Source organism: Callithrix jacchus, chromosome 22, assembly GCF_049354715.1.
Source record: "Callithrix jacchus isolate 240 chromosome 22, calJac240_pri, whole genome shotgun sequence".
Taxonomy (NCBI): Eukaryota; Metazoa; Chordata; class Mammalia; order Primates; family Cebidae; genus Callithrix; species Callithrix jacchus.
The window spans coordinates 1722507-1789702 of NC_133523.1; the positions used below are offsets into that span (position 1 = coordinate 1722507).

Consider the following 67196-nt stretch of genomic DNA (forward strand, 5'->3'; position numbering starts at 1 on the left):
GTCTCTGAAGGTCCAGCCACTGGCTATGTGTCCTGCCTTGGATACGCTGAGACTCAGGGGACCCCAAGATGATCCCCAAACCTGCAGCATCCCATCTGCCAGTGTCCGCTGCCAGCCGCCCCTGGTCACCTCCCGCCATGACAGCCTCTGGTCACTGCTCCCCACACCTCCGCTTCCCTGGAGGCACCGCTCTCACCACCTCCTGGTTTCCATGACGCCCTCCTGCCCCACTCGCCCATATCGACAGGTAAGGGGCTCAATCATTTGTTGACTGACTGACTGGGACCCCTGGGCTAGATGTTACACCGAAAAGCACAGCGTGGGGGTCAGGCGTGGCCATCCTGCCCCACCCCCGGCTGGGAAGCAAACTGTGATGGGGGCGGCGGAGGCAGAGAGCAAATCCTCGGAAGATCCTGGAATCCTCCCCACTAGTGGGTTCAGGAACGTGGGTCTGGCTCTCGGGCTCTGCACCGGGGGCTGGGGTTTGGTCCCCTGTGAGGCTGGCAAAACCCCCCCCAGATGGCAGCAATTGCCCCCCACCTGCCAGCTCTCTAGCTGCGCCCTCCCCGCCAAGCCCCTGCCCCTGCTGTTCAGCCGCCAGGTGCAGCCCTCCTCACCCTTCCGGTGGTCTCCACTCATACTTCCCAGCCCAGCCAGGCTGGGCCCGGTGCTTTTCTCTGGGCCGCCCCTCTGCCTGGGGCGTCCCCCCCCATCCCAGCTCCGACCACCCTCTCACCTCCGCAGATGCCAGCAGGACCTGAGTCTTCCTGAGTCACGTCTGAGTCACCCGTGTCCCCAGGGCCTGGCTCAGGGCCGGCTCCGGTGCTCCTGGGAGCCTGGGCGGGGCCGGTGTCCATTCACCACGAGATAAAGGGAGGTTCAGGGTGAAGAGGGGCTTAGGCCGGGGGGGGGGTGGGGGGAGGTGGGGAGACCCCGGGGGCAGCCAGAATCCACCCAAAGCGCATTTGGAGGCGGACACAGACACGGACACAGCCTGGCCTCCTGCCCCCCTCACTAACCGGAACGCCCCATGACTCGGGAGCACCCCACTCCCGTCCTCCCGCAGCCGCCCTGGACAGGGGTCCCCAGTGCAGAGGACACCGGGCTGTCTGCAGCGCCTCCCGGGCCCCGACGGCGGGAACCTCTAGGAGCGCCTTCTCCACCGCCACCGCCAAAACCCCAGTTCTCAGCACGGGTGGGGCCCAGAGAGGGTGCGCGGGCCCCTGGGGACGCACAGCAGTGGGAGCGCCCGCCGCTCACCGGCGCAGTCCAGGCACGTGGGGGCAGGTCGCCGGCGTCCAGGGCGGCGGACGTGATGGAACCGTTAGCCGGGGACCAACGGTCCTGAAACGGGGGGCGGGGCCTCGGGGCCCGGCCAAGGCGAAGGTGGAGCCGATTGGGAGACGAGGGCGGGGCCTGGGGTGGGTGGGGCCAAGGCGTAGAGGGGGCGGGGCCTCGAGAGTGTGGCCAGGGCAGAAGGCGGGGCCGAGCGGAGCCTCGCAGAACAGGCCCGGGTTAGAAAACGTTCGGGGACCGTGCTTGGGTCTGGGGAGGGGGTCGGGGCTTTGGGGCGGGGCCTAGTAGGAAGGCGGGGCCGAGCGGGGTCTCGCCGTGCAGAGTAGGGGCGTGGCCAGAACCCGGCAACGTGACCAGAGAGGAAGGCGGGGCCTGACGGGGCCACGCAGAGCCGGGTCGAGGTAGGGGTGGGGCCAAGCCCCAGGGGCGTGGCCAGAGAGGCGGGGTTGAGCATGGCCCCGAAGAGCAGGGTCAAGGGCAGGGTCCGGCTGGGATCGGGGGCGTGACAAAGGAGGAAGGCGGGGCCGCGCAGAGCAAGCTCAGGGTAGGGGGGCGCTTGGGACGGCTCCAGGACAGAAGGTGGAGCCTGGGAGGGCCTCAGGGAGCAATGCCAGCGCAGGGCCGGGGCCTGGAGAAGAGGGTGCCAGCGCAGGGCCGGGGCCTGGAGAAGAGGGTGCCAGCGCAGGGCCGGGGCCTGGAGAAGAGGGTGCCAGCGCAGGGCCGGGGCCTGGAGAAGAGGGTGCCAGCGCAGGGCCGGGGCCTGGAGAAGAGGGTGCCAGCGCAGGGCCGGGGCCTGGAGAAGAGGGTGCCAGCGCAGGGCCGGGGCCTGGAGAAGAGGGTGCCAGCGCAGGGCCGGGGCTGGGCTTGGTCAGCGAGAAGGAACCTGCACTGTAGGGTGGGGTTGGAGGGTTCTTGTAAAGGTGGACCTGTCAGGCCAGAATGGACCTTCCAGACTAATCGGGGCTGAGGCTGGTGGGGCCCGCGTGGCAGAGTGCCTGTGGAAGGACAGCAGGTGACGGCAGGTACGCAGGGCGTGCCTGATCCAAGTCCTGGGATCGTTCGTTCATCCCATAAACGTTAAACGAGCGCCTCCTAGGCTCAGCACCAGGCTGGGGAGAGGCGGTGGAGGCCATTGAGACCACCCCAAGGCCAGGAGGAAGGCCGCAGGGTTCTGTCCAGCGGGTGGCAGGGGCTCAGGGATCCTTACTGAAGAGGGGGCAGGGGTGAGTTCAATGACAAGGCGAGGGCGGGTCCAGGCTGGAAGATGTGCAGAGGGGCTGATAATGAAATGCCTGCCCCCCGAGTGAGGCTTTGGGGTGAGGGCCCTAAGGGAGCAACAAACATGAGTGGGGGGGGATAGGCAGGTGACCTCCCCCATCAGTGGCAACCTCATGACGGTTCTGTGATCACAGACCCACCTTTCTTTGGAAGCCTACGTGGCCCTGGAGGCTGCCAGGGAACCTCTTTTTTCAGGGACAGGGTCTTGCTCTGTCACCCGGGCTGGAGTGCAATCAGGGCTCATCACAGCCTCCACCTGCTGGGCTCTGGCAGTCCTGCCTCAGCCTCCAGAGTAGCTGGGGCTATGACTATGCTCCTTTTGCTTCAGCACTTCCCCTGCACCTGCTTGCCCAGTGGTTACGAGGAAGAGCCAGGGCTCGGGGTTTGAACACACTGCTCTCAGAAACTTTAGAAGAGACCTGGTTGGGTGCAGCTGTGAGGACAGATTCCCCCTCCCCAGCCGTCACACAGAGCACAATCTGGGGACAGGAGCTTGCACAGAGCCCTTGTGCAAAGGCCCCAAACCCTCCAGTGCCAACAGGTGGCTTCACAAGCTGAAGTCCCCAGGGGCTGCAGCCAGGACTGGCCAGCCCTGGGACACCCTACGGCTATGTCCTGAGGTGTGTTCTGGAAGGGGAAGCCAGACATCACACAGGAATGCACAGAAACAGAGCGAATACACACCTGTGCCATCTACTTAGGAAACAGGTCCCGCCCCCAGAGTGAGAGCGCTGTCTCACGCCTTATAATCCCCACATTTTGGGGCAGCCGAAGTGGGTGGATCACTTGAGGTCAGGAGTTCGAGACCAGCCTGGCCAACACGGTGAAACCCTGTCTCTACTAAAAATACAAAATAAGCTGAACATGATGGTGCAACTGTGATCCCAGCCACTTGGGAGGCTGAGGATGCCGTGAGCCGAGACTGCACCCCTGCACTCCAGCCTGGGTGACAGAGCTCCCTCAAAAATAGAAAAAGAAAAAACAGAAAACAACTCCTTTACAGAAAAGGCAGGGAGAGTCACCTAGTTACAAGAACAGCCCTCGAGGGTGGAGGGCCCTGGAGGGATGTGGACCCCAGAACTGGGAAGGTAAAGCATTCTGCCTCTGCAGCCTTGGTCGAGTCCTCTGGGGAGGGCCCCCATGACCTCACCCCAGGCCCTGCCCGAGACAGGTGGCAGGAAACCCTTCCAGACCTGCCTGCCTGCTGCCGGGTCCCTCAATTTTTCTCTATTTGAAGTAAATAAAAAGTGGGGACCTAACACTCCTGGGCCCCCTATTCTCAAATGGGATCCCAATGCAACCAGGGCTGCCTGGAGCTGTGCCTGCAGCGCAAGGTGTGTGGCATGTCCTGGCAAGACCCCGGTGGTTTTCCGTCTGAACGCCTTTCCCTTGGCGGGCATCACCCACTGGCTTCCAGTCTCCTTAACTCTCTGGCCATCTGTGTGCAGCCCCCAGCCCTGGGCAAGGCAGAGAGAGAAGCCAGCTCCAGGCACAGGGCTGGGGACACTGCCCACTGTCCCTAAGAGGCACTGGAAGCTGCGGAATGGCAGCTCTAGGCTCTGGGGCTGGAACTGGGACTCCAGAGCAGATGTGTGTGGCCTGGCCCACGGTCGGGCGGGGGGTTGGGCAGCCAGTGCGGGGGCTTTCGTGAGGGCAGTTTCACTGCTCTGCTCTGCGTTGGCGGGAAGAATCAGTCCCAGCTGCAGGGACAGTGGCCTTCCCAGCGCACATGCACCAGGCACCAAGACCAGCACGAAATCTAAAATCCATACAAACTTTTATTCTGTCCCTGCTGGAGGTGAGGGAAAGGAGGTCCAGAGAGCCTGTGAAGGAAGATGGGGCCCCGGTGGGAAGACAGTGGCCGGAGGCCGGCGGGCTCCGTGGACGGCAGGCCCTGGGGTTAATGAGGGGCTGGCTGGGTTCTCAGAGGTCACGGAGTGCAAGGGTGGGGCGGCTAGTGGTGGAAGCCGGCCGCCCCAAAGGCAGGCCAGCCCCTGGAGCCCGGAGGCAGGTCCAGCCCACATCGGGCTGAGTGTGGCCCTGGCCGCTGCTGGGGTCTGTCCCGTCCCCACCCCCGAGGTGGGAAGGCAGCAGGCCCACTCTTCCCGGTGGGAAAGGGCTGTGCAAGTCGTCAGGTTTAAATAAAAATAATAAAAATAACAATACAAAATAAAAAAGACCGTCTCAAACAAACGCCCCGAGGGAGGAGCAGAGGTGCCGGCCACCACTGGGAGGGAGCGAGGGCCTGGCGGGGGGGCAGGAGGGGCAGGAGGGGCTCGGTCCTGGTGTCTGTCAGCAGCAGTTTATAGAGACGCCAGAGGTGTGGGAGGCAGAGGGCAGCGAGGGGTGCGAGGGGCTGCGGCAGGACGTGGGCTGGGCTGGGCGGGGCTGGGCAAGGCGTTCTCCGGCCACCGGCTTGTCCCACTGCTCTGGGCTGCCTCGCCAGGTGGACGGGTTACGGAGATTTATTGCACTGTTTGGAAGAGGCCTGGGGCTAAGGACCGGCCGGGCGGCAGGAGAGGGGCAGGAGAGGGGCGGGAGGCGGGCGGAGGCGGGCGGGCGTCATCGCTTGCTCTTGGCGTCTTCTCGGACCTTCCAGATCACCAGGTGCATGCAGGCGCCGGCATCCTCGCTGGAGCTGTGCCCGTCCACTGCGGGGCAGACGCAGTGAGCACCCAGCCCCTGTGTGGGGACAGCCCGAAGGCCAGGCACCGGCACTCACCGTTGTCCTGGATGATCTGTCTGAGGTAGTCGGCCATGAGGTTCCGCAGGGACCGCTTGTAGGGGAGGCCCAGGCGGTGGGGGAAGAGCACGGACGTGTCCACCACGGTGCTGTGGATGACCTGCGGGCAGCGGCAGAGGTCAGCGCACGTCAGGCCTGCAGCTGCCCCTCCTGGAGAAGCCAAGGGCCCAGGCCGGCAGGGCACCTTCAGGGCCAGGAGGTCGCTCTCCAGGCTGTGTCCGATGAGGATGGTGTCGGCGCTGAACATGCTCAGCAGGACGGCCTGGACGTCGCGCAGCGTGACACTCGTGTCGGCGAGGTCAGCCTCCGTCACGCCCGAAAACCTGCGGGAGCGGGCAGGAGGGCGCCAGGGCTCAGCCTGGAAGCGCAGGCTGGTGGGCTTCGAGGAGGGGTCCTGGTGGGGGGGGGCACGGGGGCGCGGGCCACACCTGGTGTTGTAGTCCACAATCGCGTTGTCCGGCTTCACGAAGGTGTCGTAAACCACGTGCACATCCGTGTCCACCACCGTGACGCGCGTCAGCTCCAGCCCGTACGTCGTGTAGGACTGCGGGCAAGGGACCAGCCTCAGACGCACTCCGGGCACCAGCCTCCCTCCTCCCCTCCCTTGCCCTGCTTGGGGTCTGCAGAGCCCAGCAAAGCAGAGGCATGGCTCCCACCTGCAGACATGGACACTGTGGCCAGAGACTCTGTGGGGCGTCTGGGAGACGCAGGGTGAGGTGTGGCTTCAGCAACCCCGTCCCCAAGCCCTCCTGCCTCCCGTTCACATGCAGAGCTGGGCCCACAGCCCAGTGGGCTTCAAGGTACCGGGAAGGATGGGGCACTGGGCCAGGGCAGGGGCTGTGAGTGCCGGTGCTGTGGGAGAAGCCCTCTGAGCCAGGCCAGCTCCTCCCCGACCTTAAACCTGAGGCTGGGCAGAGAACAGCCTCACCATCTCGCAGTCCAGGGCGTAGATCCCCGGGTGGGCATCGCCGGAGAGTTCTTTCTCAAAGGTCTTCACGAAGCCCTCGAGGCGCTCCTTCCGGCCGTCCTGCACGTGTTGCTGGGGGTGGAGAAGGCAGATGAGGGCGGCTTCGGGGCACAGTGGGGGCGGGGTGGTGGTGGTGGCACATCTCTGAGCCCTTTGGGATGATCCTATCCATCCATCAAGCCCGTTCACTTCCTCGGACCCTGGTGAGCAGGTGGGGAAAAGGGCTTGCCAAGAAGACACAGGAGGGCGGCTTCCCAGGACAGAAGTGGCCAGCGACAGGGCCTGGGGTCTAAAGTGCTGCGCTCTCTGGTTGACACAGGAAATGCTGCCCCTCGGGTCTGTTGTGTCCCGTGATCACTGAAGGGGAGGCGGAAGTCTGTGGAGAACAGGCGCCAAGACGCCAGGGCTCACCTTGGCAACCTGGCAGCCGACAGAGCCGGCGGCAGCCGAGCAGCACATGTACTGGGCCTCCCAGCCTCCGGCCACTGCAGGGGACACGGACACACGGTCAGGGTCCAGCCAGGCCCGCCCTGCAGCCCTGGGAGCACTGACTGCCCACACCTGCTGAGCACTACTAGGGAGTGGGGACTCAGGGCAGGCGGCCTCAGCCTCTTGGCAGAGCTGGAAACAGATCAGGCCCAGGCCAGTCTGGCAGCCAGGATGCCCAGCCCGGATCCCGGGAGCCAGTGGGCTCTGCCGAGGCCTCTTGGGCAGTGCCGCCTCCAACAGGATCCCCCAGATGCCCCCAAGGCGATGGCTTTAGGGGCCACCGCAGGACTGTGCCAGGCTGGCTTGTGTGCCCTGAGCGTGGCCGCCTGGGGGATTGAATGGAACTGGCAGGCCAAGGGTGGGACGAACCCTCTACTCACAGGGCCAGCAGCCTCCACATTTCCACAGACCAAGGGCGCAGGGAGGCAGGGGCACAAGGCTTTTCAGGTGGGGGTATGTGAACGTTGTCATGGGAAGGCTCGTGTCTTACTTTTTATAAAGAACAAGTGGAGAGAAAACGAGGCCAGGGCCAGGCCGGGCTCTGCCCTCAACAGTGCAGCCCAGGGGCCTCGGGTGGGGCAGAGGACGGCAGAATAAGGCCCTACCCAGGTTCCAGGGGCCTCGGGTGGACGGGGGCGGGTCCGGGTTAAGCCTTACCCCGGTTCTGGGGGCCTCGGGTGGACGGGGGCGGGTCCGGGTTAAGCCTTACCCCGGTTCTGGGGGCCTCGAGTGGACGGGGGCGGGTCCGGGTTAAGGCTTACCCCGGTTCTGGGGGCCTGGGGTGAATGGGGGCGGGTCTGGGTTAAGCCTTACCCCGGCTCCGGCGCAGCCGTCCCCAGTGGTAGTAACACTCCTCATCACGGACACAGCGGCCCGAGGAGGACACGAGGTACTCGGTGCCACAGCGGCAGCAGGTCCTGCAGGAAGCTGTGGGTGGGGACCCGGGTGGAAGCTGAGGATTGCGCTGGTGTCCCAGAGCCTGGCCTTGCCCACGTCCTGCACCCGCCCGCCTAAGCTGATACAGGCCAGCGACTCACAGTCCTTGGGCCTCTTCTCCTCGGCTGTGAAGATGACGGCGCCCCCGGGCCGCTCTGGGTGTGGGAAAGGGTAGCCATTCTCCTTGAGCTGGTCCTGGGTGAGCAGGTACTCCTTGAGGCGGCTGTATAGTGCGGCCCCTGCGGATAGGCATGGTGCTCAGCCCCTGACCAGGACGGCCCACATGACGGTGGACACCACCAGAAAAGGTAGCCGGGCCAGCAGTGGCCCACAAGGCACCGTGTGGCAGAGCAGGGGCGAAGCTGGCCTCACCTTTCAGGTCCTCCACCCGGGGGCTGCTTGGGCGGCTGAGCGAGAAGCTGGTCTTGGCGGCCAACCTGCCCCCCAACACCACCTCGTGGGACACAACCCTGCGGCCACTGGTTTCTGCAAGGTGGGCAGGAGGAGGGTGAACTAGCAGGCTCAGATCCTACCCGCTCTCACCCACCCTGCCCTCCTCAGAGCTCCGCCTCAGCTCCCCGGGCTCCATCCTAACCCCAACAGGAGAGGCAGACGCAGGCTGGGCAGAGGAACGCAGGACTGCCCCCAGCTCTGTAGGCCCCTGAGCTGCACAGAGGCCCCGCATCTGAAGCTTTCACCCCACCCGCTCAAGCGAAGGGGGAAGGGCCGGGAGAACAGCACTCCAGATGTAAAATGGCTTTCGAGAGCTCTCAGCCTTCACAGGCCACCCAGCCTGCAGCCTGCAAAGTCAACCCAGGGCCCCTCAGAGCACTAATGGAGGCGGGGACGGGGGCGGGGCCCCCTTAATGCACCCTTGAGAGGCTGGAATGAAACGCCCACGTCTCCGCTTTCTTCCTCCCCAGAGCTTAATGCACTGTGCCCCCGGCCCTGGGCCTCCTGCTTTGAAGAGGCTGCCGCGGCTCCATTAGCAGGCTGCCCCTCGGCGCGGAGGCCCAGCTTGGCAAAGGAGGGCGGCTGACAAGGACACCAGGGCCAGGCCCGTCCGAGACAGAAGCCTGGGAGCCCGGGAGCCCAGGAGCAGGCCCCGCAGCACCCACGGGTTCCTTTTGTCTGAGATTGTCCCAGCCCAGCTGCCAGCCCAAGAGCGCCCCGAGCCTCCCCTCCCCAGGTGTTGGGACTCACTGCTGAGGCTGGACACGGCGCTGGGGGCCAGGCCCCTGAGCTTCTTAAGCGTGTTCACGGCCACATTCAGATAGATGCCCTTGCTGGGGCTGCGATCATAGGCCACCTTCTCCTCGTTCAGCGCCTGCGGAGACGCAGTGCCAGCTGAGCCCGTGCCTGCCCGTACCAGGAGCAGCGGTAGGGTCGCCATGGGACCCAGGGACCCGCATCTCTCCCAGGCAGCTCCGGGTCGCAGCCGCGGCTGACGCCGATGGGGGATGTCTGAGGGCCTGCCTGGACCCCCCAGTGCCCCCCCCAGCTGGCCAGACAGAAACTCGGGGACCCCACCTTCTCTATGGCCTCCTGGTTGGATGTACAGAACTTGAGACACTCCTCGATGAACAGGTTGAGATAGCGCTGGCGGATGACGGTGGGGACTTTGCCCCCAAATTCTTTGGGGATAATGGGTTTCTTTAAACTCTAGAGGGAAGGCAGAAGCAGTCGTGGGTGAGGGCCTCCCTCGGGGAACGCAGACGCGACACGGCCGTGACCACGGCTGGAGGCAATAGTGAGGTGCGCTGCGACAGATCGGCCTGGGTTCCAGGAGGGACACACACCAAGGCCGGACGAGGGCAGTAGGGGAGACTGCGGGCAGGGGCCACACGGGGGCAGGGGCCACACGGGAACTGCCATACTTTCCTGCTCAGTTTTCCTAGAAATCTAAAATTGCCTGAAAAACATAGTCTATTAATTAAAAACAAAAGAAGGCCACCATGCCTATAATCCTAGCACTTTGGGAGGCTGAGTCAGGAGGATCAGTTGAGGCCAGTTCGAGATCAGTCTGGGCAATGTAGCAAAACCCTGTCTACAAAATAAAAAAATGATTAGCTGGGTGTGGCAGCAGCAGCTTGTGGGCCCAGCTACTCGGGAGGGTAAGGTGGAAGGATCGCTTGAGCCCAGGAGGTCGAGGCTGCAGTGACCTGTGACTGTGCCACTGCACTCCAGCATGGGCGACAGAGATTCTGCCTCTCAAAACAAACAAACAAACAAACAAATAAAAAGGCAAAACGAGACAAAACCCACAGGGTGGCAGGAGGGGAGGGTGAAGGCTGTGCTGTAGTATGGGGTGCACAGGTCCACAGGGCAGGGGCAAGGCCCGGGTGGGGCCAGGAGGGGCTGGGCCACCGTGAGGCTGGCCTCGGGGGTGGTGGTTCTGGCTGGGATGGAAGGGGCTACCTGTAAGGATGGACTGTGGGCGATTCGCTTAGGGGTGATGGTGGTGGTGGTCTTGGACGCCATCCCCGACAACGTGCGCGTCTTCAGCGGCTGGCCACCAGGCTCGGGGCCGTTGGAGGGTTGGCTGCCGCTGGCCGAGAGGGTCCTCTTGGGACCTGTGGGGGCTGGCGGGGCACAGGGGGTGTGGGCACAGGGCGAGCGGCCACCCGTCACCGCATGATGGAGCACCAGGCAGCCGCGGCCACTCAGTGCCAACAGCATGTGCATCTCCACGCACAGGGGGCCGGGCAGGGGCGTGGCGCTGGGGCTGGGGCTGGGGCTGGCGCTGGGGCTGGCGCTGGGGCTGGGGCTGGCGCTGGGGCTGGGGCTGGGGCTGGCGCTGGGGCTGGGGCTGGCGCTGCGCAACGGCATTAGGCTCTAGCTGCCTTCAGGCAAGTACATCAAGGCCGGGGACACACGTCGCCGGTGGGGCGGTCCAGGCCTCTGCCACATGTTCCAACCCCAAGCCCGAGGCATCGATGTCTCAGAGAAGGGCCCTGACTCCCAGAGGACAGGAGGGTCCCCCACCTGCTCATTGTGACCAGCGGCCTGCCCTTCCCTGGGCCTCTGTGTTCTGCCTGGCCCTTTAATGAGGTCACAAACCAAACCCTCCACCCAGAGGGAAGAGGCCAGGCTGTTTCCGGGGGCTGGCCAGGTGGGCAGCTGCAGTCTGGGCATGTGCGTCTGTGTGGCACAGGGGCTTCTGGACCGGGGATTCGGTGCCAACCCAGGGAGGAGAACTGTGGGTGGGGACATCTGGCCCTAGTCTCAGAGTGACATCCCTCGAACCCCATCTGGCCCCAGAAGGGTGCTCGTGAGGCAGGCTGAGTCTGCTGGTCCTGCCACAGGCTGCCCAGGAGGACCACACCTCTCACAGTGGAAGGTTTGCTCTTCAGGAAGTCCCGACAAAGACCCTCCAGGCTCCCTCGGCCACACCCTGGGCGAGCGCAGGCGGCCATAAGAGTCCTCCCAGGCCAGCTGAGCCTGCCCTGCAGCACTGGCAGCGCTTGGGACCAGACTCCCTTCAGGCTGCAAGCCCTGTGGGTACTGCGACAGCTCAGCACCCACCACACATCAGCAACGGGATAACCGTGAGTGTGAGACAGACGGGAACCGAGTGTGGTGCTGGGATCAGCGCAACTCATGAGCTCCTTTCCCTGCAGCTGACGTCTCAGCCGTGAGGGGCCTGGGGAAGGGAGGTCGGACATGCCTGGAGAGCTCTAACGAGGGCCTCAGCCCGCGTCCAGCACAGGAGGGCCGTGGGACCCGTGGGGTCTGCAGGGGACTCGGGGGGCTGGCCCTCCAGCCTTCTGGCCAGTGCCAGGGAGGCAGGGGCTCCAAACCACCAAGCTGCTCCCTGCACAGCAGCCATGCCCTCCAAGGGAACTTGCAAGACACGCAGGGGGCCATTCCCAGCCCCCAGACCAGATCCTGCATTGTTAGGCGCTTTGTGGGGGACCCTCATCTGTGGCCTGCCTCCAGGGACATTTCCTCACTCTGCAGATACCACTGAGGTGAAGATGCAGAAGGCAGGACAGCCGCCATGAAGGGTCCTGTCCACTGGCCACTAAGGCCTGGCCCGACTTTCCACAAGACCCGGCGGGGATGCCCCTAGGAGTGGAGGTAACACAGCCCTGCCGCTGCACAGTGGGTGCTCATTTCAATCTGAGGTCACGCCCCCACACTCGTAAGCCAGGTAGAAAGCCACACTACCCTGACATGGCTCCTGACTCCCTGGCAGCACAGGCTCAAGCCCGGGGCCTGGTTCAGGCCAGTCCCCACCAGGCTGGACCCCCAGTGACCCCGGGGCCAAGTCAGGGCAGGAAGGTGCTGGGCCAGGCACCCTGTAATGCTCAACAGGCCCCATTTCACAGAGAGCCCCAAGGAGGGGGCCGAAGGTCACCCTGTGAGCGTGTGCCACGTGGTTCAGGTGAGCTGAGACCTCAGAGTGCCACCTCTCCTGCCCACATGCCCACGGCTCCCCAGCACAGGCCTCCTGGGCTGGGACTCACCCGTAGCCAAGAGGGGATTGGGGACGTGAGCGATCCTCCTCTTCTCACCGGGGGCGGAGATGTGGACGGAAGACGGCTTCTCCAGCCTAGGGGCGGCCTGCAGCAGGCTCACCGATGCCCTCTGTGCCTGCTGCGTCCGCAGGTAGCACACCTCCTGCGCTGTCGGGGGCCGGGTCGGGGGCACCGCGGGACTCCTCCTCGGGGGCTCTGCCTGTGTCACCACAAATACTGAGGCCTGGCAGCACACCTGGGTACCTGGGGCAGGTGGCCCCGGGGAAGGCGTGGGGCGGGGAAAGGAGCTCGGAAGCCAGGGGCACCACCTGCCTGGCCACCTTCTGAGCTGCTGGCCTCCCTGGGGGGAAGCAGCACAGGGCAGTGGCCTCAATGCCATGTGGCTCCCGGCCCCCCCACTCCCAGTGTCTCCAGGTGCCCAGGCTGTGTCCTCAGCTCTGATAAGGCATGGTGGGTGGGACTACACAATTAGACTGGCACTCCAATCCAATCCCACTAACCCTCATCTTTCCCAAAGCCCTTCCTCTAGGGAGGCTCTGGTGACTGGATCAGCTGGACTCCTGGCTGCTGGCCTCGGAGCCAGACTCTGCTTTTCCTTCACTACCTCACAGCTCCTGCACAGGGGCCTGACGAGCCTGCTGTCTCCGGGCTAGAGGAGGGAACTGGGGCTCAGAGCTGGACAAGGGGCCCAGGCCCAGGCCGCACACGGCGCAGCAGGAAGTCTGTGGCTCTCCGCGGGCGGTCACCCTGGGGCTCCGTACTATGGACAATCATCATCCAGCAGGGAGTGGGCAGGTGCCAGTTCTCTCTGGGACTCAGGCAGTGTCAAATATGAGGGGTCTTCAAAAAGCCCACGGAGAACGTGCACTGTGACGGAACTGTGCGTGGGTTTCAAACTTTTCTGCACCACAATAAACTGATACTAACGTGTCCGAGCGTGCCTGAACCACAGAGTCTGCGGCACTAAGGAGTGTAAGACGTCAGTCAGAAAAGGGCCCAGTCACAGCCCCAGGAGTTCCGCTACAACCAGGCAAATGTCAGCGTCACATTCACGTGAGGCTTGGGTGGGAGAATGAATGGGAAAGCCAATGCCACTTTCCGAAAAGCATCAAATTCACAGGACAACGTCCCAGAGAAATCGGAGGCTCATGAATGAATAACTCATTTCAAGAAGGGATGGGCGGGCGGGGCGGGGCGTGGCAACTCACGCCTGTAATCCCAGCACTTTGGGAGGCCGAGGCAGGCGGATCACAAGGTCAGGAGTGCAAGACCAGCCTGGCCAACATGGTGAAGCCCCATCTCTACCAAAAATACAAAAACTAGCCACGTGTGGTGGCGGGCACCTGCAATCCCAGCACTGGGAGGCTGAGGTGGGAGGAGGATCACTCAGGAGTGGGAAGAACAGCCGGGGTTGTCCCACAAAGCAACACTTCCCCCACACCGCCCCATCTTCAAAAAAAAAAAGCTTCCTGCCGGCCTCTGCAGACCTCACCTCCTGGCCTTGCTTGGAGAGGTGGGAGATCCTCTTCTTCTGTCCGGGGAACAGAGTGGTCAGACCCGAAAGCCCCTTCTCCTCACTCTTCTCTTCCTTGGGGGGCTAAGACATGTGTCCATCCCTCAGCACCAGTCCGCCCTCCCTGCCAACACCGATACCGCCCAACCTCAAACCGTCCCCAGCAAGTGGGAAACAGAACAGTCCAGACCCAAGGACAGCGGCTGCTGGCAGGAGGGTGCTCACACCTCACACCTCCCTGCCATCCACTCAGGGCAACCAGTCCCTGGGCTTTGTGTGGGGCAGTTGGGGAGGTGGGGTAGGGGTCACACGTTCTGCAGGCCCCCAAGGCTACCCCTCCTGTGCGCCCAGGGCACCAGCGTGGGCACCGGCGTGGAGAACCCAGGGCCCCAGAGTGAATGAAAGCGCACTGGGAAACTGAGGCCAGCACAGGCCGCACCAGCTGCTGTGGGCTGACGGCTCAGACTCGGTCCGTGTGGGGCGAGCGCCCCCTGGTGGCCAATGTGAAGGCGCAGGGCCAGGAGACCCAGGGGTGCAGGGACGGGCCCCAGAGGAAGCCAGGAGGGAGGGGAGGATAGAGGGGCAGGAGGGGATGAGGGGCCCGGGAGAGCAAGAGCTCCCCAGGCTGGGGGGACTGGAGGGAGGAAGCCAAGGAGTGAGGAGAGGATAGAGGGGCAGGAGAAGATGAGGAGGGGGGTGAGGGGAGGAAACAGAGGGGCTGGAAAAAAGACAGGTCGGGGGAGAAGAGATGGGGAGAGGAGGGGAGGAAGAGGGGCTAGAAGCGGGTGCCTGAGGTGGGTGGGTGGGTGTGCCAATATGCCCCTGCCCCCCTGCCAGTCCATGGGAACAGTCTGTGTGCACGACGCCACAGGAACCTGGCTGGTGGCCAGAGGCCAGTGACCGCTCTGGGTGGGTGAGGGGCAGTAGGACTGCTGGGGGGCTCGGGGGCTCCAGGGCCCCTTAGATTGAAACTGGCTAAGGGACCAGCACCGAGGAGCCGCCTCCACCCCACACCTCTGAACCCCCTGGAGGAACGGAGTGTCCCTCACCAGGCCCTCAGCTGTTACCGACCCGGAGCCCAGGCCGAGCACCCGAGCCTCACCTGCCGGGCCAGCCGGCCTTTGTTCTCCGTTTTGACGCTGGTGGACTCGTTGAAGATCCGCAGGCACTCCTCCATGGGGTCAGAGTCAAAATCCACCTCCTTCTCCAGGGCCGAGTAGTCCACAGCCGCCCCTGTGCTGGAGGAGGAGGAGGAGGAGGAGGACCTTGCGGGGGAGGGGGGCGGGGAGGCCTTGAGCCGCTTGGGCGGCCCTTGTGCCTCCGGGAAGCCCAGGCTGGAATCCGAGTCAGAGTCGGAGTCCGAACTGAGGCCGGGGAGGGTGGGGGGCCACACGCTTGGCACGCTCGGTCCCCCCGGCCCTGTGGCCTCGTCCTCACTCTCGTCCCCAAAGAGGTCAGCGTGGCTCAGGGCCCGCCTCTTCAGCTTGGGGGCGTCCTGGGAGGCACCCTCGTCCAGCGAGCGGGCTTTGCGCTCCACCAGCTTCCCTGAAGGGGCCTTGGCGCCCTTCCTGCCGGGGAGCTGGGGGGCGCCAGGTGGAGCTCTGCTGGCCGCCGGCTGCGAGTCCCCACTTGCGGGGCTTGGTTGCCGAGCTGGCCGGTCAGGCCTCCCTTTCCCTGAGCTGGCCACGAGAGTGGCCGAAGATGGCTTCTTCTTGGTCCCCTCCAGCCGCTCTGCCTTGCGCCGGGGGCTGCTGGCCTGCGGGCCCTTCTTGTCCACGTGGGGCCTCTCCCCCCGCCCTCCACACTTGTCCTTGGTCTTGTCCTTCCTCTGGGCACCGTCTTTACAGCTGGGGGCAGGTGGGGCTCCGCTTTTCTTCCTCTTGGATTTCCCCTCCTTGGGGCGGCCCCCATCCTGCGAGGCCTGGGCTGGGGAGCTGGGCTTGGGTGGGGCCGGCTGGAGGTCCCCCACATCGCACTGCACGGCGGTCTCCCTGGTCTCACGCAGGCTGCCCCCCTCAGCCTCCAGGCTCTCTTTGGAGGGCGGCTGCCCGGAGGCCTTGCTCTCAGGGTCAGCCCCGGCTTTGGGAGTGCTGGCCGTGGCGGGCTCGTCACCGGGGGCCGTGGCAGCCTCATCTTCCGAGTCTGAGAACCTTGCATCACAACTGCCAAAAGGGTCGCAGGGCTTCTTGGGGGCAGGCGTGTAGGGCTCGCTGCCGCGGGGTCCCCGGGGCCGCTTGGCGGCACGCTCGTCCCGGGAGCTGGCCCTGCTGAGGTGCCGGGCGGAGAAGTTGGAAAGCGGGTCGTACTCCAGGTCTGTGGGTGGCCGGGAGTTGTCTATCACGTATTTGCTGCTGGGAATGGGGCGGCTGTGCCGCCGGGGCTGGCTCACGGCCTTGGGGACATACTCCAGGGCACCGCTGCCCCCTCTGCCTCTGCCCTGACCCCTGTCCAAGGACGCCAGCGAGTACTTGCTGCCTGGCTCGGCAGGGGGGGCCAGTGGAGTGGGCTGGTAGCTGGCATTGGGGCTTAACAGGCTGTGGCTGCCGGGGCTGTAGTGGAAGGCCAGGGGGAAGGCGTCGTCATCCAGACCCACGGTGGGGCCGGCATCAGGGCTGCAGGGTGCCAGGGCGGGGGCCTCGGTGGCGCGGTGCTCACGGGCTGTCTCCAGCAGCTCCCGGTAGCGCCGCTGCTCCAGCTCCACCTCACTGCGCACGGCCTCGATGGCCTGGTTGACCAGCTCCAGCTCCAGCACGTCAGGCCGCGGATCCTCCCCCAAGCCGAGGGTGCCATTCTCCGTCTGCGTCGGGGGCTTGGGCAGCTCGGGGTTATAGGGGTCGTAACCCAGCCCTGGAGGGAAGAGAGAGCACAGCTGTGACCAGCCTGCAGGAGACGAGCCCCCCGCGTGGGGGTGGCCTCGGCCTCAAACTTCAGGGAAGGGAAGAGACCTGCCTCCGAAACCCTCTGCACGCTGGTGCCGCCAAGGCTCTAGGGTGCGCAGCTTGGTACAGGCCATGTCACCAGCTCAGGCCCCGGGCGGGCCTGGAGTGTGTGACACACAGCTCCACGGGTTCTGGAGGCATCCTCACATGGCTCACGGAATGCATACAGTGACCGTGGTGGGCAGACACTCAACAGGCTGGGACACCTGGGGCAGGCGGGTGTGGAGCTCCTGGCGTCCAAGGCGCTGGACTGAGGCAGGGGCGGGCTGGGCCGGCAACCACAGCCTGACAGTGGACACAGAAGAGCCCTTCCTCAGCCAACACAGCCCCACCCGCCAGCAATGTGCCAGCCGTGTACCGTGCGCCTGGCGGGGGTGAGCTCGGGGCTCTGTCCCACAGGCTTTCCTGCCTATAGGAACATTCACTGGGCTGTGCCTGTCCTGCAGAAACGGAGGTCACAGCAGTGGCCATGGCTGGGTCGGGCGGGAAGCACACAGACATGCCCAGTCCATGGACCACCCTGTGAAATCGACAGTAAGTCTACTGTGAAGACTGTTTTTTTTCTTTTTGAGACAGAGTCTCTCTGTGTCGCCCAAGCCAGAGGGCAGGAGTGCAACCTTAACTCACTGTAGCCTCCGTCTCCCGGGTTCAAGCAACCCTCCCGCCTCAGCCTCCCAAGTAACCAAGCCCAGCTAATTGTCGTAATTTTCGTAGAGACGGTTTCGCCGCCATGTTGGCCAGTCTGGAACTCCTGACCTCAAGTGATCCACTGCACCTGGCCTACTTTAAATACATTTTTAAATTTTAAAATCTGTTGCAGAGGCGGGATCTCACTATGTTGCCCAGGCTGGCTTTGAACTGCCAGGCTCAAGCAATCCTCCCGTCTCAGCCTCCAAGATAGCTGGGACTACAGGCACAAGCTGCGGAGCCTGGCTTGAAGCACATGGCTGCACTGTCTTCCTGGGGCATCTGGGAACATGTGACTCGCACGTTATTTACGTGGTTATTAACAGGGCGTATTCTAGCAGACCTTCGCAATCTCAGTGCCACCAATGACGGCACAGGAGTCAGAACCACAGGAGGCCCACGTGGCGACAGGCTGGAGGAGTTACAGAAAACACAAGCAGGCCAGGTGCGGTGGCTCACACCTGTAATCCCAGCACTCTGGGAGGCCGAGGTGGGTAGATCACCTGAGATCAGGAGTTTGAGACCAGCCTGGCCAGCATGGAGAAACCCCGTCTCTACTAAAAATACAAAAATAAGCTGGGCGTGGTGGCACATGCCTGTAATTTCAGCTACTCGGGAGGCTGAAGCAGGAGAATCGCTTGAACCCAGAAGATGCAGGCTGCGGTGAGCCGAGATCACGCCATTGCACTCCAGCCTGGGCACCAAGAGTGAACCTCTGTCTCCACAAAAAAAAAAAAGAAAGAAAACAGGAGCAAGTGGAGCCCAATGTTCCAGTGAAGGAATAAAAACTAAGTTCGATTATTTAGTCTAGAAACCTACAGGTTTATCATCAGAAAAGCCACTGAACACGGCCAGGCACAGTGGTTCACACCGGTAACCGCAGCACCTCAGGAGGCCCAGGCAGGAGGGCGGCGTGAGCTCAGGAGTTTAAGACCAACCTGGACAACATGGATCCCATCTCTTTTTTTTCTTTTGAGACGGAGTCTCGCTCTTGTTACCCAGGCTGGAGTGCAATGGCGCGATCTCGGCTCACCGCAACCTCCGCCTCCTGGGTTCAGGCAATTCTCCTGCCTCAGCCTCCCGAGTAGCTGGGATTACAGGCACGCGCCAACACGCCCGGCTAATTTTTGTATTTTTAGTGGAGACAGGGTTTCACCATGTTGACCAGGATGGTCTCGATCTCCTGACCTCGTGATCCACCCGCCTCAGCCTCCCAAAGTGCTGGGATTACAGGCGGGAGCCACCGCGCCCGGCCGGATCCCATCTCTTAAAAAAATACTTAAAAGTTAGCTGAGCCTTCAAAGGGCTAAGCTGGTAGCAAAGGAAAATAAATAAATGTTTTCAACAGTGAGCTGAGCACAGGGTCGCACACCTGCAGTCCCAGCTGCCGGGGAGGCTGAGGCGGGAGAGTCACTTGCGCCCAGGAGCTTCAGGCTGCACTGAGCCAGGACTGTGTCACCGCACTCTGGTCGGGGCAACAGAGCACGACCCCAACTCTAAAAACATAAAACTCTACTGAATATAATTCTGTAACATCTCTAAAGAAAATCAGTAGGTCTGACGCCCTGGAGTTGGCAGGAAATGGCTCCAAAGACACCCCAGAACTTGTAGACAGCTTATCCCCTGAGATGGCAAAAGGGGCTCTAGCCGGGGTGAAGTCGCCCTTGTCCCTCACGGAGGGGCCATAAACAGGCTGAGATTTTGCAACCATCCCTCAGACTCAGCAGGGAATCATAACGCAGGGGAGGCCCCCGAAGCCTAAATGCAGGTCAGCCGGTGTTAAACGGGAGGCACAAGCCCTCCGGGGAGGAAGGGGGCAAGGAGTGTCGCAGGTTCTTGCCTTTGAAAAGCAACTCCCCAAACCCGACGAGATCCAAGACTGCAACAAAGCCTGGCCGGGCCCACACCACGCCGCCGTCTCACCGGGGCGGCAAACGCAACCCGCCTTCATTAATGCTGCACCCAACACCGACGGCCAAGAGGGACTCGAACGCTGACACGCATCCCCACAGGCCGATAAGGAGCAGGCCATGACACCACGAAGCCAAAGGCAACAGCAGCGGCCCTGTGGGAACCCGCCCGAGCCAACACGCTGCCGGCCGACTTCATTCTGTCTGAAGGTTCGGCATCAGGCGTGCGTTTCTCCCACTCACAAAACCTGCATGCCCTCCGGCCCACCTAGAGATTGACCCCCACAGGGTGCTAAGACCTCTGTGCTGACAAATGGCTGGACATGGCCAAGAGGAGGCAGGCTCAAGACCTTCCACTGAGGACGGCGCAGAGAAGAGCAATAGAGCTGGAGGTGTCCCTGAGGGCCCCCACACCCCTCGAACCCCAGCAGGCACGGGACAGAACTGGCGGGTTTGTAAGCTGCTCCCCGAGACACACCCACCAGTAGAACAAGTGCCTCTGTGGGCAGGTCCCCTCCTAACCCCTGCGACCTGTGGCCAGGCCAGTCACTCAGCCAGAGAGACTGCAGGTGTGACTTGAATGAAGGACCTAGAGGTGGGTGGACACCTTGGGCTATCCCGGGGCCAGCGTCCCCACAGGTCCTTTAAAGACAGAGGTGGAAGGGTGAGCTCCAGAGAGATCCAGAGGCTACACTAAGGCTGGGAAGGGGGAGGAAGGGCCCTGAGCTCAGGGATGCAGGCGCGTCCAGATGCCGGTAAAGGCGGGAACTGGATTCTCCCCTGGAGCGTCCGGGGGGCCCAGCCCTGCATACAGCTTGATTTCATCCCAGTGAGGCCGATTTTGGACTCTCAGCCCAGAGCTGAGAGTGTGTGTGTTGCTTTAAGGCCCACAGGGAACGAACGCTGCTTCCCTCAGTGATGAAAGAGCACCACACTGCCCGCTGCCCGTCCCTGCAAAGGCGGAAGGCCCCTCTTGTTCCAGGGAATCCTGCAGGGACAGCGGGAGGCGGGGACCCTGAAGCTACAGAGGTGGAAGAGGGGCTGTCACAGGCAGCTGCCGCCTTTCCCTTGAAATCACGTGAATGCTGGACCCATTTTTAAAGTTACGTTTAGGGCTGAGCTCGGTGACTCATGCCTGTAATCCCAGCACCTTGGGAGGCCAAGATGGGCAGACTGCTTGCTATCAAAACCAGCCTAGGCAACTTGGCAAGACCCTGTCTCTACAAAACATACAAAAATTAGCTGGGCATGGGGACACGCACCTGTGGCCCCAGCTACTCGGGAGGCTAAGGTGGGAGGACTGCTTGAGCCCAGCAGGTCAAGGCTTCAGTGAGCCGTGATCACGCTGCTCCACTCCAGCCTGGGCAACAGAGCAAGATCCTGTTTCTAAAACAAATAAAATGAAACGAAGCCTCATTTAGACAGGAGGGAGGATCCCCCACATCTGTTCTGGGCCATCCGGAACTCCGTGGAGTGTGTGCCGGGCCACGAGGTGAGGGCAGGCAGGGAGTCACACGGAAGCCACAGGTGAGGCCACCGGGCTCTTCTTGGCCTGTGCCAGGCCACACCTGAGGCATTTCCAGGAAGCGTCACCCCACATGCCCAGCAAGCACAGAGGCACCCACTCTGCCATCGCCTCACAGCCGAGGACCCTGGGAGTCAGCAAGGGCACCCAACTGGGATCAGTAACTGCGGCTGCCAGCTCCTCTGCCTGGGGAGGGATGGCCCCCAGGCCAGGAGGGTGCTCCCAGCAGGGTGCCTGCTAACTGGGGCTGGGTGTCAGCCCCCACCCGGGGGAGGGCTGCAGAGCACGCCACCCCTGCCACCCTCCTGGTGAATAGGACAGCCAGTGCCAGCCCTCCCCCAGCCCCAGAAGTCCTGGCTACCCAGTGATGTGGAGGGGCCAGGTCAAGGCCCCTGTGGAGTGAGCTGCAGACTCATGGGGGAGTTGACACAGCACAATGACCGAGGAGGGGCAAGCCCGGGCCAAGGACACTCTGGTCTCCCTCCCGAGTTAGGGCTAACAGGGATGCAGATGGGAGGGAGAGCCTGCCTAACGGGAAGGGGTGGGCAGCTGCAAGACTGGGCCCCAGGAGGGCAGGAACTGAGGCATCTGAGGGGCTGAGCATGAGGGACTCCACTCAGGGCTTCCACCTCCTTTCCCTGGACCCAGGTGCTCTTAAGACACAAGATCAGCCTGGCCCAGGGGAGCCAAGAGCCGTGGGCAATACACACACCGGCCAGCAGACACCCTCAAGCCCTTCCCAAAGGAAGGAAATGCAGACCTGCAGACGCTGGGTTCTCAAAGGAGAGACCACTTCCCCAGGAAGATGCTGTGGGGAGATCTTGGAAGGAATAGCGCCTGCCTCCCAGGAGTGAAGCCAGGACCCACCCCCGGCAGAGGGAGGCAAGGACAGGGACAGGCGACAAGGGCCCCATCTGGGGGAGCGGACGTGTCTTTCTAACGGGAGCCTGTGTGAGCGCTTGCTCTGTTGTTCTGTTGAGATGGGTGTGGCCCAGGCCAGAGTGCAGTGTCGCCATTACAGCTCACTGAAGCTTTACCTCCCTAGCTCAAGCGACCCTCCCACCTTAGCCTGGAAAGCAGCTGGGACCACATGCGAGCACCACCACATCCCCATAATTCTTTTCTTTTTTACAGAGACGGGGGTCTTGCTATCATACCCAGGCTGGTCTCAAACCTCCAGGCTCAAGTGATCCTCCTGCCTCAGCCTCCCAAAGCACTGCTTGTCCTTTTTGTTTTTTTGACGGAGTCTCACAGTCACCCAGGCTGGAGTGCCGTGGCGCGACCCTGGCTCACTGCAGCCTCCACCTCCCGGGTTCAAGCAATTTTCCTGCCTTGGCCTCCAGAGTACCTTGGATTACAGGTAGCCACCGCAACACCCCGCTAATTTTTTTGTATTTTTAGTAGAGATGGGTTTCACTAAGTTGGCCAGGCTAGTCTCGAACTCCTGACCTTGTGATTTGCCCAACTTGGCCTCCCAACGTGTTCACAGGCATGAGCCACCGCGAGGGGCCGTACTTGTCGGCCTTCAGCCGACAGCTGGGAAAGAGCAGGTGCGCCTGAAGTTGGGAGCAGCACAGTCTGCAGAGGAACTTTCCAGTCCCAGGAAGAGGCTGCCTCCCCTCCGCAAAGGCTGCACCAAAAAGCAAGCAGGCACTCCAGGCGGCCTGAGAAGGCCAAGGTCAAGGCCTCCTCCCTCTGCTCACTGAGCTTTTGGCTCCGCAGCCCATGACCCGCTGGTGCTGGAAGGCAGCGTCCCGGCCTGGGCGCTGAAGTTTCACACATCTGCCAGGGGCTGGGCCGAGGCTGCCTGCAGCTCAGAACAGGGGGCACCCGACGCTGCCTCCCCGGCGCCCCCTCCCATCCCACCTCACAGGGCCAGGCCTGGGTACCTGTCAGGACAGGAAAGGTGCCGGGAGAGCATCTACATGCTGCTGGGTGCCCTGGGAGCCCCGGAGGACACATCTGAAGTCTGACTCTCTGCGGAGCGCAGTGGCTCACGCCTGTAATCCTAGCACTTTGGGAGGCTGAGGTTGGCAGATAACTTGAGGTCAGGAGTTCAAAACCACCGTGGCCAACATGGTGAAACCCTGTCTCAACTAAAAAATACAAAATAATAATAATAATTAGCGAGGTGGTGGCAGGCGCCTGTAATTCCAGCTACTCGGGAGGCTGAGGCAGGAGAATCACTTGAACCTGGGAGGTAGAGGCTGCAGTGAGCCAAGATTGCAGCACTGCACTCCAGCCAGGGAAACATACATAAATAAACCCGAAAGTAAGTATATAAACAAACGCCGACGCTGCAGATGGGAGGGGCCCATCCAGGCCTTGTCCCACGGCCGGGAATTACTGTGGATGGAAGCAGGCGAATCTGTTTCTGGGAAACACGGTTAACTGGCTGAAGGGAAAAGCTACCCTCTAGAGGCCTGGCCTGGGCGCTCCCCCTTCCTGTCTGCTTCACCCCGGGGGCCAGGACTGGGAGGCAACACCCAGCCATCGTGGTCCTAAGAGGCCACCATGCCTGGGCGGCCATCTGCCCCAGCCTCAGTAGAACCCACTCCCTACACCACCCATCCTGGCCACATCTCTGGAGACCAGCGCCCTGCAGCCCTGGGATGGGCTGGATGTCATGGACAACAGTGTTTCTTCCAGGGTCTGGGTGTGAGGTCTGGGAACAATGTCTGCCCAAGGCCATGTCCTGGCCCCAAACCTTCCCTTGACCCAGAAACCCCTCATCCTGGGCACCCACTCTCCTCTCTGCTCCCACAGCCCCACACCCACGACACTCAATCCACACGCGGAGACCGGAAGACAGCGAAATGACAAGATCATGGAGCACGAAGACCCCACCCCGAACTTCCCGCAGGTTCTCTCGAGACCTGTCCAAGCTCACTGCCTTCCCCCAGTCCGTCCTCGAAACCACCCTGCCCACATCAGCACATTTCACAGATGAGGGCACCCAGTGCCAGTGAGGGCCAGCAGCTCCCAGCCCCACACGGAGCCCCAGGCAGCTCCCACCCAGACAGGGAGACTCAGTGGTGCTAAAGAACCCGGCAGGCCCAGCCCCTCTTCGGGGAGACAGTCCAGTGGGCCCGCAGGCCTCATCCTGTAACAAGGCATCATCAGGAACACAGCTCCAACCCAGGGGGTGGGCCCTGCCCAGGCCAGGCAGGGAACCCAGAAGGAAACAGACATCTCCCGTCTAAGGCTTAGCCCGCAGGGGAAATAAGACAGATAAGCCAGGACTACCCACACCTAGCCCCTGGGGGAGTCACCTGGATGGGCTTTGGCTTTGAAGGTGGAGGAGAGGACATTCCCATAACAGACACAACACCAGAGGACGCACCGGCTGACCTTTGCGAAGCGCAAGGTGGGGGCTGGTGGTGTCCAGGGGAGTGCCCGCCCCACAATGGGCTTCTCTGGGAAGAGGGGTATGGCGGAAAGCACCGCTGAAGTGCACCTCCTATGTAACCCTGAGTTCCCCACAGGTGGCCATACGTCCACTCTGGGGGCTCTGCTCCTGAGGCCCCCTCCCACCCTCATGGCGGACATCCTCCAGCCCCATTCCTGGGGCCCTCTACACACAGCCCACTAGATAGAAACCTGCTGCTCAGAGGCAAAGGGACCAGCGCTCTGCACCCAGAGGCCCCACAGCTCCTGGACCACAAGGGGCAGGAACAGGGTACCCTGGAGAGGGCTTCCAGGAGGGGTCTGGCCAGTGCTGAAGGCCTGGACCTCCACCACCCAGCAGCTTCCAAGACCCTCCGGGAAACCCAAGGTGGCCCAGCTCTGCCCGACCCCCATGCCAGACTCCGCCCAGGTCTCAGAGCTTGCTGTGAAGGCTGGGCAGTGCCTGCAGCCCGGCCCACCCCACCCAGGGTACTCTTCAGGCTCCCAGGGCTGAGATCAGAGCCTCCCCTCTGCTGGAAGTACCGCCCTCCCACCTGGACAGTGCAGTGCCAGGGCTGCCCAGCAGGAGGAGCCTCACAGCAGGGTCCAGGGGAGAAAAAGAAAAAAGTCCCTTCCTGACCCGGGACCCCCAGCTCCAGCTCCACCCTCTGGGGTGCTCTGGGCATTTATTCACCTCACGGGGCGGCTGCCCCCACATGCCACGATAGAAAGTGCTGCTGTCCTAAGGCTTCCAGCACGGGGCCGGGCAACAGGGACAGGTAACCAGGGCAGGGGTTGGATGCCTTTTAAAACTATGTTGAAACAGGCGGGTCAGTAGCTCACGCCAGTAACTCCCAGCACTTTGGGAGGCCGAGGCCAAGGCAGGTAGACCATTTGACGTCAGGAGTTCAAGACCAGCCTGGCCGACACGGTGAAAGCCCATCTCCACTAAAAAATACAAAGATTAGCCTGGCCTGGTGGTGCATGCCTGTATTCCTAGCTACTTGGGAAGCTGAGGCAGGAGAACTGTTTGAATCTGGGAAGTGGAGGTTGCAGTGAGCCGAGATCACACCACTGCACTCTGGCCTGAGCAACAGAGTGAGACTCAGTCTCCCTGCAAAAAAACCTCTGTAGAAACACAAGGGTATAGGCTGGGCTTGGTGGCTCACACTTAAAATCCGAGCAAAGCAGGCCTCTCGCCTGAGGCCAGGGGTTTGAGGCCAGCCTGGCCCACATGGGGAAACGGTATCTCTACTAATACTTCAAAAATTTAGCTGGGCGTGGGAGTGCCTGTAATCCCAACTACTCAGGAGGCTGAGGAAGGAGAGCTGCTTGAACCTGGAAAGTGGAGGCTGCAGCGAGCCAAGATCGTGCCACTGCACTGCAGCCTGGGCAACAAGAGCAAAACTCCCTCAAAAAAAACAAAAACTGACAAAAAGCCAGAAGGGGACAAACGTCCGGGCAGGGCCTGACTGCCGCCAGGTGACAGGGTGGGGCCTCGGGGCCTTCTTCCCTGCCCCTCCACCCCTGCGAAGAGCCCCCCTTGGCTGTGACCACCTTCATGGTCCACGCAAAGCAAGTTGAGAGTGTTCCTCTCCGCCCCTTCTCATCCCAGAGCCTTTTCTGTCCCCAGAGCACATTTCCCCTCTGGTGTTTCCAGGGCCCCTGCGCTCCCCTCAGGCACAGGGGCCTCAAAGCATCCAGGAGCCACACAGCCTATCCCGGGGGCCCACAGAAAAGCTGAACAGAGAAGCTGGCATGCAGGGTTCACAGCTGTTCCAAGGATGGTCGCCGTGGTGCCTAAGGAGGTGACTGCAAGCACAGGCTGTTTTTGTCACTTGCTGACCTGTGTGCAGGTGCTGGGGGTCGGGGTGCTGGCTGGCAAGGTGGGCTGACCCGGCCCTCCTCATTCATCCCTCCAGCTGTTCTGAGAATACCTGCCCAGGACCTCGGAGAGGGCACGCAGCCTGCAGACCACAAAGGGCGGGGTTCCCCACGTCTTGTCCACTCCCCAAAAGTCCACTTCTTCCAGTGTTTGGGGGTGGTCCCCACTCCACGGCCACTCCAAGTGCCAGCTGCCCTCTCTCCTGGCGCCGGGCCTGCCCCACGTCTGTCACTGCTCCGCTTCTGCTTCCCCAGTGCCCTCAGCCTGGCCCCACACACGCTGGGTCCAGATGGACCCAGAAAGACCCTGGAGGGCAGCAGGGCCAGCTCCTGGTTTTCCAGAACAGTGAAGCTCGGTGGTGAGTGTCCAGGCTAAGCCAGCTTGCTCAAGTCCCCCACCACTCCTTTCCTGAGGCAGGAGGCAGAGGCATGCCTAGCAGCTCAGGCTCCATGCACACAGCCTGTCGCGGGGCAGAGCGCTCTGTCCTTGCAGCCCTTCCAGAAAGCTCTGGGAGCCTAAGGAAGGGACTTAAACAGCCAGCTCCTCCAAGGGTCCCCGAGGACTCAGCTGTTGGCAGAGGAGGAGGAAAGGCAACACGAGAGGTCCCTGGGAGGCTCGGAGACCCCGGAACAGCCCGGAGTAGCTCCCTGGGTGTCTCCTTCCACCTCATCTCCTTTTCAGGTTTTTTCTTTTTGTTCTGCAGCAGATCATACCCAGCAGATCACACCGGCGGTCTACCCACTGCACGGGGACAGCGCAACCACGGCCCGAGCGCGCAGTGCACACCCGAACCTGCCTGCTGCTCTCTAGGGACTGCTTTGCAGAGGGGATTCTGAGGCGGGAGGAGGGCAAAGGACAGCATTTCCTTATCAGAGGTAAGCCCTGCTAGGGCACAGCTCACACGATGCTTCACGTTACACTCAGACGTCAGGAGAGAGGGCAGCTGGCACTTGGAGTGACCCCACTGTGCGGAAGAGCTCACCGAGGCGAGGGAGGTTCAGGAAGCCACAGGCTCGAGGGGCGACGCCCAGCAGGTGTAGACCTGGGCGTTCCTAGCGAGCTCTGCACAACACAAAACGAAGCGAGACGCCTTCAGTCCGGGCTGTGGTCTCTGAAGGGACAGAGGCCAGCCAGTGGCACCTGTGCCTCAAGTGTGCAGTCCCTGGCGGTAAAGCTGCGGCGGGCTCTGGGCGGGGGCGGGGGGGGCGCTCAGGTACCACAGGAGTCCCAGAGCACCTCCCAGCTGACACACTTGTCCCTGCTGACCCTGACCCCAGGGAGCTGCTCTGCCTCTCCTATCTCAGGCTCTAGGAGTAGGGATTGCTTCTCAGGGCCTCTGCCTCTCCCTGCAGCCAGACCACCAGCTAAGCCGGCCCTCCTAAAAACACAAAAACAGGCCTGGTTTTTGTGAGGTGACTCACGCCTATAATCCCAGGACTTTGGGAGGCCAAGGCAGGTGGATCACCTGAGGTCAGGAGTTTGAGACCATCCTGGCCAACATGGTGAAACCCCGTCTCTACTAAAAATACAGAAATTAGCCAGGCGTGGTGGTGGGTGCCTGTAATCCCAGCTACTGGGGTGGGGGTGCTGAGGCAGGAGAATAGCTTGAATCCAGGAGGCGGAGGTTGCAGGGGGCTGAGATCACGCCACCGCACTCCGGTCCGGGCGACAGTGCCAGACTGTGTTGCAAAACAGAAACAAGAAGAAAACACAAAAACTGGCCAGGCCACCTGCCGCACACCGCCCACCCCAGGCTGGGTCTGTCTGTGGGGCTGCCCTGGCCTTGCCCTCTGTGCCTGCACCCCCAGTGGCAACCAAAACATCTCTCGACAACTCCTGGGTGCGGATCTGCTCTAATGAAAACCTAAGCAAAGAATCCTAAAACAGGATTACCAAAACCAGCCGCGGGCACACGCTCTGTGTCCCGACTCCCACGACCCACGCCTGGCAGCAGACTCTGTGCCCAAAAGCCAGGTTTTCAAACTCCCCAGGTGCTTGAGAAGTCAGGTGAGGGAATCTTGGGAAAAGTCCCCGAAAAAATCAGAATCCACCCTCATTTGTGAGGCATAGTCCCAGCCGTGGCTCAAGCACACCAAGCCCGGGCCTCTGGCGTGGGGTCTGGAGGAGGCCCCACAAGCTGCCCGGGCCTCTGGCGTGGGGTCCGGAGGAGTCTGCCCAGGGCTGACTCAGAAGGACGAAGCCACATTTCTATGGCTTTTCTGCATTCTCTGGTGTTTCTAAAACAAACAAACCTTACCCCAGACCGGAAGGACACTACGTTAAAAAGTAAAGGGCCCAGAAACCTGCAGAAACATGGACAGGCCCCCAGGCCCCGGGAAGCCTGCACTTTTCCTGTCGCAATCCACCTGGAGGAGAGCCCCCGACTCAGTCCCGCCGCCCTCTGGAGGCTTCACACCTGCCCTGGCTGGGTGGGTGTTGGTGTGGCCAAAACACGTTCCTTGATAAGCGTCAGTTTCCCCACTGACAGCACCGAGCTCACAGGGTCGCCATGTAACATGTGCCCAGCACACAGCAGGACCCCGCACAGGTGCTCAGGGCTAGCTGAGGGCCTTCACCTGAACCTCTGTCCGCTCTCAATGCTGGAAGGGAAGCCAGCGTTCCTGCCTCCCCTCCTCTCTGGAGGCCACTGCCCTGTCCACCCTGGAATCCTCTTGAGAGGATATAGCAAAAGTTAGATCATGCCAGCCTCTTCAAAACCCAGAAAACTGGGCATGTGGAAATCTGGAGGAGTAGGCATGAGACACGCACTTCCCCTGGGGGTCTTCAGAGGGCAGCGTGATGGGCATATCTCGGAGGAGGAACAGGGTCACAGACGCTCCCAGCAAGGAAGACTGAGCTGAGATTGGATCCTGCCTCTCTCAGGGGAAGGCGTCCTTCTGCAGACAGTAACAAGAAGCCCTTCCACCGCAGCAGACACAGGAAAAGCAGCTCCTTCTCAGCAGCAAAGGAAGATGCAGACACTCCACGGTAGGAGGCAGGCAGCTGCATTTTCCCAGAGGAATGTGGGGCAGACACGAGGACTGCATCACCAAAGGGACCCTCAAAAATGAGCCTCTGGGAAACGAACAGGCCATTTCGGATACAGACTATCAAAAGCCTGACTTGTGCCGGGTGCAGTGGCTCACACCTGTAACCCAGCACTTCGGGAGGTCGAGGCAGGAGGGCTGCTTGAGGCCAGGAGTTTCAGACAAACCCTGACAACACAGCGAGACCGTATCCCCACAAAAAGAATACAAAAGTCAGCCCGCTGTGGTGGTACACGCCACCTGTAGTCCCAGCTACTGAGGAGGTTCAGGTAGGAGGTCCGTTGAGCCCAGAAGGTCGAGGCCTAACAGAGCTGTGATCGCACCACTGCACTCCAGCCTGGACTATGAGAGAAACCCCGCCTGCAAAAATAGGGTGAGAACGAGCATCATGAGCAACATGAGTCGGGTGTCACAGCCTCCGAGGAGCCTCCCCCATGCACCGCCTTCTTCAACTCCCAGCCCCCGCCAAGGCCGGCTGCATGCTCCCAGGAAGTCACGACCTCATGCTCAGGAATCTGCGGGCACATCCGCCGGCAGGTCCCAGGGCAAGGCCGACAACACAGGCGGCTCCGATCGCCCGCCTCAGGCACAGCAGAGATGCCGGGAGCGGGCGGAGAACCCACAAGCCAACGCCTGCGTCTGTCCCGCTGCACACACACGCCGGGGACATCTGAAAGGTGCCACCTTTTCTAGCAAAACCGGAGACAGGCCTGTTCCTGAATCCTCGCGAACACGCTGCTCTTCTGGGAGGAAGAGGTTCTGGGGCTGAGGCTGTCTCGGGGGCAAAGTAAAAACAACGCTTGAAACCCTCGCCCGGTGAGGGAATCTGGGAGGGAAGGAGTCAGGGGAGGGGGGAGGAGAGCCACTCTCGGGGGACACAGGTCACAGGGGAGTCCGGATGACGTCACACTGCACACCTGTCCCCGCGATGTCCCCCTTTTCCTCCGATGCAAACCCCACTTCTCCTCCACGAAAGGCCGCCATGACGCTGGAAACCAGCGCGACGCCGGCTGCCCGACCGAACGCCCACCCCAGGGACACCCCGACTTCCTCCCTGCGCGTCGTGCCGGACACACGGCTGGACACACACCCGAGACGCTCCTCGGACCCTCCGGAACTCAACGAGCGGAGGCGCGGCCCGAGGACAGATCGTGGAAATAAACAAGGGCGGCCACAAGCACCTGGGCTCCCGGGGAGCGGCGGGCGCGAGTCCGGGACAGGGGGCGTCCAGGGTCTGCCCAGTGCCGGCCGCGCCCGTCTCCGGAGACCCCCCCCACCCCCGTGCCAGGCCCGGTGCCCGGGACGCGCCCTCCCAGCCGACATCGCACACGCGCGAAGACGAAGGCTTTGCAGCGGCTCCCCGGGTGGGTGGTCCCGGACCCGGCTGGGGGAACCGTCGCCCGCGAGGGCGTGGGGAGGGGGCTGGGCCGAGAACGGGGACCCCGAGCGGGGCCTGGAGGTGGAGTCCACACCCGGGCCGGGGAGCCGACCCCAAGGCGGGCAGGCGGGCGGGCGTTACCTGCTGCGGGGGACGCCGCTCCGCCATCACCGGGCGCGCCGGGGACCCGGGCCCCGCGGTGCCGGAAGTGGCAGTAGGGCCGCCGGCAGGGCCCCCCGGGCGCCCCAGACCAATAGGGGCAGTCAATGGACCGGAAGAAGCCAGTGGAGCGTAGCATGGTCCGTCCCGCGGCGGGGCCCCGGCCCGGAGCCGCCCGGGCCCCCGGGACCCCTCACTGGCGCCGCGGTCGCCGCCGCCCGCGCCTCACGGACCCCGCCACCGCCATCTTGCTCCGAGGCCCCCGGGAGGCCCCCGGGACGCCGCCGCAAGGGACCTCGGGAGGGGTTGCCCGCAGCGCGCCTGCTCAGAAACGCGTGCTCCCGCGGGACCGAAGCGGCTGGCGGATCCCTGGGCCGGGACGGACGGCCGCGGGACGAAGTAAGGAGGGCCAGGGCTGCCCTGCCTGCAGTCTCCGGAAGCCTCGCCAGCGCCGCCACCCGGGCCTCCGCGGCCGTAGCGGCGCCATCTTAAGCCCCAGGGACCCGCGGCGCCAGGGCTGTCTACGGCGCGCCTGACCATAAAGAAAAGCCCCTCGGGGCCCGCTATTGTTCATTTGCATATCGTTTCCATTCGTGAGTATATTAGCGTAAAGCGCCCTCTGCTGGACGAGGACAGTTCTGCGGGGAGGTGGCCTTAAACCTGGACCAGGTGAAACCCACCGGTGAATTACTCCGTTGACATTCTTTAAAACCCCCCTCTCCCTGGTGCACAGCTGGCTCCCAGGAAACGCCTCAATCTCCCCCAGTTGGACTCTTGTCATCAGCCTAATGATCAGGTCCACATTCACTCATTGGTTCAACAAATATTGAGCACCTGCTGTATACCAAGCCGTGCACTGTCTAGATGGTGCATGTTTTTTGTTTTTTTGAGACGAAGTTTCGCTCTTGTCACCCAGGCTGGAGTGCAATGGCGCGATCCTGGCTCACTGCACCTCCGCCTCCCGGGTTCAGGCAATTCTCCTGCCTCAGCCTCCCGAGTAGCTGGGATTACAGGCACGCGCCACCATGCCCAGCTAATTTTTGTATTTTTAGTAGAGACGGGGTTTCGCCATGTTGACCTGGATGGTCTCGATCTCTCGACCTCGTGATCCACCCGCCTCGGCCTCCCAAAGTGCTGGGATTATAGGCTTGAGCCACCGCGCCCGGCCTAGATGGTGCGTTTTAACAGACAAACGGGGAGCAAGGCTGAGATGGTGGGGTAGGCCCACGTCTTCACGGGAAGTTTAACCAGGTGCATTTTGGTGGGATTGTAAAATAGTGCGACTGCTGTGGAAAACAGAAAAAACTCAAAATGTTAGTTTAAGAGACAGGGTCTTGCTCTGTCACCCAGGCTGGAGTGCAGTGGTGCGGTCACGGCTCACTGCAGCCTCGACTTCCTGGGCTCCGGCGATTCTCCCACCTCAGCCCCCCGAGTAGCTGGGACCACAGAAATGCACCTCATTCCTGGCTAACTTTTTGTATTTTGTGTATAGATGCAAAAAGTTAAACAGTTACCATATGAGCAACTCTATTCCTGAGTGTACACCCAAAAAGAATAGAAAGCAAGGTCTTAGGCTGGGCACAGTGGCTCACGTCTCTAATCCTGAAACTCTGGGAGGCCGAGATGGGCGGATCACTTGAGCCCAGGAGTTCAAGGCCAGCCTTGCCAACATGGTGAAACGCTGCCTCTACTAAAAATACAAAAATTATCTGGGTGTGGTGGCGGGCACCTGTAGTCCCAACTACTCGGGAGGCCGAGGCAGGAGAATCGCTTGAACCTGGGAACCGGAGGTTGCAGTGAGCCGAGATTGCGCCATTGCACTCCAGCCTGGGCGACAGAGAGAGACTGTTTTTTTTTTTTTTTTGAGACGGAGTTTCACTCTTGTTGAAACTCCCGAGGTGGGATTACAGGCACGCGCCACCACGCCCAGCTAATTTTTTGTATTTTTAGTAGAGACGGGGCTTCACCATGTTGACCAGGATGGTCTCCATCTCTTGACCTTGTGATCCACCTGCCTCGGCCTCCCAAAGTGCTGGGATTACAGGCTTGAGCCACTGCGCCCGGCCCGACTCTGTCTCAAAAAATGATCATCATAGTAATAAAATGGTTAGGATGGCAAATTTTATGTCACGTGTGTGTGATTTTACAACAATTATAAATAACTGACAGGGTGCCGTGAAGGGGTGACGTGGGTTGGGATGGTCCATGGAACTCTTCGGAGCTGTCCCATCACCGGCAGTGGAGGGGTAGACTCCTTGGCATGGCTCCTGCCATGCACGGGAAGCGAAGTCTCATTTATGTGACTGCTCCATCCATGCCAGCTGGTCTTGGTCATTCACTGAGCAAATACTTACTGAGACCTACTGTGTGCCAAACAACGCTAGAAACATCCTGAGAGGGAAGAGCCCCACCCTGGCGGATGTGGTGGTCGACAGGGAGGCAGACGGTGAGTGAGTGAGACGGCGGCAGTGAGGCAGAAGGTGCTTTAGGAGCAGAAACCGAGGACCCTGGGCTGAGGCAAGGGCTGGTCTGGTCGGGGTAGTTCTATGGGAAAGGCGGGATTTGTGCAGTTTTAAAGAAAATTAGGGGCCGGGCACAGTGGCTCACATCTGGAATCCCAGCACTTTGGGACTTGAGATCAGGAGTTCGAGACCAGGCTGGCCAACACAGTGAAACCCCTGCCTCTACTCTACTAAAAATACAAAAATTAATCAGGCGTGGTGGCGCGTGCCTGTAATCCCAGCTACTGGGAAGGCTGAGGCAGGAGAATCGCTTGAACTCAGAAGGCAGAGGTTGCAATGAGCTGAGATTGCGCCACTGCACTCTAGCCTAGATGACAGAGCGAGACTGTGTCTTCAAAAAAAAAAAAAAATTTTTTTTTTGAAGGAGCCAAGCAGGTCTCCAGGCAGAGGGCACAGCCCCACAGTCCCCACAAAGGCCCTGGGGCAGGACTGCGCCTGGCGTGTTGGATAAACAGCGAGGAGGCTGGTGTGGCTGGAGCAGAGGGAGGAGGGAAGGGCAGGGAGAGGACAGGGCAGGTTGTGCAGAGCCCTGTGGGCCTCAGGGAGGGCTTGGGCTTTGCCGGAGAGGTCGGTGGGAGCCATGGAGGGTTGCTGGGAGAGGAGGAGCCAGACTTGCCCCAGGTGCTCACCGACACCCTCTGGTGGCCGTGGAGAGGACAGACCGTGAGGGCAACCAGGACACCAGGGCTCGAGGGTGACTGCACTGATTCGGGGAGTCTCGATGAGAGTAGACCGGGTGGAGGCTTTTAAAGCTGGGAAAGGCAGCTGGATTCCGGATGTATTTTGAAGGTGGACTCCAGGGAGGTTTCAGATGAACCAGATGTGGGTGGTGAGATCCCCAAGGATCTTGGCCTGTGCACCTTCGAGGATGGGGCTGTCCTGACTGAGGAGGGGGTGCAACGAGGGCAGCCTGGGGGTGGGAGTGACACCCAGGAGGGTCAGGGTCCCAAAGGCACCGAGAGGATGGTGCCCTTTCCGGGCACGTGTGTGTTTGGGGTGGGTGACAGGGTGTAATTCAAAAGCCCAATGCGGCCAGACGAGGTGGCTCACGCCTGTAGTCCCAGCACTCGGAGAGGCCAAGGCAGGAGGATCACCTGAGGTTGGGAGTTCAAGACCAGCCTGACCAACACGGAAAAACCCCGTCTCTACTAAAAATACAAAATTAGTCCAGCCTGGTGGTGGGAGCCTGTAGCCCCAGCTACTGGTGAGGCTGAGGCAGGAGAATCCCTTGAACCTGGGAGGCGGAGGTCATGGTGAGGCAAGATCACGCCGTTATGCTCCAGCCCCGGCAACAAGAGCGAAACTCCATCTCAAAAAATAAATACAAAAATAAAAGCCCAATGCGAGTATGTCCGTCAGAAATTGAGGGGCGAGGCGAGTGTAGACCCCACATTCTGGACATTTTGCTCCAGAGGGCCAGAGAAGCAGGCAAGAGCATGAGGGACAAGAGGGTCCACGGGGTGACGCGGGTGGGGTGTCTGGTGGAATGGGAGGGTGGGTGGGAGGCTGCCCTCGAGTAAAGGGCGGGAACCCGGCACCCAGGTTGGGGAGAGGTTGGGTGTAAGCCGGCGCGGGCCGTGCCACCCCAGGGGCGGGCAGCAGGCGTAGCCCAGAGCTCCGCAGGTGTGTGGGAGGGGGTGCCCTGCCCCACCCCAGCCCCGCGGGCCTCCAGGCTCTAGGGAGCACTGCGGTGAACAGTGGTTTCCTTCTGGGGAGGGCTTCCAAGCTGTCACTGGCTTCTCTATGCTCCCCCAGCACCGCCCCCCGCTTCCCAATTCCCACTGGGGGAGCCGGTACACAGTAGACGCTCAGTATGGAGCACGAGGGCCTGGAGGGCAGCCAGGGGACCCTCCGTGGAGGCGCCTGTCCCGCGCCGGCGAGCAGCACCCGAGCAGCCCTGGGTGCACGGGCTCCCCCATCCGCAGCGCCGGAAGGGGCGGGCGGCTGACGCCCCCGGGCGCCGAGTCACCGTGTCTCGGTTGCCAGGCAACGGGGCAGGCGGGAAGCCGGGCAGGGGGCGCAGCTGCGCCAGGCGTGGGTGACACCGGGACAGCGAAGCGCGCTCAGCTGCAGGCAGCCCCCTCCCCGGGGCTTGCTTGGGGCGGGGCATTTTGCGTCTCGGCCAGAGGGGCCTGGCCAAGACCCCCTTCACTGGTCCGCTGCCTCAGTTTCCCCACGAGGTGGACGAACTTGGGGCCACACTGGTGGGTGAGACAGAGGGGTTCAGAGCGTGCCCACACGCTGGGGGCTGCCCGGGAGAGACCACGGCCACACACAGCGGAGTGAGGTTTAAAAAAGGGCTTGTTTAATTAATTAAATACAAGGTTGAGCCCAGGCAGGGCGGAGGAGGGGGCGCCACCCACAGAAAGCACAGGTCCCCCGGAGCCACCTCCCCCGCTAACGCGGGAACCCGGTCCCAGCGACCCGCGGCTCCTGGAGGAGTGGAGCGGACGCAGGTCCGTCCAGGCCCCAGGAACCCCACCCGCCCCACCCCTGCTGCAGACAGGCCCCTGCCGGGGCGGGGCCCACCAAGACACACAAAGGAAAACGGGGCCCCAGCCCCCCACCCGCCCCCACAGACTAAGGCATCTCGCTAACGCTGCCGGAGGGGGGTGTCAGGCCAGGGACGGAGGCCGTGGGGGGCTCCAGAAGAGCGTCCCCGCCTCCCTCCCCCCAGGTCCCCAGGCCCCCATCCCTGGATCCTGCCAGGCGGGGGCTGGGTCCCGGTGCACACCAGTGCCACCCAAAGGCCCCCTGCCCCCAAGCGAGAGGCAGGAAGGTTCTGGAACCAAAGGGGGAACCAAACACCTCCCGCAGCCGATGTGGGGGACTCCACCTTTCTGGGTCTCGGACATGAAACCTGGGACCCTTCTCATTCCAGGCTGCAGTCCTCAATACCCCCCAAGAGGAAATGCAACCCAGGCCACAGCAGGACGACCCCTGGCAAGGACATGAAGGTGGCCCCCGAGGGACAAGTCCCCACCCACCCAAGAACCCCCCCCCCACAACCTACTCACACCCCCTGAGGATGCTGGACCACCCACAGGTGCCCAGAAGGAAAAAATCCGTGCCTGAAAAAATATTCTACCCGGTGCAAAAAAAAACGAGCTACCCCAGGGGGCTGCACAGCCAGCCCTCTGCTTCCAGTCCACGAGGAAGACCTCGGCCACGGGCCAGGGCCCACCTCTTCCAGGCACCCAGGATTAGGAGGGGACGTCGGGGGAGCGGGGCCAAGCCCGGGAGAGAAGAGACCCCGGCGGGCATGGGCTCTACGGCCCCACCTGCAGGCCAGGGAGGGCAGTGCGGCCCAACACTGCAGGCCTCGGAAAATATAGCTGATTGTCACGTGATGCCAAAAAGCCCAAAGCTGGCGGCGGGGACAGGAGGGCCAGGCCCGGTGCCAGCCTCCCCTGCAGGCTAACACCCAGCCACCCACCCAGACAGGGGACCGGGGCCCCACCCCCGAGGAGAGAGGGAAATAAATAAGCTGGCTTCCCTCCGGACCCCGATGCCCGCCTCCCGCTCCCTACCCCAGTGAGTCAAGCGTTCTTTGGAAGAACCCAGAGTCCCCCCCCCACCCCACCCCCGCCATCCCAGATCTCAGAAGCAAGACCTGGAGCCCCTCCGGACATCCTAACGCCTCCCGACCCCAGCTCTACCCTCGAGGTCTGGGGGGCTGGTCAGCCCCTACCGTGGGCAGAACCTGTGGACACCTGAGATAGAGTACCCGAGTGGGGGGCGGCCGGGCAGCACCCCTGTTTCCCTGAACTACTCCCATGGCTTTCGGTAGGGTGGGGTGGGGTGGGGTGGAGAGAGACAGGGGCTGTGTCAACCCCTGGCTCCTGTATGGCTGTCTGCACACTTCATCCCAACCTGCAGGGACAGGGCAGGGGGTGCCTTCCCTGGGTCAGCTCCCAGAAGCCCATTCCACCCCCAAACCCCACCCCGGGAGGGGGGCAGCAAGGGGTGGTGGAGAGGAGAGGGGAGGACCTCCTAGCTGCCCCCGGGGACCCACTGCACAGATGGGGAGAAAGTATCATTGGCTATTTACAGACACAAGCCCCGGTCACCCCTCCTGAGGGCCACCTCTGAAGTCAGGCAGCCCCAGGTCCAGTATCAGGCCCCTCCTCGCTCTCTGGAGGTGGCAGCGGCATCTTCAGGGTTTGACCCTGGCTGGAAGGGACCAGGGCTCCCCTTGGGTCCTCACCATACCCCTGGACGGCAGAAGCATCCTGGCGGTCAGGGTGGGCTGGCCGAGGGCCCTACAGGCCGGCGGGGGCAGGGCTGGGCGCGGGGCTGGGCGCGGGGCTCCCGGCCAGGCTGCAGGGCAGCGAGTCGCTGGGCGAGGTGCTGCGGGCACCCGGGCGGCGGAGCAGGTCCGGGTGGAAGCCGGGGTGGCGGCGGGCGTGCTTGGCCAGGTGGTCGCTGCGGGTGAAGCGCTTGGAACACAGAGGGCAGGAGAAGCGCTTCTCGCCGGTGTGCGTCCGGTGGTGACGGGCCAGCTCGTCGGAGCGGGCAAACTTCTTGTCACAACCCTGCCAGTCGCAAGCAAAAGGGCGTTCCCCTGGACAGAGAGGCAGAGACGGACAGCGGTCAGTGCGGGGGCGGGGAGATGGACACATTCCATCAGACCCCAAAGGGTGGGGGGCATTTGTCCCTAGACGCTGAGTGCTGGGGGTCAATTTAAAACAGGGAGAAGTGACAAGAGCACAACGCCTACCCACCCTCCGGTGGCCCCACAGGACACCCTAATGAGCCACCCTCTCATTTCCTACCAGCTCTTAGAAAGGACTCTGCTAGCGGTTAGGAAAACCTACAGACCCCCAGGCCGAAGCTCCCCAGGCCCGCCAGCCTCTAGCCCCAGGCAGAGGACCCTGGCAGGGATGAGCAAGGGCCTCCCAGGGTCTGTCCCAGGCAGACAGTCTCAGAACGCAGGCTGTTTTTGCAGCACCGGGGTCAGGCTGTCCCTCCCCTTCCTGAGGGACATTCAGAGACCTGTGTGTGTGCATGATCCCAACCACTACCCGCCTCTTCCAAATGACCACCTGGGGTGCAAAGACTGCATTAAGGGGGGCAGCACCGTGCAGCTTGCCTCCCTCCTGGCCCCTCCGCGAGCAGGGGGATGTGGAAGGAACCCGCACCCACGGCTGGTCTTGGCCCCGGCTCTCCGAGTGGGGTTAGAGGGAAAGGCCAAGGCAGGCAGGCAGGCAGGGTAGCTCACAGGGAGGGGAGGGGGAAGGGGCGGGGCCCGGCGGGCTGAACTCGCCCGCCCCAAAGGGACAGATGGCGCTGGGCAGGGGCGGGCTGCCACCCGGCCACTTCCTCCACAGTCCCCTCCCACCGCCAAGGCCAGGCCTTGCCCATCCTGCCCCCAACCTGCCGTCGCCATCCCGGCCTGCCCGTGTGCCTCCACCCCGTGTGGGTCTCTGCTTCAGAACGGTGCCACCCCAACCCTTTTTAGCCAAGCCTTACGCCCACAGCATGTGACACCCATGATGTCAGCGTCTCCCCAGCAGACAGGGGTCTCCAGTGACTGGGAAGGGCAGGTCAGTCCACCCGGGCCCCGGAGCAGGACAAAGGGCCCCGCATCCCTGAAGCCCGCACCCTTTTGAGCAGGTCCCCGGGACCCTGGCATCCCTAGAGGTTGATGCCCCAACATTCCAGGGTTTTGCAGGGTCGTTTGTGTGGACGGAGACTGCTCGAGCCCCTCTCGGCACTGCCTGGAGCCCTGAGTAGCAAGGGAGACGTCAGAACCAACTCCCCTGGGTAGCCCCAAGGCCTACGCTCAGGGGAGCCACAGCAGGACCAGGGCAGCCAGGAGGGTGGTCACCCGCTGGTCCACACAATGGGCAGCCCACACCTAGCACTGGTCACTGCTCTGGCCCTGGGAGCACTTCCACTGTCAGTGGACAAGTGCAGCCAGGCCGGGCTTGGTGGCTCATGCCTGTTATCCCAGCACTTTGGGAGGCCGAGGTGGGTGGGTCAGCTGAGGTCAGGAGTTCGAGACCAGCCTGACCAACATGAAGAAACCCCGTCTCTACTAAAAATACAAAATTAAGTGAGCATGGTGGTGCATGCCTCTAAGCACAGATACTCAGGAAACTGAGGCAAGAGAATCGCTTGAACTCGGGAGGTGCCCGTTGCAGTGAGCCAAGATTGCACCAGCACACTCCAGCCTGGGCCACAAGGGCAAAACTCCTCAAAAAAAAACAAAAAAAAAGCCTGCAGCCACCCAGGCCCCGAGAAGAAATCAAAGCAGGGACCACGGTGAGGGGGTCCCAAGGTGACCAGCGCCAGTGAGAGGGACATGGCCACACTCAGAGTGACCCCGTGACATCTCTGCTCTAAGATCAGGGGCTGCCCTGGGGAGCCCGGCTGAGGAGGGGTGAGCGGTCCGCTCACTGAGGGACACCAGCGATCCCCCATGACCCAGGAAGGGCTGGAAGAAAAAAACTTCCTTTCTCCGCATCCCATCCCTCCTTCCTGCCACACCCCGACACCCTCGGAAAAAAACAAAAGAGGGCAATCAGGGGCCAGCACCCCCTGCCCCCCCGAGAGGTGGTGAATCCAGGAAGCTGGAGAACTGTCCCCAAGACCAGCAGTGGCCCCAAATCCCTGGGGCTGCCTGCTCCACACCCCAAGCCTCCCCCAAGCCACCCAGGTTACAGTCAGCAGCAGCTAGAGGGGGGTCCCCCGGGCTGGGGGCCGCCTAAACCAAACAGGCGCAGAGCAGTCATGGAAAGGACCCCACTCCCATCTCAACCCCACTGGGCCCTGCCGGATCCCAAGGCCTCAGTCTGGGAAGGGGGTCTGGCTGTGGGAGCGCCGCTAAGGCAGACCACGGGATGGGGGCGCGCGCCCCTCCAGGGGCCACACCTCCGTGTCGCCATCTTGCAAGGCACAGGCGGGGAAGCGACAGGAGAGAAGGCGGCACATCCCACGGCTGGGTGCCTGGCAGTCAGTTCACTTCCCCTTTCAGGGCGCCGGGGCTGGTCCCCGCCCCCCTCCCCCAGTTCCACTTTGCGAGGAGCAGGTTGCCGGGGGGGCGAGCGGGGCAGGGCGCGCGCAGCCGCTGGGAACACAGCTGCCGTACACGGCTCGGCGGCGACGGGGACATCCGCAGCCCCAGCCGGCCCCACTCACGTGGTCCCGCTCCCGCCGGGGCCAGGGGGCCCGGGCCAGGGTCGCCTGGCCGGCCTGAGCTCCTGTCAGCTCCGCGTGCTCGGAGGCTGGGGCGCGCACGTGGGTGGCGGGGTAGGGCGCGCACGTGGGTGGCGGGGTAGGGGGTGCACGTGGGTGGCGGGGAGCAGCTGCGAAATGCCAGGCCCTGCCACCCTCTCACACAACCCGCCGGCAGGGAGGAGGGCGGGGTGAACCTCTGGGGGCCCAGCCGGCCCCCCAGCTGCAGCCACCCGGCTGCTCGGCGCTACCTACCTGTCTGGGAAGTGGCGCCGGTGGATGCGGTGGGCGGGGCCACGGTGGACTTGACCCTCTGACTCAGGCTGGGCCCGGGTGAACTCGGGACAGCCTCAGAAAAATGGAGGCCAGGAAGTCCTGGAAACCTGGCCCGGCCCCCCGGAGCCGGCAGAGGAGGGGCCTGGAGACGGGACTGCTCCCTGGGCCCAGGTTCCCACCGGGAAGCCTCACCTCCTGAGCTTGTCTGGGGGCGTGAGGTGGGGAGGGGAGCTGCGGGCGGCCAGGGTCCTCAGGTCCCCCTAACAGGTGGGGTGGGCTCTGCGGGGGAAGTGGGGGGGCGCAGGGGGGGAAGCCCAGCCCCAGCTGCAAAACAAGCATCCGAGGAGAGCCAGGAAAGGCTGGGGCTGGGGGAGGGGAGGCCAGGGAGGGGCGGGGGCTCCTGAAGGTGACCCCTGAGCCGGTTCCACAGAACCTAGAGGGAGCCGCTTCTGGGAGACGTTGCAGAAGGAGGGGAACGTGGGTGCTGAGGCCCCACCAGCCTGGGGAGTGGGGTCTTGAATACCATCTGGGCCACGGCAACCCCCACGCCCAGTCCACCGCCAGCCCCCCGCCCCCGCCAGCTCCCCGATTCCCCAAAGCCAAAGTTTCCCGCCCCCCCCATCCCCACTCCTCCATCAGCGTCCCCTTTCCAAGCCCTCGGCCATACACCCCCATGTCAATCCCTCCCCTCCCCACGTGCCACCCGCCACCCAAATCCCATCGCCTTCGGGATCGTCCAGACCCCACCCTGCCCCTCCCAGCTCACGCCCGGACTAGTGCAGTAGTCTGGTAGCTCCCGCCTGGGCCACCCAGACTCCGCGTGGCTCTCCAGAGCTCCGCCCAGGGTCAAACCCCATCCTGCCCGGAGCTCCTCGGAGCAGTACTGCTCCTCACAGTGGCCTGGCGTCCCCCAAGTGTCCTTGGTCAGCTCCTCTGTCCTTGTGCCAGGCGCCTAAAAACGCTTGCGTCTTGTGGGTGTAATATCTGTGCCCCGAAGGCAGGCACTTGTTCACAGCCAGGTCCCCAGCCAGGCCCGCGGCCATGCCCAGCACAGGCCTGGCATACAGCAGGCGCTTAATGCGTATCTGTGGAAAGGCGCATGCAGGCCTAGAGAACGAAGCTCCACCAAGAGGGACGGCAGTGTTTGCTCAGCATCTCCGGTGCCCCCGTCCTCCCCGCCCCCACCCAACCACCACTACCCCCCTTCTGCATATAAGGAGGCCCACTTGAGGCCCAACCCAGGCCGGGACCTCCTGACCTCCTGCACCAGACTCTGAGTACCTGGGGCTGGCAGGGGGGGCAGCAACTCCCGCAAGGGCCCTGGTGCCCTTGGAACCTCTGTCCCAGAAATGGCCTGAGCCAGGGCGGCCCCCCCAGTCTGCACGGGTGGTATCATCTGCATCCTCCCCGTCGATCTGAGCTGCTTTTATCAGAGAGGCTGGGTGGGGGGTGGTTATCGCCCCCCACAACCTTGGAGGAGCCCTGCCCCAAGCCGCCAGCTGGGGCACCTGCAGGCAGTTCCAGCGGCTCTCGGCACTCTGCCGGCTGGAGAGAGGGTGGGTGCGGGAGGGCAGTCCCTGGCCCCCTGCCCTCCACCCACTGTGGCCTGGCACTGCCCCTCCCTGGCCCTCCACAGATAAGCTGCCAGTTCTCCCAAGCTCTGCCCACCAGCACTGCCATCCCGACCCTACAGGAGCTCATAGTTCTGCCCGGGGGTGGAGGGGAGTATACAGGGTGGGGCATAGCTGCTTCCCTCTGGAACCTCAGTTTCCCCACCCACCTGTCCTCCTGGGGCCCTCTTCAGCAAAACCTCAGAAACCCAGGAGGCGCTCAAGCACCGCCTGCGCACCTCGTCCCGAGGGTCTCCCTCCACCCCAATCTGTAGCCGGCACCCCTCGCTCCCTCCCGCGTCTCATCCTGCCCTCCTCACCCTCTCCGATCCTAATCCCTTCTCCATAAACGGATTTTCCTCTGCAAAGCCCGGCCTGCCTCTGCCGCCCCCAGCGTCCCCACCTGGGGATTAAATGCAGACCTTCACCTTGGCGAGGTGCCCCCTCCTCCCCAGCTCAAGTCCCGACCTCCAGTTCCTGCCCCAGAACCACCAGCACACCCTCTCTTCCATTCCCTGCCCCACCCAGCCCGGTGGGCCTCAGGCTGCCTCCTCCAGGAAGCGCTGTCCGTCCTCACTGGCAACCCTGTTGCCCCCCCCCCCCCCCCACCACGAACACAGTTCCCTAAGTCCTGGGGCGCAGGGACTGGGATGCTTGGCGCTGGCCTTCTGCGGGGGGCACACCAAGATCCCTCTCAGATGCAAATGAACGGGACTTACAGAGACAGTAGGGTACAACGGGGTGACCCTGCAGCCCCTGCGACACCTGAGGACATTTGTAGTTGTCACGACTGGGGGGATGCCGGTGGCATGGAGTGGGTGGAGGCAGGGACGCTGCTCAGCACCCTGCAGTGCCTAGGACGGCCCCACCCCAGAAAACCATCAGGCCCCAAATGCCTCAGTAAGTGCAGAGGGGAGAAGCCCTAGATGACCCCTTGCGGGTCTGAGCCCCTCTCCTGGGGAGTGCGTCGGCAAACCCTCCGGAGGCACAGGCTGGCAAAGCGCTGGGCACCGGGACGCCGGGGGTGGGGAGGCCCCTCTGGGGATGCAGGAGGTTTTGAGCAGGGAGCAGACAGCCAGCCTCTCCTCCCGCCCCCGCCCCAACTCGCTGGCTCTCTCACGCTCTGTAACCATAGCAACGGCGTCAACATCTCCCACAGCTTCCAAAGTCCTTCCCCGCCCCACGCAGGGGGGAGAGAGAGTCGCTGAGCTAGGAGAGGGGCTGTGGGCCAGACCCGGGGGACGGGAGGAGCCGTCCTGCCCCTGCTGCCCCCATGAAAAAAAAAATCCCACTGTTCCTCTGGCCGCCTGGCTCCCAGGGCCAAACCCGGCCGAGATGATGGCAGCACCATGCTTTGCACGGGCGGGGCTCCGCCTGTGTGCCTCAGTTGGCTTATCTGTAAACATGTGTTCCCTTTACAGAGGAAAGGCATCCCAGGCAGGGGTGGGTAGGGGTGGAACCCCCTTCCCAATGGCCCCATGAGCAGCCCTGCCGCCGCCACAGACTCTGGGGTTCCTCTGATCTCTCTCGACCTCCACTCAGGGACGGCCCTGAACTGGGGCTCCCTCCCAAAAAAACACACGGCCTTCCTGTCCCCGAAAACCAGCTTAATGGCTGCCATCCCCCCCCAGGGGGGCTGAAAAAAAACCTCCCACTAAGAGAGGCCGTTTACACAGACCCCTGGGCAGGCCTGGGGGCCGGGGAGGCCTGGAAGGGGAGGCTGGACAGCAAGTATCCCGAACCCTTTGGATAGCGAACCCAAGGGCCTGGGCCCAGGACTGCCCTCCTAGTACCCGAACTGGGATTGTAAAGGGGGGCTTTGGGACGCGCACAGGCAGGCTCCCAGGGGTGGGGGAGGGTGCCAGGAGATGCACGCTGCCCTCCCCCACCACGAAGGATGGATGGCGGTGCGTCATCTGCACCACCTGAGATACCAGCCTCTGGCCCCCCAGGACTGTTTCTCACTGGGACCCCGGGACAGCAATAATGCCTTCCCAGGACTGTGAACCCACACTACCCTCCCTGCTGGCTTAGGGACCACTGTCCCACTGCCCGGGAGTCTAAGGAAGCGCCCCTCACCACTGTGCGAGGTGGCCACCCCGTCCAAAGACCCAAATGGAGCTCTCAGGCCACGCCATTTGGCATAGGAAGGATGACCTGGGCAGACAGGTGGGGGCTGCTTTGTCAACAGGCTCCCACTTCAGCCCCTCTGCTCAGATCGCCACTCACCCCAGTGAGCCAGGGCATTCCTGGACCCCTGCCCACCGCTGCCTCGCTATCTTCACAGACCACAAAACGTCCCTCCCCTCGGAGATACACGGACCCCACTGCCCTCGGACAAAACAGGTCATACCCTCGGACCCTCCGCCGAGGATGGTGGCTCAGAAAACGCAGATCCCACCCAAGTCCCGTCCTGATGCCCTCAGTTCCTGTCTGTCTCCAGGTGGGCAGAGCCTCCAGGCCCCGGGCACCAGGACGGGGACTGAGCCAGGGGTGTAAACAGAGAACACACCATCGCCCCCACCCACCCTCCTGCTCTCCAGCCTCAGGCGTCCCAGCTCGGCTCCCCACACCCCAAGGATGGACCCTCAGTTCTTCCACCAGGCATTCGAAGCCCCTGCTCATCTCAGCCCCACCACCTGGACAGCCCGCTTCCCTTCGGCTGCTCCTCGCGTCCCTACAATCCGAGCCCACCGACCCAGTCCCCTGGAGTGTCCGGCCGCCCAAAGCGCCCCCCGCTACGACTATGAAACACAGGCCGCATCGCACCCTTGACCGGGATGAGAAAATCGAGACTCAGGTCAGGTAGAGGTCCTCTGTTTGGGGGCAAGGCCAGAACGCCAAGCCCAGGTGCAGCCCCACAGCCTCCCCCCGGAAGGGACAAGCACCTCGAATGCCCAAACCCGGGAGGGCCATCAAGGCCGACCGTCCCGTCACCCAGTCCAAACTTCCACTCCAGAAGGTGGGACTCCAGGAGGGGACAGAGTGGAAAAAATATGGCCAGGCTCATCCGGCTGCCGGTTCCCCTGGCCGCCCCCGGGGCTGCGCTAGGAGGGGCGTTGCTGTAGCCGGAGCGCTCCCCGCTCCAACCCTGCGCACCATCCCGCCAGATAGGGGTGAACAAATACGCCGGGGAAATACACGCAGCGTGGACCCGAGTCCCTCGAAGGGTCCCGTAAAGTCTCCCCGCCCTCGACTCAGGTCCACACTCCCAGCCGCGCCTCCCCCTCCTTGAAATACAGAGAACGCAGAGAAAACGTGCCGGGCTCCCTCATCCTGGCCGCGCGCCAGGAGCTCTGCCGACCTCTGGGAAGAATCCGCGCGGCCACCCCGGAGGCGACGACGCGGTTCCTCCTCCATTTTCACAGATAAGGAAACTGAGGCTGGGGGAGGGGGAGAACCCAGAACCTCAGAGCCGGATGCTGCAACCACAGTGCCCACCGCCCAGACCAGAACGCAAAAGAAAAAAAAAAAACGGAACAAGGCGCACAGAGAGGGAGAGGTGGTCTGCATAGGACTCTCGCTCCCGCCGGCGGACCCCGCTGGGGCCCCGGAGCCCCCGGCACGGCCGCCCGGGCGGCCATCCGCGCGCCGCCCGACCGCGTGGCCGCCACGCCCCCCGCGCGCGCCCCACCCACCGAGGCCCCGCCCTGCCGGCCGGCGCGGCGGCGGCCCGGGCGCGCCCCCCTCCCCGCCCCCCACGCGCCACGCAGTTTCGGGGTCCCGGCGGGGGAGGGGGCTCGGGCGGCCGCCCCCGCCCGGGCCGAGATCGCGGCTGCGCTCACCTGTGTGCGTTCGCAGGTGCGACTTTAGGTGCGAGGACTTGTAGTAGGCTTTGGCGCAGTCCGGGAAGGGACAGCGGTGGCTCTTGGCGGCGGCGGAGGGCGCGGCGCCGGGGGCGCGGCCCGAAGACGGGGACGAGGCGGCGGAGGAGGAGGAGGCGGGCGAGGCGCCCCCCGGGGCGGCTCCCGGCCCGCCGCGCAGGTCGGCCAGGATGCTGGCGGCCAGCAGGTGGGGCGCCGTGGCGGCGCCGGGGCCCGGGCCGGGCACGGCGGGGGGCGGCGGGGGCAGCCCCGGGGTCCCTGGCGAGGCGGCCTCGCGGCGCGCCGCGAGCACATCCAGGCCAGCGGCGGGGCCCGCGCCCTCGGGGCCAGGCCGTCCGCGGTGCACCACGGCGCCCGAGGAGATGGCCATGAGCACGTCGGCGGCGAAGTAATCCACGCACGCCACGGCCGCCGACATGCCGGGCAAGGGCGCGCGGCGCGGCGGACGGAGAAGAGGCGGCGGGAGCGGCGCCCGTCCGGCCGGCGGCGGCTGCTCGAGTGCGGGAGGCGGAGGAGGAGGAGGAGGCCAGGCGCGCGCCGCCGCCGCCGCCCGCGCTCGGCCTGCCCCGCCCCGCCTGACGCGCCCTGACGCACCGGAGCCCGCGGGGGCGGCCACAGCCCGCCCCGCCCGGAGGACGCCCCCTCGGGGCGCCGCAGCCACGCCCCCCGCCCGGCGCGCCCTCCACCACTCTCCGAGCCGCGCGCGGCCTCCGGGGGCGGGGCTCCGACCGGAGGAACCCGCCCCCCGGCGCGCCCACACCGGCCTCCGGGAGCGCCCAGCGTCTTAGGCCCGGAGCGCGTCCTCCCGGCGCTGGGGTGCAAGGCAAGGGAGCCCCGCCCCCTCCCGGCGCGCCCCACTCCCGTGCGCGCCCCCGTACCTTTCCCTTGGGCAATGCCCCCTACAGGCCGGGGCGGGAGGTCAGGGACCCCGCCCCCTCTCCGGCACGCCCCTCCCTCCCAGAGCGCGCCCCGCCCCATCCCGGCACGCCCCTCCCTCCAGAGCGCGCCCCGCCTCTTCGCTGGCGCGCCCACCACACGCCGGGGCGCGCGGCCGGCGGGAGCCCGCCCCCTCCCCGGATGCTTCCACCCTGGGCCCGGGCGCGCCCCCGTTCGCGATGGAGGAGGGCTCCGATCCCCACGTGGCCGGGGTGGGGGGGGTGCGGAAGCGGCCAGTCCCGCCCCCAAGCCACGTGCGCGACCCTTCCCCCCGTTCTCCCGGCCTGCCTGCTTTGACCCCGCACCAAGCCAGCTGCTGGAGCTCTTCTCTGCGGTTCCTTCTCGCCGCTCACGGAGCCCCTGGGGACCACCGGCTTAGGCAACCGGTATCCCGCGGCGGGCCAACGAGGGTGGAACAAGCCTGCGTTGGTTCCTCTTTGCACCCAGTTCCGGAGCTACTGGAGCGCAGCCCGCTGGGGGTGGGGAGGATCGGGTGGGTCCCAGAGGGTCGGGGTACGGGGACGCAAAAGAAGGGCTGGGCTGGAGGCGCCTAAGCGGGGAAGAGTTCCCCGCCCTGCTGGGACACCGGGTCCCCCGCTCCGCTCTCCAGTCCCAGGCATCGATTCTTAGGGCTCGGACGGGAAAACTGAGGCCAGGTATTGAGGCCTCCCGGCCGCGAGGACGTCCGTGCCAAGTTAAATATCGACCTGGACGCAGGGGACGCGGATGGCCCAGCTCGCAGGCCCAAGGTGGCGGGGGCGCAGAAGCTGGGCGGCCCCCCTGGGTGGCGACCGCGCTCCCGCCTGTTCCCAGCTGCGGCGGGGCGGCGGGGACAGCTCAGTGGCCGCAGCGGCCTCCAGGGGGCGGAGCTGCTTTGGCCTGCGGCGACCTCCTGCTCTGGGCTGGGCATGGACAGAGGCCCTAACCCGATTCCGGGCTTCTCTAGGCCCATCCTCCCCACCTGCAACCCCAGCTGATGCCCTGAGGCGGACCACTGTCCCCTGGATCGCCCGCACCACACCTGGGCTCAACCAGGCTTGGTGAAGCCAGCTGAGCCCTCCCGGACCTGGTTGTAGAGAACGGAGCCCCGAGAGGAAACTCAGCGAGTGAGGGAGGGCACGGGGTGTATGCACGAACACTTGCCCCTCTCCTAGGCCTGGGCCCCGGAGCCCTCTCTGCACCGCTTCCACATGTAGGCACGTGGTGGGTGCTGGGGGTCTGCGCTCCTGCTCCTACTGGGTCCCCGGTGTCTTTGAACCTCTAGGACGGTGGGCCACCTGGGCAGAACCCCGGGCCCCCACTATCTCAGCAGCACCTAGGGGCCTGGGACCCAGCGGCGGCTTGTGGACAGCTGTGTTGAGGCCTCAGGGCTCACACCCAAGCACACGTCTTCCATTGCTGTTTCCTGGCTTAGAGCAGGACCAAGCAGCCCTGCCCCCAGGGGCTTCCAGTTTCCACTGGGAGGCCTAGTGTGGGCCACGTGGCCCCAGGCAGGACCTTCTCTGTGAGACCCCGTCCTGTGCCCACTCCAGCCATCACCAGGGTTTCAAGTGAGTGGCCTCATCTGTAGGTCATGCCAGCCACTCCATAGGCAGAAGACCCCAGGTGGGGAGCACACAGCCCACACCCCACCTGTGAGGTTTCTGTTCACACCCCTAAGCCCCAGGAACACTCGGGCAACCCATGGAGCCCTGCAGTGACCATGGACAGCCCCTGCCTCCAGCCTGGCAGTAGCGAGGGGCACTGCGCTCTGCCCGCTCTTCCTTACTCTCTTACGACTCTGTGTTTCCCCGGGCGAAGTGGCTCATGCCTAGAATGCCAGCGCTTTGAGAGGCCAGGGTAGGAGAATCACTTGAAGCTGGCAGTTCAAGACCAGCCGGGGCAACAGAGTGAGACCCCGACTCTCCACATATTCTCTACTAAAAATACAAAAAGAACAACTAGCCGGGTGAGGTGGTGGGCACCTGTAGTGCCAGCTACTTGAGGCTGAAGCAGGAGAATCGCTTGAACCTGGGAGGGGGACACTGCACTCCAGCATGAATGACAAGAGCAAAACTTCATCTCAAAAAAAAAAAATTAGCTGGAAGCTGGGCGTGGTGGCTCACACCTATAATCCCAGAACTTTGGGAGGCCAGGGTGGGTGGATCACCTGTAGCCAGGAGTTTGAGACCAGCCTGACAAACATGGAGAAACTCCGTCTCTACTAAATATACAAAAAAAAAAAAAAAATAGCTGGGTGTGGTGGCGCGTGCCTGTAATCCCGGGTACTCCTCCGGAAGCTGAGGCAGGAGAATCTCTTGAACCCAGGAAGTGGAGGCTGCAGTGAGCCAAGATCATGTCACTGCACTCCAGCCTGGGCAACAAGAGCAACACTGTCTCAAAAAAAAATAAAATTAGCTGGCCACAGCGGCCCAGCTAGCAGTGAGCTGTGACTGCACTCCAGCCTGGGTGACAGAGCAGGACCCTGTCTTGAAAAAAAGAAAAGGGAGTTGTCATTCCCATTTTACAGATGAGGAAAATCAAGACTGGGAGCGTGCGAGGACCCCATGCACAGCTAAGAGGCAGCGCCGTTTGGGGCATCCAGGCCCACATATAACTCAGCCCCTTCTCTCTTCAAACCTGTTCCTCACCTGTAAATGGGGGTCAGGTCTCCCCTTCCCTGACAGCACCCAAGAGTTTCAGGATAGCTCCTCCCAGCCCCGCAGATGGATTCCCAAGCCTGAGGGCTATGGAGCAAGGCTCAGCGGGGGACAGACAGCACCCACATGTTGCTGGGGCTGTGATGGGACAGGAAGAATACAAAGGGGACTCTCAGAGGGGACACTGAGCCAGGAACTTGGGCCCTGATTTGGGAAGGGGCGAAGAACACTCTCCAAGGGCACAGATGAGGGCAGACATTATGTAACCTGGGGTGCACCCACAACGGATACCCCGAGGTAGGTGAGGGCCATAAACAAGGGCGTGGGGCTGGAGCAGCGGCTTACACCCGTAAGCCCAGCATTTTGGGGGCCAAGATGGGAGAACTGCTTGTGCCCCAGAGTTCAAGACCAGCAACATACTGAGACCCCGTCTGCACAAAAAAAAATTTCAAAACTTACCCAGACATAATAGTGCACGCCTGTGGTCCCAGCTCCTCTGGAGGCTGGGGCAGGAGGATTGCCTGCGGCCCAGGGGTCAAGGCTGCAGTGAGCTGTGATACACCCCAGCCTGGGCAACAGAGCGAGAGCCTGGCCCTGAAAGTAACGATGAATTGGCTGGGTGCTGTGGCTCACGCCTGCGATCTCAGTACTTTGGGAGGCCGAGGCGGGTGGATCACCTGAGGTCAGGAGTTCGAGACTAGCCTGGTCATCATGGTGAAACCCCATCCCTACTAACAGTATAAAAACTAGCCAGGAGTGATGGAGGGTGCCTGTAGTCCCAGCTACTCGGGAGCCCGAGGTTACAGTGAGCCGAGATCGAGCCACTGCACTCCAGCCCGGCAAGGGAGCGACACTCCCTCTCAAAAAAAAAAAAAAAAAGTCATATAAATAAATACAATAATAAACAACAAAGGTGCGGCAGGAGAGGGGCAACGTGCAGGGGTGTGTGTGCGCCGGCACTGCCGCGTCTGAAGACAGTCGTGCCTTTGCTTTGTAATAGTTGTAACGGTGCTTTCGGTAGTACTCAAGTGTTTTTTTTAACCACGTGTATTTACTACACGTCTCCAAACGTCAACAGGTATCTAAGCAATGCAAATATGGGCCATTTGTCCTTTCAGTTTTACGCTGTTCTTCATGAGAATCCATCTTCTAAATGAAACCTTCCCCCCGCCCCCTGCCCAGTGTGGGCCGGACTGAGTGACTGGCTAAGAGAACAGGGAGAGGAGACGGCGGTGGTGGCCCCGGGAGACCCGGGGACCCCGCCTGCACCAGGCGGCCAAGGTCAGCATTGAGAGGGAAGTCGAGGGGGTCTCGGGAACCCCTGCTGGGTGGCGAGGAGAAAGGCCCCTCGAGTGGGGCGTCCTTCCCCAAACACTGTCACCTCAGCGTGACTTCGGGAGTATGGGCAAACCCAGATGAGGGGATGTTTCACAGAAAGCCTGAGCAGGCCTCAAGACTGTCGGGGTCTTTAAAGACAAGCAGGCTGGGCGCGGGGCTCACGCCTGTAATCCCAGCACTTTGGGAGGCCGAGGCGGGTGGATCATGACGTCAAGAGATCGAGACCATCCTGGTCAACATGGTGAAACCCCGTCTCTACTAAAAATACAAAAAATTAGCTGGACATGGTGGCGCGTGCCTGTAATCCCAGCTACTCGGGAGGCTGAGGCAGGAGAATCGCCTGAACCCAGGAGGCGGAGGTTGCGGTGAGCCGAGATCGCACCATTGCACTCCAGCCTGGGCGACAACAGCGAAACTCCGTCTCAAAAATAAATAAATAAATAAAGACAGGCAAAGCCTGAAGAACCATGACAGACCTTTATGAGACTAAAGAGACACAAGGACAAAATGCCACGCGGGACCCCAGATGGGGCCTGGGCAGGAAAGAAAAGGACTTTGGGGGAAACTGATGAAGCTGGAACGGGGAGCCTGAGGTTTCACTGGCAGGCCTGTGTCCATGTTCATTTCCTGCTTTTGGGTGACACAGTGACACTGTAACTGGAAAGAAATTTAAAAAAAAAATAAAAAATAAACATTCCTGGCCAGGCACAGGGGCTCACGCCTGTAATCCCAGCACTTTGGGAGGCCGAGGCGGGTGGATCACGAGGTTAAGAGATCGAGACCATCCTGGCCAACATGGTGAAACCCCGTCTCTACTAAAAACACAAAAATTAGCTGGGCACGGTGGTGCACGCCTATAATCCCAGCTACTCGGGAGGCTGAGGCAGAACTGCTTGGACCCGGGAGGTGGAAGCTGCAGTGAGCCCAGACTGTGCCACTGCACTCCAGCCTGGGCGACGGAGCAAGGCCGTTTTAAAAAAATAAAAAAGGAAGTAAAGAAAGACCCCTAAGGAAGTGTGCATAGCGAGAGACGCCTTGTACTGCTGGTGACAGACAAAAGAGAGAATGGACCCCAGTGTCAACGGTGGGGTCACAGAGACCCAGTGGCTGCTAGAGAATCGGGCTGCACTGTCAGTCCTGCCAGGGAGCCTCATGCATAGAGTGGGAGAAGCTTCACAGTAGAGCCTGTGCCCCAGCCACGGCCTCAGTTCACGTGTTGTCACCTGTACCCACAGGACCTGGGACCACTGCAGGGGGCGGGGGCGGGGGCGGGCAGGGAGGTGGCCGAGGGGCCGAAGAGCGTGCACTCAGCAGCCACCTATCTGAGCCTCTTAGGGTGCGACCCTGACTGCCAGGGAAACACCCAAGCCCCAGGGGCTGCAGCTGCTGTAGGACACGGTGGTTTGGTGGTAAAGCCTTTATTGACATTAATGCACAGGTTGCATTCTGTGACCAGAAAACCCACCCCCAGAGCCGCTGGGCGTTTCTGTTAAGGCATTCAATCACTTACCATGGTCCAGGAGGGGCAGCTGCAAGCTCGGGGGGACACAGGCCAAGGCTCAGCCAGGCAGGTGGGAAGGCAGGGTAGCGGCTGCCACCCTCCAACCGGAGGACACACTGAGGTCACCTGCTGGCCAGCTGCAAGGAAGCCCCTGCCTGGAGCGCTAGAGCTGTTGGGGGACACCAAGGCCTCCCCCAACCTGCTCAGGGGGAGCAGGGGTGGAATCCGGTTGCCATTTCCTTTCCTGTGAGAGTCCGGCCCCCCCACACCTCCAGCCCCTTCTCAGCAGGCCTGCAGGGCCAGGGTGGGGATTTCATCTGCAGGGACCCAGGAGGGGCACCTAGGCCCCCCGCTTCCTTGGTCTCCCCTGGTCTCCTGAGGAAGCTGAAAAGCATCCTTAAGAGCTCTCCTCCTCAAACAGGCTCAGGCGGGTGGTGAGGGTTTAAGGATGCTCTGCTAACAGCCACGGGACTGAGAGAGCACCCGCCTGGGCTCCTTCCCTCCATGAGGCTGTCCCAGGGGCAAGCTCTCCTCCACGGACACACACGGTACCTGGTCCAGGTGCCACTTCCAGCTGGGTGCTGGGGAGAGAACAGGCTCTGGTCTGCCGGGAGAGCTCGCTGTCTGGCCAGGAGATAGGGTCTCCGTGACTTCTCTCGGTGGGGAAGCACGGACAGTGACCCCAGCAGCCCAGGGTCTTTGTGAAGATCGACATGGCACAAGGAAGTGGGATCAGCGGCTTGTACTGGCCCTCAGACCACTCCCACACCGGGTGCACACCCGCCGGATGAAATCACAGGTAACAAGTCGGTCCTGTGCTCCCGTCTCGATCCTGACAGCCAGACTCAGACGTGGACAGGCAGGTGGTGCCCGCCGTGGGGGAGGAAAGAGGCTGCACCTGCTCCCAGAGGACCCACCTAAGATCATGGCCACCACAGGCAGAGGACAGAATCCCAGCAGAGCAGGGATGGTCCCCATCCTCTTCTAGAAGAGGGCCCTCGGGTCATGCAGGATGGAGCCAGCCGGGTGGGTACCACCAGCTTGGCATTAATGGGACGACAGATGAACTCCAGCTGCAGTGGCAGAAGAGCCTGGGTCAGCCTCCCAGCCCCATGCTGGGCCCCGTGAATGCCAGTTGGGAGAAGCCTGAGGGGCACAGCCCTGGGCACTGCCAAACCCACATCTGGATTAAGTGCCTCTGCCACACCCACAGCAGCCACGCAGCAGTCACGGCCAGGGTAGGGTGCGCCCCTCAGGGATCTGGGTACCAGAGGGAGGCCTAGGCCACGGGGTCCCCTGGCTGCTGTCTGTCCCAGCACCCAGGATCCCACATCAAGGCGAACCAGGTGCAGGTGACACAGGGCGGACCAGACTCAGCCTCCAGGCGCCCTACACAGGAGAGCGCCGATGCCAGGCTTCAACAGTGTGTCCCGGAAAATCCACAAAATGGAGAACCGGAAATTGGCCCTGCTCCCAGTCTGGCCGTGGGCCATACAGGGGGAGGTGGGGAGAGCATGTGTCCTGGAACAGATGGAGGGCTGCCCCTGTCACTGCCCCTGTAGGGTCACCCCGGGTCCCAAGAGCAGGGTACGGTGGGGAGAGGCCCAGGGTGGAAGTTGGCCTGAGAGCCTGCAGCCTGAAGGCCCGGACTCAGTTTACTCCTGTGTGAGAGGGACAAGCAGAGGGAACACAGAGGTGTGTGCTGCAGGTGTCTGGGAGCCAGACTGAAGGATCGGGGCTGAGTTCTCAGCAGCTTGAGAAAGCAGCTGCCTGAAACGGAGGCGCTGGCCTCGCACTGAATATCCACGGGAGGGAGGGAGGGAGGGAGGGCACCGTTTCTAGTACTTGGGTCTCCAAAATCCTCTTCATCACAGGGTCCTGTGGAACTGGTTATCACATCAGTCAGTTTAAGTCAACTACTTAAGATGAGAACTTTATCTCAGTTTGAGCCATAAATCTAAGGATCTAAGCCAGCTCAGTTTCTTTCAAAGAAGATGACGGATAAACCTGCCTGCTGTTCCGGAGAAAAACTAAACATCGGGCCGGGCGCGGTGGCCACACCTGTAATCCCAGCACTGTAGGAGGCTGAGGCAGGTGATCACCTGAGGTCAGGAGTTCAAGACCAGCCCGACCAACATGATGAAACCCCATCTCTACCAAAAACAGAAAAACTAGGCGGGCGTCGTGGCTCACACTTTTAATTTCACCTACTCAGGAGGCTGAGGCAGGGGAATCACTTGAATCTGGGAAACGGAGGTTGCAGTGAGCCGAGGTCGTGCCACTGCACTGCACACTGGACAACACAGCAAGACTCCATCGCCACAAAAAAAAAAAAAAAAAATGAGCAAAATAATGCAGGGAGGTGGGGCTTCAGGACAGGAAGTCATGGAGTCTTAGGGACAGACCCAATCCATTTGCCATAAAGACAGCACTTCAGTGGGGAAAAGAATGGTTTTTTTTTTTTTTTTTTGGGGAAATGAAGTTAGGACAATTTGGGAGAAAAAAGTTTTGCTTCCTACCTTACGCCTCACCAGGACTACTTTCTAAAATTAGATATCAACATTTAAATACATATATTTAAGAAAAAAACACTACATTTCTAGAAGAAAATCTCAAATGTTTTATAATCTTACAGTGGGGAAGATATTCCTGAGATCACACAAAAAAAGCAGGAGCCATAAAGGAAAAAACTAATGAGCAGTAACAATTTTAGTGGCCGGGCGCGGTGGCTCAGGCCTGTCATCACAGCACTCTGGGAGGCCGAGGCGGGTGGATCACGAGGTCAAGAGATCGAGACCATCCTGGTCAACATGGTGAAACCCCGTCTCTACTAAAAATACAAAAAATTAGCTGGGCGTGGTGGCGCGTGCCTGTCATCCCAGCTACTCGGGAGGCTGAGGCAGGAGAATTGCCTGAACCCGGGAGGCGGAGGTTGCGGTGAGCCGAGATCGCGCCATTGCACTCCAGCCTGGGTAACAAGAGCGAAACTCCGTCTCGGAAAAAAAAAGAAAAGAAAAGGAAACGGGCTTCTCTCTGCCCCGGGGTAGGAGGACCGGGCCTTGGAGGTCAGGAACGGGAGAAACAAGTCTTCGCCATTTATATGCCCGTTTCAGGCTCCTGGAACTCTGTCCTGTGAACCTGAACGCGCTCGGTTCTAGGGCGGCAGCGAGGACGCGGCGGGGTCCCGGCTCGCAGGGGCTCGGGTTCCGACGCTCTGCACCGGCAGCGGCGCCCGGGGGGCAGCGACAGCGGCGAGCAGGGGCGCGGGATGCGGGGAGGATCTTCGCGAGGCGGAAAGTCAGACGCGTTCCGAAACGTGAGCCGCGCTGGGAGGCCTGGGGCGCGACCCGGGACGGAGGGAGGACACTGCGGTCGCACAGCCCAGTCCGGGCAGAGGCCCCGCGGTCGGCCAGGAGCTCGGGCGTCCCCTGCTCTAGCGAGGTCTCCTTCCGAACGTCCCGTGACACCGCTTCCCACGGAGCGGCGGGCGCTGCCTCGCGAACCGGACCCCGCGGAGGCCCTCACGCGCCCACGAGGGACCCGAGGCCGAGGGAAAGCGTGGGAGCGGCCGGGAAGGGGCAAGGCCCAGCCGGACGGGTCCCGGACTGGGTCCCAGCGGCCGCCACTTACCACCGGGGCCGCCTCCTGGTCCACGGTCTGACGCCAGCAGCCACCGCCGTCTCCACTTCCGCGCGCGCGCGCGCGCCGCCACTTCCGCTTCCGCCCGTGCTGCGGCCCCGCACGTGACGCGGCGCCCTTCCCGCGCCCAGGCTGAAGCACCGCCCCCCTCTTAAAGGGGCCGCGGACTAGAGCTAGTCGGAGCCGGCTTGGGGTCCTGGCCTCGCGACCGTGTGGTCGCCTGACACAGGCTGAACCCCGCCCGACCCTTCGGTGGTCGGCAGGCCACCGGCTCCCGAGTCCCCCCGGTTCTAGGACTTCTGGCCTAGAGATCGTCGGAACCCTTCTCGTGACCCCAGCTCCAGGGGAGACCCTGGGGGCCCAAGCACCCCACCGCCCTCTGCTGGACCCCAGCTTCGCCGTCTACAAAGGAAGCGGCCTGCCCGAGCTCTGGGGTCCGACGCAGAGTGCGCCGTCCTGGCCCGTCTGCAGTGGGGCCCCGGGACCGCCGGGAAGCTGTCGTGCGCTGCGGGCGGTCCCGCGATGGCAGCAGGGCCCCCACGCCTGGCGTCCTCACCGCAGCCACCCCACCCAGCAGGGCTCAGCTGCCTCCGCAGGACACAGGCGGGGTCCTGGGCTCGAATGCTGCCCCCATCCATCACCGCCCACGCACCTCCCTAAGGGCCCCCCGGACGAGCCCCAGACCCGCCCCGCTCCCACAGGGAGTAAAACCCGCGGGGGGTCCGTGCTGGTCTCTCCTGGGGACTCGGGGGCGAAACCGGGAATCCCGGCCCCCTTCGACCTCGCTGAGCCCTCAAGAGTGGGCAGAGCCATGAGGGAGAGCAGCCCTAAAATTTTAAATCTTTAATTTCCGTTTGCAAGTATTTTCTTGCTTCCAAAAGGAAGGGAGTGCGCAGCTGTCGCCTGTACATCGTCCACGGCCCCTGGGTCGGGGCAGGGTCCCCTGGGCCGCCCGGGGGTCCACATGCAGCCCCCGGGGGGCAGCGCGGGGTGAGGTCCGGGGGCCGCCTTATTGCTGAGGTCCGGCCGGTTGGGCCCCGGCCGCCGCTAGGCGCGCTGGCTCGGCAGCTCCTGGGAGATGAAGCGGCGCAGGCGCTCCAGGTACTGGCTGTAGAGCTCGATGTCGTTGTGCCCGGCGCCCTCCACCCACAGCGGCTCCACGGCCTTGGGGCAGCGCTCGTAGAGCGCCAGCCCGTGGGAGAAGTCGATCACCTCGTCCTCCGTGCCGTGGATGATGAGCACAGGCGACGTGATCTTGGACACCTTCTCGATGCTGCGGGAGGGGCGTGCGGTGGGTGAGACCTCGCGCCGGCCCGGCCTGTCCCGGCCCGGCCCCTCCCCTCCCCCGCCCCGGCCCCTCCCCCTCCCCTCCCCCGCCCCGCCCCTCCCCTCCCCCGCCCCGGCCCGCTCACTTGGGGAAGGCGTCGAAGCAGTACGTCTTCTTGGTGTCGGGAAAGGCGACGCGCATGCCCGAGGTGAGCGGCGAGTGCAGCACCACCGCGGCGCACTCGTAGCGCGAGGCCAGGTCCACGGTGGGCACCGTGCCAATGCTCTGCCCGTACAGGATGATGCTGTCCGGGCTGATGCCGTACCTGGCGGTGCCGGGGCAGGGTCAGCCGCGGTCTCCGATGCGCATGCACCCCTCCCGCCGGTGGAGACCCCGAGCCCAGCTCCGGATGCGACGCTCTGGTCTCCCGGTGCACCAAGTCCGTGGGTGAGGCCCAGGCTCACCAGCTCCAGGAGTCGCCCCCAGCCCCCGAACACTGCGGCGGTGGGCGGAGCCGGTGGCCCCGCCCCGTTCCCTGGTGCTACCTTCCCTGGCGTTTCCTAGACGGGATCTGCTGGGATCCCGTGTAGGGAGTGTCCCTCGGGCAAGGGGAGGGGAGGCCCTGGTGCCTCTTCTCCTCCTGGTCACCCCTAGGCGCACACTGGGAACTGCATGCCCCCGACATCCTGAATGTTCGCTCCTTCCTGCCCCGGTTAGAAAGCTGTTCCTGGTGCGCTGGCCCGGGCAGAGGACGATTTTCCTCCCTGTAGCCCTTGCCCACCCCCTGGGCCATGGGCAATTCAGGCAGCTGTGTCCCCAGATGTCTCCACCAAATTTGGGACCCTTGGAGTCCCCATGCCCAATGAGGTGCCAGCACAACCCAGGTGTGCATCAATGGCAGCAGCTGAGGAAGCCACACCTTCCCTTTTGAGTACACGGGTCCTCAGCCACCTCCGAACCACCAGCCCCCACCTGGGCCGCCCTCACCCTGAGGTCACTGGTGTACCTGCCACCCCTGGCCCAGCCGATCCAGTGCCGGCTCCAAGGCTCCCTTGTGCTCAGTCCCAACCACACGGGGACCTACCCGCCACCCTGCCCAGGCCGGGATCCCACAGCTCTCCTCCCACATGCTCCAGGCTCTGATCCTGGGCAGATGCCATGCTCTGAGGAAGAAGCATGGGCAGGTGGCATCTGCCTGGCATTCGGACTCCATCAGCAGGGCTGTCTCTCTCCCTAGCCTGGACCCCTAGCCCAGGGCAGCACCCTACCACTCACCACTTGCCCATGCCCCAAAGGGCTGCTGCCTGGCTTGTGCCTGTGGCCCTGGCTCACTGCCTCCACCTCCCCGGCCTGCTCCCTGGCAGCCATGGCCAGCAGTGTGCTGAGCCGGCCCAGCCCTGTCTTGCTTCCAAAAGGAAAGGAGTGTGTAGCTCTGTCGCCTGTACATTGTCCACGGCCCCTGGGTCAGGGTGGGGTCCCCTGGGCCACCTGGGGATACCCATGCAGCCTGGGGGGAGGGGCAGCGTGAGCTCCTTCTCTAAGCAGGAGCCCCCAGCTGCCTCCTGGATGTCACCACTCGGCCCTCCCCCTCATGGCTCTGGGCCGAGCTTCCTGCAGGACAAAGCGGCAGCAGGACAGATGGATGAGTGGACAGAGCTCAGAGCTGGCCATGGCGGGTTTGACTCTGCCAGTGCCCCAGGCAGTAGAGACAGAAGGGGCCAAGGACGCCACATGAAGTGGTGCTCAGTGTCAGCGCCCCCACACTGCTGGGAAGCCCAGTGCAGGCCCCCAGAGCCAGGGTGGTGCCAGGGGACCCAACTCCCAGCCCTGAGCAGGCACTACCTGGCTATTGCCAAGGCAACGAGGACCCCACTTCCCCAGGGCCTGTGACTTCTCAGAGCTGCACCTGGCTCCTGCAGGAACAGGTCACCGAACAGGGCCCAGACGAGACAGCCCCAGCTGGTGGCAAGCAGAGAAGGCCTCCAGAGGCCCGCCCGGGTCTCCGTGTCCAGAGCAGCACCGGCCCAGTGCTCAGACACCCGTGAAGGGGCCAAGCCAGTGCGGGCTGGGGACCCCGATGACCAGAAGGGCCAGGCCTGGTGTCGAGGCTGGCCAGACCTTGAGTGTGTGCTGGAGCCTGCAGGCTCCACCCGGGATGGCCCAGCTCACCGCCACGGGGCCTCATGGGCCAGGCCCCAGGACATGGACGCAGCAGCCTCAGCCTCACCTGCACCCCAAGTGCTGCCTTGGCCCGTGGGCTCCCAGCCATACGTGCACAGACCTCCAGACACCACCTACCCCTCCCACCAGGTGGCATCCACGCCCGTGACAAGCTCAGCCCCCTCCAGTCCTCAGGCCAGGGGCTCCCAGGCTAGGGTGTGGGAGGACCGCCTGGCCCCACCTCAGCCATGTGCAGGCAGCAGCCACACTCCCAAGCTCACCTGTCCCGCTCTCTGGCCCCACGTGTCCACGGTGGCTCCCCTCCTGCAGGACCACCCACACCACCCACCTTCCTCCCAGGGAAGCCCACCCCGGGCCCCCATCCTGGCGTCCTCTCGGGTGAGCTGCCCCGGGGCCGCCCTCACCTGGTGCGCAGGGCCTGCCAGGCGGCATCAATGTCGGCATAGAGGTTCCTCTCGGAGGGCCTGCCCGAGCTGGCCCCGTAGCCGGAATAGTCGTAGGAGAAGATGTTGCAGTGGAGGCGGGAGCCCAGGCCAATATAGAAGCTGCTCATCTGGCCCAGGTCCACGGCATTGCCGTGCGAGAAGAGGACCGTGTACCTGCAGCAGGCGGAAAAGGCCACTCACAGCCCTCATCTCCACGTCCCAAAGCCCAGCTCCAGGGCAGGGGGACTCTGCTGACAGCCCACCCTGTGGCCAGCCACGCCCAGTGCCTCGTTTACTCCCCTCCCGGAGCACGGGGGGGGGGGGTGGGGGGGGGCGCAAAAGGGAGGGGAGGCTACAACAGCCCAGCTCCATCTCAAAGGGCTCCCCACGGGGAGAGGACAGCAGAGCTGGCAGGGGACACGCAGCCTGGGATGCAGAGGCCAGCAGGGGAGCCTCAGGATTCCCATGTGTGACGCAGGACACTGGGACCATCGGTTACATCACCTGCTCAGGACAGACTCGCCGAGTATGCCCAGCTGCTGGGGGGCTTTGCTGCCCCAGAGCCTTTCCCCCTGGAGGACCCTGGACACTGGTGGGGGGCGGGGGAGAGGAGCGTACAGGCCCACCTTTCAGGACCTTCTCAGGGGAGCCTGCAAGGCTGCCAGCAGAGCTATCTGCCCCCCTCACAGAATGTTCTCCTCACTGTTGGGGACAAATGGACCCCAGCCCTGCCCCCAACAAGCAAACGCAGCCAATCCCTGCTCACACTCGCACAGCCCCTCCCGTCCCACCACTGTGCCCGAGCCCGGAGGCCGTGCTGCGAGGCCTGTCTGTTCCGGGCCCGGGAGCTGCCCCAGATCACGCCAGGAGCAGGCGGCCAGGCTGGCCTCCCATGGACTGCTCCCCTCCAGTTCCCCAGGCCCCTGCCCAGCCCGGCCGGAAGCTAAAGGCTCGCCCTTTGGACTCAGATCTGGTCAGAACTCCGCCGGGTGAGAAGGCGGAAGCACCCACATGCCAGGATAGCCCCTCTGCCCCACCTCTCGCCCGGCAAGCAACCAGCAAGGTGCTGGGCCACTGGAGTTGCCCAGACTGCCTGCCCATGCCAGCTGGGGAGGGCCTCCCTGAGCCTGGTGTCCTCATATGCAAGAGGAAGTCACCAGAGGGATGAGGCCAGCCTGGCCGGGGACACCACCCATGCCGGCCGGACAGCCCTTCACAGCAGGCTCGGGCCCTCTGGGGCGCCACCAAGAATGCCAAGCACCCCAGGCGGAATGGGGAGCCCCAAGCACAGGGTGACCCAGCACAGGTAGGGCCGCACTGCTCACCTGGCGCTGGGCACGCAGCGAACATACATGCAGGCGACGCGGTTGCCGCGGGCGCTCTTGGTGGGGAAGACCTCGATGGTGTCCAGCTCGCGCTGGCTGTACTGGAAGTCGGCGCGCTCCGTCAGGTGCAGCTTCCAGCGCCCCGGTGCACCCGAGGAGGCCCGCAGGGTCCCCAATGAGGTGGCCCCGGCCCCACCAGGCCCCGGCTCAGGCTCAGGCACCAGGGAATAGGTGGCCTCTGGCGGCAGGAAGGCGAGCTTGGCAGCGATGCGACCAGGGCAAGGCGGGCAGCAGAACAGGCAGCAGAGCTCACTCAGCGACAGCCCGTTCATGGCGGGCACCGCCCAGGCCGGGCCTCCTCCGGGGCCCCCGCCAACAACGCCGCCCGGCCTGGCCCGGCAGGGAAGGGGTGGGGGTGCTCCGAGTCGTGGGCAGGGGGGAGGGTGCCCCCCCAGCCACTGCCCCAGATGAGAGCCCCGTTAGGAGGCCAGGGCCCAGCCCCATCGCGGTCCACGCCGAGCCCCCAGGAGTCTTGCAACCACCGGTCTCCATGTCGTGCCACGGGAAGCCCTGCAGGGGAACACGGGTGTGTGGGGCCCTTTGGAGGTGCCTCAGTCCAGCTGGGTGCCCCTGGGAGGCGGGGCATCCACAGGGGCGAGGGTGCGGCATGGGCCTGTGTGTGGCCCGTCCTCATCCCCTCGGCCCTCCCTCAACCTGTCCGGCACTGTGCCCTGCGGCTCGGCGAACCCCCAAACTCAAACCCCTCTCCATGGGATGAAGGCCCCCACCCTCCCTCAGCTGGCCATCACCCACCCCCTTTTGCCATATGAATACAGCCACAGCGTGTGGGGATATGACCCCAGCCCCACCCACCCCCATAATGCCCGGCCCTAGCACCAGGGAAACCCCACGCCCCCAGGACTCGGTCTGCACTGCTGCCTGCCTACTCCCACCCCTGGCCCATCTCTGCCCCCCAGTGCCCCCTGTGTCGGGCGGCCGGGGCAAGGACAGAGCTCAGACAGAAGGGACCCACGGGGCACCCGAACAGGCCCTGCTACGTGCTGGAGCACAGGGGCCAGGCCCCGCCGGCCTGCGACTCTGGAGACAGAGGAAGCAGAACAAACAAACGTTCTGGAAACAAAGGCCGGACACATTCCAGGCTCCAGAGCACGGGCCACAGCGGCTCCTCTCTGTGCTGGGGACAGGCCTGCTGAGGGGCGGGGGCGGCCTCTCCTGTGGCCTTGGGTGAGTCACTTGCCCTCCCGAGGCCTCAGTACCCTCCTCTGTAAATGCAGACCCCACAGGAAGTCCAGTGAGGGGAGGAAGGGAGTGCAGGCGCCTGGCTGGGGGAAGCTCGGACCCTCTTCCTTTCACAGAACATCAGGAAATGCACGAAGGCGACAACTGTGAAGCTGCTGAAGCGGCACAGCAGCGCAGGGTGGGAGAAAACACCCAGGTCTGAGACGCCTGTCCTCCAGCCACACTCCTCCCTCAGACCGGAGTGGCAAGGGACACGCTCACAACTCAATTCAGCAGGACACCCTGGAACGCTCGGCTTTTGGGTCACAGCGTGAGAAAACCACAGGGCCAGGGAGGTGAGGGTCCAAGGCAGATGTGGGCACAGATGGACACGCAGAAGGCCACAGGCCACACAGACACGGTCCCCGGGGACACGCCCTCTCCACCAAAGAGCAGCCTCAGGCCCAGAAACATGCCTGCTCCCTCAGGACCCGGGATGTGAGACCCACGTTCCCACGACCCGGACTCAAGGGCTCACAAGGAGAAGAGGCTGGGACGGGGACGGGGACGGGGACGGCATCACGGTGCCCCAGATGCCCAGGCGGAGGCCAATCCCATGTGCAAGCGCTTTTCGGGGGGATGGACTACTGCGTGGATGGAGGCGAGTCTCCCCCGGGCAAATCTGTCACTATCTGGAGTTTTGGGTGTTGCCACTGGGGACCGGGTGGAGGCTGCTTAGTACCCTGCAGTGCCCAGGACAGACGCGCCCCAAAGAATGATGGGGCCAACATCCACAGCAGCAAGGCTGATGTCAGCTTTCAGTGTCTTCTCAGAGCTCCAGGCCCCACTGTGCTGCCCGCTGCTGCTGGTGTGAGGGCCTGGAGTAGGTGGCATCATGCAGCTCTCAGCTGAGCACCCAGTAGGCAGGGAGCAGGACCCTGGAGACCCTGAAGATGAGCCAGGGCCCCACGAACCACACCAGAAACAAAGCTGCTATCCTTGACACCTCCTTCTACCTGCCGGATCCGGGAGGATCCATCACCAGCCCGGCCGTGCCGCCTGTCTCCCATCAGCCACCGCCCGGTCCCTGCCTCCATCACCTTTCACCACGGCCACAGCAACAGCCTCCGTCCTGGCTGATCACCTGCTCCGGGACATTCTCCCCCAGCAGCCAAACCATCTTTCACCACACAAACGCGATGGCACCACTCTGGCTTGGGGTGTCCTGTACGCCTCCCGTTATTCTCTGGGTAGAAATGAAGCCCTCTCCGCAGCCCTGCCAGGTCTCCAGTCCGGCTCAGGCCAGAGTCCGCACTCACTCATCTCACACCTGCCCCCCATGGCTCCCCAAAGACAAGCCACACTGATCCTTCCCACCCAAGCTCCCCTGCCGGGAACGCCCATCCCCAGCCTCAGAGACAGCCTTGCCCATCCCAACCACCCTTTGCACCCTGCTCCCAATGCTCTCGGAGACCTTCAGGTCGGGGCAGGACCCCTCACACGCTCTCAAGGCTCTGGGTTCCTTCCCACAGCTTGTATTTTTCACATGTTCGGCCTGGTCTCCCGTCAACCCCACAACAGAAACTCCATGAGGCCAGGCCCATGACCTGCCGCTCACTAAAGGAAGGGGGCAGATGGCAGGCAGCAAAGAGTTAATGAAGAAGCACAGGAGGAAAGAATCCCCAAGGCCCGCCAGCTTTGACGGGGAAGGGAAAGTCTCTCCAGCCACAGGTCCCTGGAAGCTCCCTATGTCACTAATGGGCTGGGACTGGGGACTGCAAACCCAGACACCTCACTCACTCACTGGGCACACACCCTCGACACCCTGAATCCCACCAATTCTGTTCCCAAGCACCGTTAAGTGGGCACCCCTCTGTGAGCTAGAGGTGTTCTGGGGACCAGCAGGCAACCCAGCAGCCTAGAGGCTGGAAGGTGACCTACCTATGGGAGACTGTGGTGGCACCTCACCCAGCCAGTCAGCGTGGGAAACCTGCCTGCGGGGAGGCGCGGCCATCAGAGGGCAGACATACCGGCCAGGTGACAGGAGATGGGGCAGAGGAACAAGCAGGGGCAAAACCCCACAGGTGACAGCGCCCACCGGCTAGAGCAGACCGGTGCCAAGAGAGAGCCTGGGACGGGTGAGGTCGCCCCCGCGAGAGCCCCGTTGCGGAGTCTGAACTTCACCCTGGGAGAAATGGCGGGGCCGCGGACAAGTCCCGAGAAGGGGATGGACAGCTAGGAGAAGGGCTGCATCCCCGAGAACCGCCGCGAGCGGAGGCGGCGAGGCCTGCCCAGGAGTCAGGGCGGCAGGAAGACGCCTCACAAAGGGAACAAGCGACTAGGAGCTGCTTGGGAAGCGGGGCTCGGAAGGGCCCCTGGGAGCTGCCAGGGGGAACCAGGGGACGAAACAGGGGTCGCAATGGGGGCAGTTTCGGGGGAAGGAGCGGAGTCCGCGGCTCGGAGGGGCGCTCCCCGAAGGCAGGGGCTGCGTCCCTAGGAGGGCGGGAGCGCTGAATGGATGGGGACAGCACTGTCCCAGTCACAGGTGCTCACCCGCGGTCCCCGCCCCGTCGCTGGACTCCCCTGGCAGGACCCGGGCCGCCCTAGAACTGCAAGGGCTCGGGGGCGTCCAGCCGGGCTGCCAGGGCCTCGCGGGTCCCCAAACGGCCGCGGTCGGAACCCAGGCCACCCCGCGCGGCCGCCCCCGCCGCTGCCCCTGCCCCGGCCCAGCACTCACCACCCCGGCCCGCGCCCCCGGGCCCCAGGGCCGCGCTCCATGGCTCCCGGCCGCCCGCCCGTGCGTCCGTCTGTCTCTCCGCGCCCCGGCCCGGCCTCCGGCACCGCCACCGCCGCAGCTCCCCCGCGGACGGAAGTGAGCCTCGTTCTCGCCACCGCCCAGGAAGTGACGCGCCGCAGCGCGCGGGGGACTGCGGGCACCGAGCGGCTGCACGACTCGAGTCCGGGGGCGGGGCCTAGGCTGTGGGGGCGGGGTTGGTCCGTCGGTGGGCGTGGTCTGCTGTTCCGTGGGCGGGGCCAAACGCAGGTTTCATTCATTCCGGGGAGGTCTGTGAGGTACTCGCCTGGAAAACAAAATTCACAGGGACGTCAAAAAAGACTAAGACATTGAGGCCGGTCGCGGTGGCTCAAGCCTGTAATCCCAGCACTTGGGGAGGCCGAGGCGGGTGGATCACGAGGTCAAGAGATCGAGACCATCCTGGTCAACATGGTGAAACCCCGTCTCTACTACAAATACAAACAATTAGCTGGGCATGGTGGCGTGTGCCTGTAATCCCAGCTACTCAGGAGGCTGAGGCAGGAGAATTGCCTGAACCCAGGAGGCGGAGGTTGCGGTGAGCCGAGATCGCGCCATTGCACTCCAGCCTGGGTAACAAGAGCGAAACTCCGTCTCAAAAAAAAAAAAAAAACTAAGACATCAACATTTAGAAATGTTTTGAAAGGCCGGGCGCGGTGGCACGTGCCTGTAGTCCCAGGTTCTCGGGAGGCTGAGGTGGGAGGATCGCTTGAGCCCAGGAGTTCTGGGCTGTAGTGTGCTATGCCGATTGGGTGTCTGCACTAAGTTCGGCAACAATATGGTGACCTCCCGGGAGCGGGGGACAACCAGGTTGCCTAAGGAGGGATGAACCGGCCCAGGTCGGAAACGGAGCAGGTCAAAACTCCCGTGCTCATATACACCATGGAATATTATGCAGCAATCAAAAACGATGAGTTCGTGTCCTTTGTAGGGACATGGATGAATCTGGAGAACATCATTCTCAGCAAACTGACACAGGAACAGAAAATGAAATACCGCATATTCTCACTCATAGGCGGGTGATGAACAATGAGAACAAATGGATGCAGGGAGGGGAGCACTACACACTGGGGTCTATTGGGGGGAATAGGGGAGGGACAGCGGGGGCGGGGGAGCTGGGAAAGGATAGCCTGGGGAGAAATGCCAGATGTGGGTGAAGGGGAGGAAGACAGCAAATCACACTGCCACGTGTGTACCTATGCAACTATCTTGCATGTTCTGCACATGTACCCCAAAACCTAAAATGCAATTGAAAAAAAAAAAAACTCCCGAGCTCATCAGTAGTGGGATCGTGCCTGTGAATAACCACTGCACTCCAGCCTGGGCAACATAGCGAGACCCAGTCTCTAAAAGAAAAAAAAGATTATTAAATAAAAATAAATGTTTTGAAATATTTTTATTTCTGAGACAGAGTCTCGTTCTGTCGCCCAGGCTGGAGTACAATGGCGCGATCTCAGCTCACCAGAATCTCCACCTCCTGGGTTCAAGTGATTCGCCTGCCTCAGCCTCCCCAGTAGCTGGGATTACAGGCGCACGCCACCACCCCTGGCTAATTTTTGTATTTTTAGTAGAGATGGGGGTTTTGCCATGTTGGCCAGGATGCCCTCAAACTCCTGACCTCAGGTGATCCTCCTGCCTCAGCCTCCCAAAGTGCTGGGATTACAGGTGTCAGCCGAGGCACCTGGCCTCTCTTTTTTCAAGGTGGCATATACTCTGTCACCCAGGCTGCAGTGCAGGGTTGCCGTCATAGCTCCCTGCAGCCTTGACCTCCCAGGCTCGAGTGGGCCTCCCACTTCAGCCTCTGAAGTAGCTAGGACTACAGGCACAAGCCACCATGCTCAGTTCATTTAAAGTCTTTGTTTA

General features: G+C 63.0%; 4 protein-coding genes and 1 long non-coding RNA gene across 28 annotated transcripts in view; 1 reads left to right on the forward strand and 4 right to left on the reverse strand.

Annotated features, from left to right (window-relative positions):
* The window catches only part of ATP8B3 (ATPase phospholipid transporting 8B3), a 25787-nt gene extending 24436 nt beyond the window's left edge, over positions 1 to 1351 (reverse strand). For 12 of the 22 annotated variants that reach the window (XM_054249353.2, XM_078361417.1, XM_078361413.1 and 9 more), the window contains exons 1-2: positions 1261 to 1351; positions 737 to 836 (exon numbers count right to left, since the gene is read on the reverse strand). Coding sequence is in view for 6 of the 22 variants with exons in the window: in XM_078361404.1 (XP_078217530.1) it covers positions 737 to 857 (121 nt within the window). In the remaining 16 variants the exon portion in view is untranslated. Of the gene's footprint in view, positions 1 to 736; positions 858 to 1019 lie in introns of those variants that run through there. The other 10 variants (XR_008478451.2, XM_078361404.1, XM_054249350.2 and 7 more) reach the window with 3 other exon arrangements.
* A 2983-nt stretch (positions 1352 to 4334) lies between these two features.
* On the reverse strand, positions 4335 to 30884 carry REXO1 (RNA exonuclease 1 homolog). 2 transcript variants are annotated; one of them, XR_013531219.1, is made up of 16 exons: positions 30603 to 30884; positions 14806 to 16550; positions 13683 to 13787; positions 12179 to 12389; positions 10128 to 10291; positions 9240 to 9371; positions 8913 to 9036; positions 8082 to 8195; positions 7811 to 7948; positions 7587 to 7700; positions 6696 to 6769; positions 6246 to 6484; positions 5746 to 5861; positions 5502 to 5640; positions 5297 to 5417; positions 4335 to 5225 (listed from the first exon to the last, which is right to left on the reverse strand). XR_013531219.1 is itself a non-coding variant. In XM_054250111.2 (16 exons), the coding sequence occupies exons 1-16, from the start codon at positions 30757 to 30759 to the stop codon at positions 5137 to 5139; spliced, it is 3654 nt and encodes a 1217-aa protein (XP_054106086.1). In that variant the 5' UTR covers positions 30760 to 30884; the 3' UTR covers positions 4335 to 5136. The 2 variants fall into 2 exon arrangements, 1 of the variants encoding a protein (XP_054106086.1); XM_054250111.2 differs by having other exon boundaries at positions 6246 to 6356.
* On the forward strand, positions 11118 to 12845 carry LOC128930512 (uncharacterized). 2 transcript variants are annotated; one of them, XR_008478644.2, is made up of 3 exons: positions 11118 to 11257; positions 11670 to 11789; positions 12708 to 12845. It is a non-coding gene; the product is annotated as an uncharacterized LOC128930512 (long non-coding RNA). The 2 variants fall into 2 exon arrangements; XR_013531220.1 differs by lacking the exon at positions 12708 to 12845 and adding an exon at positions 12041 to 12176.
* A 4541-nt stretch (positions 30885 to 35425) lies between the features above and the next one.
* Positions 35426 to 46533, reverse strand: KLF16 (KLF transcription factor 16). The gene is made up of 2 exons (XM_035287530.3): positions 45993 to 46533; positions 35426 to 37706 (listed from the first exon to the last, which is right to left on the reverse strand). Exons 1-2 carry the CDS (start codon positions 46447 to 46449, stop codon positions 37405 to 37407), a joined length of 759 nt encoding a protein of 252 aa, XP_035143421.1. The 5' UTR covers positions 46450 to 46533; the 3' UTR covers positions 35426 to 37404.
* Positions 46534 to 56912: 10379 nt separating this feature from the next.
* Positions 56913 to 65402, reverse strand: ABHD17A (abhydrolase domain containing 17A, depalmitoylase). The gene is made up of 5 exons (XM_002761542.6): positions 65259 to 65402; positions 61283 to 61852; positions 59937 to 60131; positions 57497 to 57676; positions 56913 to 57357 (listed from the first exon to the last, which is right to left on the reverse strand). Exons 2-5 carry the CDS (start codon positions 61612 to 61614, stop codon positions 57132 to 57134), a joined length of 933 nt encoding a protein of 310 aa, XP_002761588.1. The 5' UTR covers positions 61615 to 61852; positions 65259 to 65402; the 3' UTR covers positions 56913 to 57131.
* Positions 65403 to 67196: the final 1794 nt, after the last annotated feature.

Coding starts and splice junctions, on each gene's coding strand:
- REXO1 (XM_054250111.2), bottom strand. CDS start 30,759: ATGCTACGCTCCACTGGCTTCTTCCGGTCCATTGACTGCCCCTATTGG. Junction 16,551..30,602: donor AGCGGCGTCCCCCGCAGCAG/GTAACGCCCGCC, acceptor TCTTCCCTCCAG/GGCTGGGTTACGACCCCTAT. Junction 9,037..9,239: donor ACCAGGAGGCCATAGAGAAG/GTGGGGTCCCCG, acceptor GCGTCTCCGCAG/GCGCTGAACGAGGAGAAGGT.
- KLF16 (XM_035287530.3), bottom strand. CDS start 46,449: ATGTCGGCGGCCGTGGCGTGCGTGGATTACTTCGCCGCCGACGTGCTC. Junction 37,707..45,992: donor GCACCTGCGAACGCACACAG/GTGAGCGCAGCC, acceptor CTCTCTGTCCAG/GGGAACGCCCTTTTGCTTGC.
- ABHD17A (XM_002761542.6), bottom strand. CDS start 61,614: ATGAACGGGCTGTCGCTGAGTGAGCTCTGCTGCCTGTTCTGCTGCCCG. Junction 57,677..59,936: donor TGGCAGGCCCTGCGCACCAG/GTGAGGGCGGCC, acceptor CGGCACCGCCAG/GTACGGCATCAGCCCGGACA. Junction 57,358..57,496: donor TGCTTCGACGCCTTCCCCAA/GTGAGCGGGCCG, acceptor CCCCTCCCGCAG/CATCGAGAAGGTGTCCAAGA.